The 58000-nt window shown below is 35.9% G+C and overlaps 4 protein-coding genes and 2 pseudogenes across 4 annotated transcripts; 5 read left to right on the top strand and 1 right to left on the bottom strand.

Annotated features, from left to right (window-relative positions):
* Nucleotides 1-12464: 12464 nt before the first annotated feature.
* Nucleotides 12465-15180, bottom strand: LOC128169527 (uncharacterized). Its single transcript, XM_052835654.1, has 2 exons — nt 13650-15180; nt 12465-13504 (listed from the first exon to the last, which is right to left on the bottom strand). Exons 1-2 carry the CDS (start codon nt 15178-15180, stop codon nt 12465-12467), a joined length of 2571 nt encoding a protein of 856 aa, XP_052691614.1.
* A 3483-nt stretch (nt 15181-18663) lies between these two features.
* On the top strand, nt 18664-21907 carry LOC128169528 (uncharacterized; annotated as a pseudogene).
* Nucleotides 21908-22221: 314 nt separating this feature from the next.
* Nucleotides 22222-26876, top strand: LOC128169524 (uncharacterized). Its single transcript, XM_052835651.1, has 4 exons — nt 22222-22565; nt 22901-23024; nt 24032-24165; nt 25979-26876. The coding sequence occupies exons 1-3, from the start codon at nt 22222-22224 to the stop codon at nt 24104-24106; spliced, it is 543 nt and encodes a 180-aa protein (XP_052691611.1). The 3' UTR covers nt 24107-24165; nt 25979-26876.
* Nucleotides 26877-31246: 4370 nt separating this feature from the next.
* LOC128169523 (uncharacterized) lies at nt 31247-31853 on the top strand (annotated as a pseudogene).
* Nucleotides 31854-42630: 10777 nt separating this feature from the next.
* Nucleotides 42631-44943, top strand: LOC128169526 (uncharacterized). Its single transcript, XM_052835653.1, has 2 exons — nt 42631-42846; nt 43126-44943. Exons 1-2 carry the CDS (start codon nt 42631-42633, stop codon nt 44941-44943), a joined length of 2034 nt encoding a protein of 677 aa, XP_052691613.1.
* A 152-nt stretch (nt 44944-45095) lies between these two features.
* On the top strand, nt 45096-45911 carry LOC128169525 (uncharacterized). The gene has a single exon (XM_052835652.1). The coding sequence runs from the start codon at nt 45096-45098 to the stop codon at nt 45909-45911; it is 816 nt and encodes a 271-aa protein (XP_052691612.1).
* Nucleotides 45912-58000: the final 12089 nt, after the last annotated feature.

The following is a 58000-nucleotide window of genomic DNA, read 5'->3' as shown; positions in this document are numbered from 1 at the left end:
GTGGGGTACAAAGTTTTATCTAGAAATACGTAGGAAAAATGTTTTAAAATATTCTTATCAAGAACTACAATGCTTCTCACAAATTCTTATCAAGAACTTTTTGTGAGATTACTATGCAAGCATCCTTAAATAATGTAAATTCAAAATCAATAAAGCTGTGATCACCTGACTAAAGGGCATTAACATATATCCACGATATCAACGCACTTTGGAAAAGTTGACTTGGTCCAAACATTAACGCGCTGTGAATTTTTTTCTCAAAGTGCCTGATTTCTCAAACTGCGTTGTAACAACTGTTGGTGGCCAGACATACAGACGGACTGGCGACCGTTTCACTAACGTATCATAGATCGTAAACGTGAATGTAGCGCGTGAGTGCATTTCACTAAGAGTTGCAATTTACAATGGAAGTTGCTATTAAGTCTACGAGCAGTCAGGGACACTCTTAAAACGATTTACGTGCACGTAAACAAATAAAAATGGCCGCCGTGTTTTTAATAGCAGACGACGAGCAGAGTAAACTAAGAAGAAGAGAACGGGTATTTCGAGATAGGACAAACCCCTAAGACTTTCTGAGCGACACGGAGGTGATCGCGCGGAATCGTCTACCAAGGGAATTTCTTTTCCGCTTCATAGATCTTGTCAGAGAGGACGTTGAGCCGGACACCCACAGGAGCCATGCACTGTCAGCTTGCACACAGGTGAATAAATTCACCGAAGACCAAGTCAGACTTGAACTATGTATATATATATATCTGCCGTTATATATTTCATTTAATTAAAGGTACATGTAAACACGAAGAAAAAATACAACATGCAGTCAAAGAAACGTTTTCGTTCTAACAGGTATGATACAGGGACATTACTCACCAAATATCTTTAAAGTTTTAATTTGTTCAACCCTTTTTATTTTTATATTAAACATTGATATATATAACGTAACTAAGCGTAGACCAGTACTCAGTATGCACATTATGAGAACCAGATGTGATAAAACGTACTATTTTCATTCACACCAATATTAAAATTTTAAAGTCTCAATTATAACAAGATAAATTTGTTAGTTGAACTATAGTCGAATCCACACTTACGATACATAAGCGGCTACGTGCTATGTCAAAGGTCATTCGGGAAAAGTCGCTTACGCTATTGCGGAAACATAAATTCAAGACGAAGATATTTCGAAAGAGTTCCCCGTTTTCAACCAAACCATGCACCTGTATTTATTATAATTAAACATCGTAGAAATTGTTCACATTTTATCAACCACACATCGTTCCAAAAATTATCAATATGCATTCTATAACGGTATGTCTAAATATGTTGTCCTTGATATATATATTCACCTTTGAAGTTGATTACAACTGCTTAGCAGCTGCTTATATGTTTTATACCAAAATCAGAGTTTCCGATGTTTTTTAAAATTAATTCCCAAGGTTCTTTATGATTTGAGATTCTTTTTGGCCTTACATTTACATTTTGCTTGTATAGAAAAAAAAACCAAAAACAAATTATTACAGGATAACAATTGTAAATTCCTGCTAAGTATAAAATAATATGGAAAACTGAAATATCTAAATGAATTATACGTGTATTGCTTACTGCATTAATATTTATCTTATTTTCTTATTCTTTATCAATTCATTTCAATATTATCTCTCTTGTTGACGGGTATGAGTTGACAAAGTCATTGAGTGTTTTCTGTTATTTACTTTTGTTTGCAATGAGTGCATAAAACGTTGGGCGAAGAAACAGTTCAGTCCTTTAACAATATTTTCACAGTCCTGCAAAACAAAATTAGAAATATGAAGCACTGGAAAGGGCCAAAAAGTGTGTGCAACCCCCTTAGCTATTAAAGAATTGTCAGTAAGTCTAGAAAGTTGACACTGAAGGAAGAATTTATTTTGACCATGATGAAACTAAGATTAAGTTTGCCGTTGGAGGATCTTGCAGATCGTTTTGGAATATCTTCCTCTTTAGCTTCTACAGTCAGTTCAAGCATTTCTTTTACAACATACACCACAGCATAGCATAGCATAGCATTGACATCTCATAGCATAGCATTGGAATCTCATACCATAGCATATAAGCTCATTCGTCATAGCATAGCATAGCATTCAACATGATTTCCACTCAGTTTTAAATGTTTTATTTGGAGGAATAAATGCTCACATTGAATAACTTTCGCTATATTTCATTTTACTTTCATATGGGTTGAACTCTCCAGGGTATAGAGGCGTTTTTTTTTCAAATATCATAGTATACCATACCATAGCATTAAGCCCTTTATTTCAATTTCTCATAGCATAGCATACAAATCTCATACCATAGCATTAAATTGTAAAAGATATGCATGAAATGACTGTAATATCTTCACCACCTGGGTTACAGGTATTATCAATCCTACAAAAGAGGTGGTACAGTCAAACTTACCTTCGACTTTTCATAATCCGAAATTTAATGAGGTTAGGCATATACATGTTTTCTCCTAATTTTTTCTTGAAAGGCCTTCTGATCTGCATGTGGCAGCCAAAACTTGGAGTGATTGTAAACACCACCACACAGGCAAATTCTTAGTCAGCATTAATCCATCTGGCATGAATAACTCCATTTCTAAATGCACTCTAAAAAAAGTTTTACTTAGTAATCATTTTTTACTTAAAATCATATTAATAAGTAATAAACAATTACTTAACATTTACTTACAAGTTTAAAACAATTACTGAACTTCATGTCAATTACTAAATAAAAATATTTTACTTACATTTACTTAATGTGTAGAAATGTTTTACTAAGTAATTCCTTTTTACTGATTATTGTTATGAAAAAAGGGACAATCATTTACTAAAAACAAAACATGATTTACTAAGTAATTCCTTTACTGATATTTGTTATGATAAGGAACTATCATATATACTTAACATGATTTACTGAGTTATTCCTTTACTGATATTTGTTATGATAAAGAACTATCATATACTTAAAGCAAAAGAAGACTTACTATATAAGTATATTATGAGAGAGAGAGAGAGAAAGAGAGAGAGTTTGCACACAGACAGGTTGGGCAATACAATAGATTGAAGAATTTTTTCGTATGCTGTTCAGTGTTTGTTTCTACTTTTACTTTTGTTTCAATGTTAAGCTACGCGCGCGCTGATTGGTCGATCAATAGCTAGCCGCCAATTTTCACATTCGATGCTGTCATGTTGTCTGCCATCACCGAGATGGTAAAATGAATGAAAATAAGGGAATAAGGCTGTGCACAAGGTAAAAGAATGATTGTCAATGGAGTGTTTACTTTTGGAATATCCACGGCTAAACAGAGGACGAATATAAGTGAATGAATCGAGTCTCAACACCCAAGGCCACTCCATGCACCATCTCGTGCATGATTATGAGCACGTTTTTGAAAAAGTAAGTGAAGTAATGAAAATATATTCCTTGAATGGCAGTTTAAACAGTTATTGGAATATAAAACGAAAGACTGTGATCTTTTATAATGAGTTTACACTGGCGTCGGAAGCAAATTGAAAGTTTGAAAGTGGGGGGGGGGGGGGGGGCTTGACTAATCCTCAGAAAAATTGAGGGAAAAAAACTAATTCCCAAAATCATGGAAATCGTAATCTGTGTGGGGGGGGGGGGGGGGGAGGTATACCTAAAAAATCTTACCTACCAAAAATGATTTACCCAAAGCATGAAATTCCTAATCCGTGAAGGGGGGGGGGGGGGGGGGGGGGCTAGTATGCCTATGACTCCAACTTCTCAATCTTTCAAGGTAAATTTAGGAACAATTATCATTGCTTCGAGAAAAAGGGGGGGGGGGGGGGGGGCTCAACCCTCTATGATGCTATGTCCCTAATGATTAGGTCTAACTTTGCAAAAAAAGTGGGGGGCTATGCCCCCCTTAGCTCCCCCCCCCTTCTGACGCCTATGGTTTAACAGTTTAAGGCCGTCCCTATGACAATGCCAGGTGTCGAATCAAGCAAAACGCTCATTATTGACATCGTTGTGATGCATGAACAAAATATTTAAATTCAAAATGTATTTAAACAACGCCCAATTTAAATGATAGACTAACTTGTTCTTCTTAGAAACTGCTTTAAATTTGAAAAAAAATGTGCTTATATGAAATCCATTTATCTTCCATATAGGTGTCTGCCCTGGTGACCGGGTTACACAGACCTAAAGAAAACCTTGCATGAACTACTAACTCACTGATTTTATGATCAAATGATGCAAACAAAAAAGAGTGAAGACAGAATTTGTGTAAGCATATAAACAACAGTGCTGAAGTCTGACCATTCCATTGTGGACATTATTGTGATATTCGGCTATTTTTGTGATATTGTTTATGTGTGAAATTAAATCGGAGAGCACATACAGGAGACTGTCATAAAAAAGAAATCAAGAATGCCTTAAAGATTGCCATGATTAATTGTAATATGACCAGTGACCTTGCAGGGCTAAATTGAGAACTATATGGTTTGAACTTCGCTCATTGTGAACTTTTGTCTAAGTCCATCTGTGCATGCATGTTGTGATCAAACTGCATTCAAGTTAATTGATCTGCAGCAACAAATCATCACCGATTGGTTGAGTACTATTTGTCAAATTTCATTATGGTTTGTTCATCAATTTTGTGTTTATTTTTGAAATTTATAAAATGTGCAAAATTTAAAGTTGATAATTTTAACTTGTGTCCTTTATCTCTAATTTTGCTGCAACTGTTTAAGTTTAACATCTTTGTTAATCACCAGTAGAAGTTATTTGTAAATTGATTAAAAAGTTAAGTACATGTATGAGTAACTCATTATTAAATGATTATAAGTGTTTATTAAATGCTTTTATGTTGTAATATCTTAAAGTTGCTATGTTTAATCTGTAAGCTTGCGGCAACTGTTTGTGGCAAATTTGCAGTAAACTGACGCAATTTGACGTTGCATTAAAATTTTGTACAAATTAACTTCATTTTATTAATTAATGGGCCTTATTTTCTCCTTTAAGTTGTTAAATATAAAATTATCTGGAATTAATTTAATTTCTTCTAATAGGTATATCTATTTTTTCCTTATTTTTTATTGTTTTTATATGGTTTATACTCATATTTCCGTGCATGTTTGAATAGTTTGATTGTTTACAATGTACATATAGTTGTGAGTCATTACGTATTTTGCCATGCATATCCTGCAAAATGTTTAAAAATGCAATGTTGAGGTATGTTATACAACTAATATTTTGGTTGTTGTGAAGGAAACGAGAGAATTTCCTTTCAAGTGTACCGGTATATAAAAATGTGAAATACGATTTTTCTATCCATTATTTTTTTTTCAGTAAAGCTTTAAATTGCAATTATTACCAACAGATTTTCTATATACTGTAGCTTTTTTAAAGAACTTTCTTATCTGGAAAATTAATTGCAATGCTTATGATTGCTTGAAGTAATTACTGTTTTCTCTCAATTGCACATTTGTTGTAAATCCAAGCTAGTCAAATTAGAAACCTTGTACAAATAACATTTTGTTAGCCAGTTTATTTATATGTGTTATGGTATTACAGATTTATTGATTTACACAGTTGTCTGGTGTTTTTTTTCCCCTAAAATTTTCTTAGTTCACAGTTATCAGCGAGTGCAAGGAAACATAATTTTAGACGTTCAATTTTTAAAAACAAAGCTATTTACTTAATTATAGAATATTTTATTTGATTATTTGAAATGAGAATTATATTGAGTAAATAAATAACAAGTATTTATATACATTTTAGTAATTGCAAAAAAAAAAGTAAATAGTGAGTAATCAATTTGTCTACTAAAAGTAATTAAATTACCTATAACAAACCATATTAGATAAACTAAAGAAAATAAATGAATTTGATTACTTTAAATGAGAATTATATTGAGTAAATAAAAAACATATTTATATACATTTTAGTAATTACAAAAAAGCAAATAGTCTACTACAAGTAATTAAATTACTTATAACAAAATGATTTTGATTACTTAAAATAAGTATTAAATTGAGTAAATAAATAACCAATCTGTATATACATTTAAGTAATAGCAGAAATGATGAGTAAAATAAATCATAAGTAATTGTATTAGTGGTATTTACTAATTACGATTCCAATTACTAAACAAGATTGCCTTTTACTTGCTATTCTGACTAATTGTATTACTTAATATTTATAGTTTTTCTAAATTCAATTTCTTATTTTAAAAATGAATAGTAAAACTTTTTTTAGAGTGTGTTGGGGAGGTAGAGTTAGCGACAAAGTTATTACCAATCGAATTGGCTTTTTAAATGTTGTCTTAGCAGACCGGGGTTTCCCCATCAGAGAGTAGCTTACATTTAAAAGAGCAAGGTTGGTTGCTTATTCCACCTGGTAGAAATGGTGTCAATCAAATGACCAAGTCAGATGTCATATTTACATCGAATAAGCAGGCGCATGAAATTTTTTCAGAATTCTGAAATAAGATGTCCCAATATGTTTCATGCATCATCTGGATGATCTCATAAGATCTATTGCTCGAGTTTGCAACCTTTATCCTCCTTTACTTTCCTACACAAAAAGGTGAACATTTTTAAAGTGACAACCCAATGGCAATGTTTGTTAATACTGTTCATTGTTATAACTTACAAAGAAAATTTAACATACATACAGTTTGTGGTTTCTAGTCAATACATTTCCATTTATTTCATTCACACAAGTAAACTTGTTATAGTCTGGTAACAGTCATGTCTAGACTTAAAAATATCATTTTGAACATGCTGAATAAGTGAACACCACATAGAGATATATAACATAAATACGTTAGAGAATGGAACAAAAGAATCAACATCTCACAGAAACATGTTATGATAACTGCTGCCTATAAGCAAGCAACAAGATTAATAATCAGATAATTAAGTAATAAAGTTTTACATGTGAAACACATATTTACATGTACAGGTATTGTATGAATATTTATCAGATAAACATTTAAAAAACAAATCAATACTGATTGACAAACAAGGTTAACATTTAGGACAAATCCAGTTCTGAACATTTTTAAAGTTTGCTTTTGTCATTTTCAACATGGAAAGTGGAACCATAATTTGCAGTTGTCACATTGAATACTCTGAGCTTTCTAAGAATAGATAGACAGTTTCTTGCACAACATTGTTACATATGGGACAAAAATAAACACTTTCATCAACCAAACTCTCACCACTATCAGTTTTCATTGGTTCCTCCTCTCTTTCAACACCTAAACAATATTTCACTTTTCTTTTTAAAATTTCAGGAACAATGTATCTCTTAAAAAATTTATCAAGATCAAACAACAACTCTTTGTAGTACTTCTCGTCAAACGTAATTCGCTCATAAATATTCCATTGCAAGTATACACAAAAAAGTCACACCATGGACGACCAGTAATTCCCATTTGTCCTTGTACTTGAGCAAAATATGGATGATTGTTATTCAAAGAAAGTTGACAATTTTGAAAATTCAATCATGCTGGTAAATGAAAAGTACAAAAATCTGTACAATCGATGCATTTTGATATCATGTGACACTTAAATTCTGCTTCCCCATTTCCAAAACAAGAACAAAGAAACAAACAAGTTAGGAGTAACAGCTAAATAGGGCCGTACTTGGTCAACTGCATTCTAATACAATAACTTTTCTGTGATTTTTTTTGTTCGTAAAAGAAACATATTTAGACCTAGCATCTCACGGCCATGTTTTAGAGGCTTAAAGTTAGGGTTGACAGATGTGTATCCAATTATATTACAAAGTAATGGTTTAACTACTGTTTCACTTCTATTATATTCAATTTTACACTGAACAGATTTGATGATGTGATTCTACCTTTCCTTATATTATGCCATGTACTGTTTGCATGCTGACCCATAGTACCTTTGTTAAGTGCCTCAACAGTTTCCTGCCTCAGATTGTGAGCTATACTTGGACCCTCTAGTCAATCCATGACCATTTTCTCCAGCATATACATGTACTTCTGTATGTTGACGGGCTCTTCCGTTCTGATTTTCACTTCTTTTTTTGGTATATATATACCTATATTTACATTATAGACTAAATTTTTATACATACATCAAAAGCAATTTGAATATTTCTTATGGCATCTGCTGCGTCCTTTAAAAGTCCTTGGTTGTATTATGTACTGGGTTGAACTCCTTCTTCATTGTTGATACAAGGAAATGCGTTTTGCCTGAAAGAGGAGGGAAATTAGATTGATATAATGCTTTAAAGGGGCATGGTCACGAATTTGGTCAAATTTTACTTTTCGATTTCTATTCTTTACAATGCTTTAGTACGGAATTTCTAAAAAATAAAATAAAATTTGAGAGTGATTTGACGAGTTATAAACAAGATAGAGGGCTCACAATTCTTTTTCATGTAAACAAGGCTCGTGCCCTGTTTTTGTTTACATGGGTTCAATATACCATTAAAAATCTTTTTCCAGCTTATTTGTCTATCTTTTTATTTTTTTTGGCATAGATTAACAGTTCCTAACCTTTAACATATTCGTTTTAAGTTAAAAAGTGAAATTTTTGCTTCAACGTTCAAAATGTAAACAAACGCTTTGTTTACATAGCGAAGAATTTCAAGCTCTGGAACTCGCTTATAACTCAACAAATGACACTAAATGTTCGGTTGCCTTTTAAAAATGCCTTTCTGAAGCACTGTAAATATTAAAATCGGAAAAATGATTTTTGACCAAAATTGTGACCATGCCCCTTTAAAAACCATGCAACTAAATTAAGAGTTATTGAATTCGCATGTGTTTTTTTTTATAAAGTTAACTTTTTTAGGTCACCTGAGTCACTCAGGTGACCTATTGCAGTTGGTCTTCGTCCGTCGTCGTGCGTTAACAGTTTTACATTTTTAACTTCTTGAAAACTACCAGGCCAATCGTTACCATTTTAGGTGTGAAACATCTCTATGGTTAGAAGAATCTAAATTGTAAAATACATGGCTCTACTACCGCTGGGGTGCCATGGGCGAGGCCAGATAGGCAAAAAAACCACATTTTCCAAAATCTTCTTCTCTACTCCCACGCATGTGAGGAAACATTATGATGTCATTGAAGCCCTCTACCAATATTCTGAAATGTTTGGCCCCTGGGTCAGGGGTTCTGGCTCTAGGGTGGGGCCAATATGGCCATATAGTATTAAACATTAGAAAATCTTGTTTTCTACTACCATATATATTTAAAAATTAAATGTATGATTATGATGTCCATGAAGCCCTCTGCCCAAATTGTGAAATTCATGACCACTGGGTCAGGGGTTCAGGCTCTAGGATGGGGCCAAATAGTAAAAATGTATTTAATCTGAAATCTTCTTCTCTTCTTTCAAATATATTTGTTAAAAACTAAATGCATGATAATGATGTCCATGAAGTCCTCAACCTAAGTTGTTAAATTCATGACTCCTTGGTCAGGGGTTCAGGCTGTAGGGTGGGGCCAATATGGCCATATAGTAAAAATGTATTAAGTCATTGAAAATGTTCTTCTCTACACCCATATATATTTGTCAAAAACTAAATGCATGATTATGATGTCCATGAGGCCCTATGCCTTAATTGTGAAATTCAGGACCCCTTGGTCAGGGGTTCAGGCTCTAGGGTGGGGCCAATATGGCCAAATAGTAAAAATGTATTAAATCTTAGAAAATCTTCTCTACTCCCTTAATATTTGTTAACAACTATATTGTTATGCATGGTGATGATGTCCATTAGGCCATCTTTTACGTACTCAATTGTCTTCTATTTGAAATCAAGAAGTTATTCGTCTTTGGTTTTGTCTTTAATGTGTATGTCAATAAATTAGAAACTAACATGGCGGTCTCCATTGTATTTAACATTGTGTTAGAATAAATCTACAAAATTCGCCCATCATAAGGCCATCGGAAGAAAAATACAATCTCAAAAATTGTAATCATACTGCCGCCACTTTTTGAAGACAAAAATGGAAGGAATAGCAGGAACTAACCCGACCTAGTTACACAGTGGAAGTCATTTAAACAGCATTGCCAGTTTTGGTTTGCAGGCCCCCTTATAAAAGCATCGGAAGTCCAGAAATGCAACAACGTGTTGATCTGGATAGGAGACAAAGGTAGGGACATTTACTCTACATGAGTAGACATCACAAAAAATAGCAATGTAATGAATATAAAAAGATGATTACTGATGTTCTTTCCATATCAACATTTCTTGTCAAGAAAAAAAAACATTCATAATGCTTAACATTATCAGCTCGCTATTAAAATAAGCATGGCGCATTATTAATAAATATAATTATGTACTCATATTTTATTTGATAAAACAAATTAAATTTCATTACATTGATATTTTTTGTGATGTCTACTCATGTAGAGTAAATGTCCCTACCTTTGTCTCCTATCCAGATCAACACGTTGTTGCATTTCTGGGCTTCCGATGCTTTTATAAGGGGGCCTGCAAACCAAAACTGGCAATGCTGTTTAAATGACTTCCACTGTGTAACTAGGTCGGGTTAGTTCCTGCTATTCCTTCCATTTTTGTCTTCAAAAAGTGGCGGCAGTATGATTACAATTTTTGAGATTGTATTTTTTCTTCCGATGGCCTATTATGATGGGCGAATTTTTTAGATTTATTTTAACACCATGTTAAATACAATGGAGACAGCCATGTTAGTTTTTAATTTATTGACATACACATAAAAGACAAAACCATAGACGGATATCTTCTTTGTATCAATATGTCAAGAACTTCAGACAGGAACGTGGAGATCTACTATTTATTTAGAAGCACATGGTACATCATTATAACAAAGCGCGCACAAATCTGAATCAATGTCGCTTGTGTGATATACAAAAATACATGATTTTTTGCGTGACCGCTTAGGCACATTATCAAACGTACAACTATAAATAGTTATAGTAATATTGTTACATCTCCCTTTTTTTTCATCAAACAATATGAACAAAAGGAAAAGATCTACAGCTACTTGTAAATATTGACTAGCTTGACAATATTATGCAAAAATATCTAAAACTTTACATTTGACTAGACTTTGAAAATAATGCAAAGACAACAGTTCACAACAGTCAGACATTGTACACCGCTTGCACATAGTTCTCCAAATAACGTGGTGGTTTCACAACGCGGCCATAACGAGTGGTCGGAGCGGACTCTCTGTTAGTTGTTACTTCACTGCTTGTAATTACCATTGGTTGGTCATTTGCGTTTTGTTCCAGGTCAGCAGTTTCATCTATGGCTGGTTTTCGATCGTTCTCAGGAAGATCCTCGATAGACGGTGATGTGTATTCCGGAAATACCGTAATTTCATTTCTTTCCTCACGTGTATCTTTTAGGTGAGATCGGTTTCTCCTGTACGTTCCGTCTTGAGTTTGCACGTTATACGATCTGGATCCTTCTCTTCCGATGATTGTTCCTTTCTTCCACTCTTTGTCTCGCAGTTGTGTTGGCTTCATTCGCACTGTGTCTCCTGGTTGCAATTCGCTTAGGTCTTTCGCTGTTCGGTTATAGTAGTGCGCTTGTCTGTCTATTTCCTTCCTCATGTTCTTGATGTTAGCTCGATCATCAACAGATGAGAGTAGTGATTCTTTTACAGGCATCAGCGTTTTGGTTCTACGGTTCATTAGTCGCTGACACGGACTCTCTCCAATACCCTGGGATGGTGTTTCTGAAATCCAGTACAGCAAGCCATAGGTCTTGTCCACTGTGTTTAGCTTTTCTCATCAGTTGCTTTGCTGATTTAACTGCATTTTCTGCTTTCCCATTTGATTGTGGGTAGGCTGGACTCGATGTTCTATGGTCGAATTCCCACATATGCTTAAATTTACTGAATTGTTGAGAGGAAAATTTGGGTCCATTGTCACTGATGACTTTGTCTGGAATTCCATGCCTAGCGAAATGTTGTTTTAACTTGTTGATCACTGCTGCTGATCAAGTGGTCTCCAATCTGTCTATTTCGAAGAAATTGCTGAAGTAGTCTACTGTGATGAGGTACTGGTCATTGCTGACTGGTGACTGGAAAAGGTCTACTCCTACGACAGACCACGGACGGTAGGTGTCTCATGCGAGATGAGAGTTTCTTTCTGTTGTGACGGTTCATAAGTTCTACAAGTGTCACACTTAGAGACTAGATCCTTGATTTCTGAGTTCATACCTGGCCAATACACACATTCTCTGGCTCTGCGAAGACACCCTTCTGCTCCAATGTGTGACTGGTGAAGCTTCCTCATTACTTCTGCCCGTAATCCCTTTGGTATGACACAGCGGGTTCCTCTGTATACGATACCATCTTGAACGGAAAGTTCATATCTCACATGAAAGTAAGGGTGCACTTCCATGGGTGTACTTTCCTTGGTTCTCGGCCATCCTTCAAGGATAGTTTTCTTCAGCAACTCGTGTGTTACGTCACTGGTTTGTTTAATTTTCAACATCCTTGCTTGTTAGATTGGTAGGTATTCCACCATGTTGATATCTTCAAATATCTTGAACACTTCTTCTGTACAAGCTTCTTTGGATAGTTTTTTGGGATGAGCTCTGGATAGAGCGTCTGCCACGTACATTTCCTTGCCTGGCTTGTACATGATCTCAATTTCGTACTTCTGTAGTCTCAATAACATGCGTTGAAGGCGTTTTGGAGCGGAGATCAGAGGTTTCTTGTGAATTATTTCTAAGGGTTTGTGGTCGCTTTCCACAAGTACTTTTCGTCCATATGTGTACTGGTTGAATCGTTCCATTCCAAACACCACAGCCAATAGCTCTTTTTCAATCTGTGCATACTGCTGTTCAGCTGGAGTCAAGGCTCTGCTCGCATAAGCGATAGGCTGTCCTTGCTGTAGAAGGGTTGCGCCAAGTCCAGTGCTTGATGCATCACACTGCAGCGTCGTTTCTAGTTTCGAGTCGAAGTATTTCAATACAGGTGCCTGTGATATTGCTTCTTTGATCTTGCTAAAGGCTTCTTCATGCTCATGTGTCCATCTCCAAACAACGTTCTTGTGTATGAGGGAACGAATCGGATCGCACATGACACTTAAGTTGTTCATAAACTTGGCTAGGTAGTTCACTAGTCCTAGGAATCTATGAACACCGGCTACATCCTTAGGAGTTTCAAAGTCAATGATAGCCTGTACTTTATGAGGGTCAGGCTTCAGTCCCTTGGTTGTCAGTACATGTCCAATGTAGGGCATTTCTTTTAGTCGCAACTTGAACTTGTCCTTGTTCAACTTGATTCCTTGTTCACGGCAACGATAAAGGAATCTGCTCAGCTTCTGATCATGGTCACGTATGGCTTCCTCTTCACTTTCTCCTTCTCTGTAGATGAGGATGTCATCTGCTACAGCCTTAACACCAGGTAAGTTTTGAATGGCTAGTTCCAATCGATGCTGGAATATTTCCGGTGCTGGTGAGACCCCAAATGGTCGACGACGCCAGCGATAACGTCCATATGGAGTTTCGAAGGTTGTAAGATAGCTGGACGGCTCATCTAGCTCAACGTGCCAGAACCCATTCTTCACATCACAGAGTGTGAAGATACGTGCTTTTGCTAAATCCGGTAATATATCTTCGATTATCGGAAGTGGGTAATGACTGCGCCGCAGGGCCTTGTTCAAAGCAAATACGTAACTTGCCATTGGATTTCTTGAATGCTAAGAGGCTCGAGACCCAGTCAGTTGGCTGGTTCACTGCTTCAATGACTTGTAACCCTTCCAGCCTTTTCAGCTCTTGCTGTAGTAGGGGTTTGACTGCGACTGAGACTCGTCGCAATGGAAGTTTCACTGGGGGAACCGTATTATCTACTTCCAGATGTACTTGTTCACTGAAACGTCCATTTCCAGTGAAGATGTCTCCAAACTTCTTCTCAATTTCTTCCATAGAGAGTTTCCGATCCTCAGCGGAGTCCTCTATGTTCATGATGTTATCATGCTGTACAGCAATTAATTTCATACGTTGACTTGTGCTTGAACCCAGAATGGGGTGTGACCCACTATTGACAACGACAAAGTTCTCATCATAACTTTCTCCGTTCTTTGGATTGGTCAAGGTAATTTCGCAGGCACCAATGGTCTTCATCTCTTGGCCATTGTAGACTCTCAAGGTGTGCTGTCCTCTATGAAGTCTCACATTTTTCGGGATAATGTCCTGGCTTAACACATTGCAGGTTGCACCACAGTCAATCTGAAACTTCACTAGTTTTGACTGGTCATTAATTTTCATACGAGCGAATAATTTCTTTGGATGTTCTTTTCCCGAGGTCTGTTCCACACTGAGAATTTCATCATCAGATGTAGAGTCAGAGTCGCAGTTCTCCAACAAATGTACTCTCTTCTCGGGTTGTCGGCATACGGATTTAAAGTGGTTCTTGTTGCCACAATTTGCACAGACTTTGCCGTAAGCTGGACAAGCTTCCTTCTCTCTTGGATGCTGATATCCACAAAAGCTGCACGAGGTTTTCTTTGCTTGGTGAGATTTCCCTGATGCGTGATGAGGTTTTCCTCCGGCGTGATGAGGCTTTCCTCCTTTTCTCTGTTCCTTGTGTGGAGCGTTGGCCTTGAGAGGTTTTCTAGATGACTTGTTCAGTGCATGAACTTCATATTGCAGGTTCATAGATTTAATCTGGGTTGCAGTCTTTTCAGCTGCTCGACATATGTCAAAGCACTTCTGTAATGACAAGTCAGCTTCTTGTAGTAACTTTTTTCTAACTGCATTGTCTTTTATGCCACAGACTATTCTGTCTCGTATCATCTGATCTGCTAACTGGCCAAACTCACATGTCAGTGATAGTTTCCTCAATTTTGTGACGTAAGCGTCCACAGATTCACTGGATTCCTGATGCTTGTTGTTAAAGACGTACCTTTCATATATCGTGTTTGTCTTTCCCACACAGTACTCCTCCATTAATCTTAGGATGACAGTGGGGTCATTTTTTTCATTTTCATCTCTGAACGGAAGTCCGTTATATACCTCTAATGCTTCATGTCCGATGCAGGTAATAAACGTTGCCACTTGGTACGCATTGTCTTTGTCTGCAAGTCCTGTCACTATCACGTAAGAGTTCCATATTTGTTTCCACGTTTTCCATGTTTGAGAAATGTTCCCGCCTAAATCTAGTTTCGGGGGTAACGGAATGTGACTCTGCATGGCCGCTGCCTGGTCTCCCATATTGAATAAATGTCGTAAGGATTCACTAAAGTCAATCTGATCAGTGATGCTCATCGGCTCTTACGAATAAAGTCTACTTCAAACTCCAACGCTGCGTTTCTCTGCATGCGAGGAAATTCGGTCTACAGACCATCTTCGCTAGCCAAGGGTTTTCGGTCCACTTTGCTCCCCATAAACCCTTGGCGGATTTCATTACGAAAACTCGGTGATGTGGTGGCGCTATCTAGCGAGCAACTTGAGTTGCGCCCCTTGCATATTTACATTTTAATCGAATTAAACAACGGGTTTTTTATACACTATGGCATTAATACAACTTGAAAACATGTTGACTACCGAATATCGGAACATAATTAACGATGCTATTAAATACGAATTAAGTTATAACCATGGGAAAGCACGGAATGTTTTATTCGTAGTGTTTTGTAAGGATCTGTACCGGGAGTGAAAAAGTCGCCGATTTATACGAAAGCTTTTATGCCATAAAACCCGTTATCTTTGTCGTGAATAATGCGAACCAAAAAAAAATAAAATAAAACAGAGCTCATTGAACCTTTAAAAGCAATAACCATAGGCAGGAACGAATATACTAACAGGATAGGCAACTTCTGCATTCGCCACGTTTACTTCCCATGCATTCACGCGAGCCTTGACAAGTTTGCAGAACTATGTATAATCCCAGTAAAATATATAGGTTTTTAAAGCGATCTGGTTAGACCATCGTTGGGGAGGCACTGTCCTCGAGAACTTGTGCCTCAACTTGTTAAAAGCACTGAATGTTTTACCAAAGATCACACATGTGTTTTCTTTTAAAGTTTATATTTACAAGCACTGCGATTGGATCAGCTACTCGCAGCTGCAGCCAATCATAAAACGGAGCTTGTCACCGAGTTTTCGTAATGAAATCCGCCAAGGGTTTATGGGGAGCAAAGTGGACCGAAAACCCTTGGCTAGCGAAGATGTCTACAGACGTACTTCGACGTTTTTCTCAATACACCATGTATGTTCCACAAAGCAAGTGTCTGTTACTTAAAACGTACTCACTTTTTTACTTCTGACACCATGTATCAATATGTCAAGAACTTCAGACAGGAACGTGGAGATCTACTATTTATTTAGAAGCACATGGTACATCATCATAACATAGCGCGCACAAATCGGAATCAATGTCGCTTGTGTGATATACAAAAATACATGATCTTTTGCGTGGCTGCTTAGGCACATTATCAAACGTACAACTATAAATAGTTATTGTAATATTGTTACATTCTTGATTTCAGATAGAAGACAATTGAGTACGTAAAAGATGGCCTAATGGACATCATCACCATGCATTTAGTTTTTAACAAATACATATGGTAGTAGAGAAGAATTTTTTTATTATTTAATACATTTTTACTATTTGGTCATATTGGCCCCACCCTAGAGCCTGAACCCCTGACCAAGGGGTCATGCATTTCACAATTAAGGTATAGGGCCTCATGGACATCATAATCATGCATTTAGTTTTTAACAAATATATATGGGTGTAGAGAAGAACATTTTCAATGACTTAATACATTTTTACAATATGGCCATATTGGCCCCATCCTAGAGCCGGGTGTTGCTAAAACGCGGAACGGAACGTTAAACGGAAAATATCATGTCACGTACGTGTGTATTTTTTTTTAAATCGTTCAAATGTGCTGCATGAATAGTTTGGGATCGACAGACTATAGTCCCAATTTATAATCGGAAAATCAAACCAGGCAACGTCTAGAGCTCTCTATTCGGATAATATGTATATAGCTTCAGGAATAAACAACTGCCAAGAAATGCAGACGTAAACAAAATTACATTGCTAAAATAATAGTTTCACTAAGTACCGGGTATTTTAATGTTTAATGTATTTTAAATGTCGTCAGTCGTTCGGTTTTTTTTTTTCCATTTCAATGATACTGTATCGTCGGTATGATTTAAGATCGTATGATTTAAGATCGTATAGAGCACCGAAAAATCAATATTGATGTAAGTATAAATATAAAAATACTCATTAAACTCTTTCACTAACTGCGTACGTTACGCTGATATGCCAGCAATACCATATATGAAAAATAAGTAAAAAGTTGTTGCTATTTTGCTCGTTCAATCATGTTAATGTTTCACAATTCGTATAAATTTGATTGTTTCATTTCGTACTCAATTAAAGCCAAATGAATACAATGCTATATTTGATAGACATTCATAAGAATATCAATAAGGCAGCAACATGTTGATAATCATTCATTAGATATGAATAAATGATACAAAGTAAATCGTTCTTGGCCAGTCTATACCCTTTTAAAGCGATAAACGTGATATGATATTTTCCGTTTTCCTTTCCGTTCCGTTTTCCGTTCCGCGTTTTAGCAACACCCTTATTTCTACTACCAGTATATCCACCGTAGGAAAATTTGCAATAACTTTGTCAAATGCATTGATGCCATCTAAAATTTCATTTATTTCATTTCATTTATACAGTTTAAAAGAAACATAACACTTATAATGAAAAAATACTTTAAGGCTGAGGATCGGAGAACCTTAAAATGGCCATTTAAAATTAATATAAACTGTTTATTCAGCAAGGGCAATCGAGGATGAAAGAGGGGGAAATAGAATAAGGGCGAATATTTTTCTGTTTACTGAACTATTTTAGAAAATTGTACAAAATATTTAAATAACCTTACAAATTGCTACATATTATGTATTAAATATATTACATATTTCCTAGGGAAAAAAATCATTATTTAAATGTAAAAATCTTTAAAAATATCACCAGCAAGGGTATAAAAATTACACAAGTAAGTGTCAAGTAAGGGTCTCTAGGAAGAGAAAGAAACAGAAAGGCTGCAAGGTAAATTACATTATATAAGAATTTAAGTTTATTTTAATCATTCAAAAATTGACCAAAGAAAAACAAATTCAGAACGGTCACAAGGTAAAAAAGAAAAAGAAGAACATCGGAAATGTTTCTCTAACATTTATTGTTCATACAAATTTAAAGTTGAACTGATGATTATTTAAGTATTTCAAATCTTGTTTAGGAGCAGTGCAGCAGACAGAAGAAAATTCATAAAAATTCAAGAGGTTAGAAATAAATTACCAATTTCAAGCTGCTTGGATTGATTTTAGAGTAATTTTTGGGCATTCGTAAAACATTTGTTTTACCAAATATATGTATATAAATGGATGATGTTTATTTGCATATAAATGGGCGATGTAGTAGCTATTAAGTTGAATAAAGCAAAATTACTTTGAATGAAACTGTGTGTAATTTGTATTAGCAAAACAAAAAATACTGAGAAGAAGATAGGAATATTTAAAAGAATAATGGGCAATTTTCCCCTTAGTTATATTTACTGGGCTGATATAATGCATTTATATAATAAAAAGACTTAAATTTTATATATTTTTGAAGGTTCGGGTGATGTCGACTGTCCCCATTTACAGCCCAAAGACCACAGCTGTATGTAAATCCAAGCAGGTCTGGGTGATGTAGACTATCCCCAACTCCAACCTGATGACCACAGTTGTTCAGAATGCCAAGAAGGTCTGAGTGACATCAACTATCTCCAACACCAGCCCAATGACTACAGTTGTCCGGAACTCCAAGTAGGTCCAGGTGACGTAGACTATCCCCAACTCCAACCCACTGACCATAGCTGTCTGGAACTCCAAGTAGGTCCAGATGACGTCAATTATCCCAAACTCCAGCCTACTGATCACAGATGTCAACTTCAGTCCGATAACCACAACTGTTCAGAACCAGAACTCCAAGCAGGTCCAGGTGGTGTTGACTATCCCCAACTCCGGCCCGATGACCACAGCTGTTCAGAACCAGAACTCCAAGCAGATCCGGATGAAGTAGACTTTCCCCAACTCCAGCCTGATGACTACAGCTGTCTGGAACGCGAAGCAAGTCTAGGTGACATTGACTGTCCCCAACTCCATCCTAGTGACCACAGCTATCAGGAATGCCAAGGAGGTCCAGGTGACGTCGACTATCCCAAACTCCATCCCACTGATCACAGATGCCTGGAGCTCCAAGCAGGTCCAGGTGGCATTGACTATCCCCAACTCCAGCCTGATGCCCACAGCTGTCTAGAACGCCATGCAGGTCCAGGTGACGTAGACTATTCAGAGGATTGTGAGGATCTTGATGATCGAAACTATATTGTTAAGACTGAAGATGAAGAGACTGAAGATGAAAGTGACAGTGAATCAAGCATATTGGATGATGAAAGCACCAGCAGCTTGATGTCTGAAGATGAAGAGACCGAAGATGAAAGTGACAGTGAATCAAGCATTTTGGATGATGAAGGCAGCAGGAACTTGATGAACGATATTGTAGTTGAATCATGTCCGGGTGATGTTTACTGTCTCCAACTCCAGCCCGATGACCACAGTTGTCCAGAACTTCAAGCAGATAAAGGTGATGTCGACTATCTAGGGGATTGTGAGGATCTTGATGATCCCGACTCTATTGTAGAGACTGAATATGAAAGTGACAGTGATTCGAGCATTTTGGATGATGAAAGCAGCAGCAACTTGATGACTGAAGATGATGAGACCGAAGATGAAAGTGACAGTGAATCGAGCATTTTGTATGATGAAAGCAGCAGCAACTTGATGAACGATGTTGTAGTTGAATCATGTCAGGGTGATGTTGGCTATCCCGAACACCAGCCTGATGACCACAGCTGTCCAGAACTCCAAGCAGGTCCAACTGATGTCGACTATCCCAAACTCCAACCCACTAACCATAGCTGTATGGAAATCCAAGCAGGTTTGGGTAACGTCGACTATCACCAACTCCAGCCCGATGACCACAGCTGTCTGGAAAGCCAAGCAGGTCTAGATGATGTCGACAATCCCCAACTCCAACCCACTAACCATAGCTGTCTGGAACTCCAAGTAGGTCCAGGTGACGTTGACTATCCCCAACTCCAGCCCTATGACCACAGCTATCCAGAACCAGAACTCCGAGCAGGTCCAAGTGACGTTGACAATCCCCAACTCCAGCCCGATGACCACACCTGTCTGGAAAGCCAAGCAGGTCTGGGTGATGTTGAATATCCTCAACTCCAGCCCGATGACCACAGCTGTTCGCAACGCCAAGTAGGTCCAGGTGACATCGACTATCCAGAGGATTGTGAGGATCTTGATGATCCTGACTTTATTGTAGAGACCGAAGATGAAGAGACCAAAGATGAAAGTGACAGGGAATCAAGCATTTTGGATGATAAGAGCAGCAGCAACTTAATGAACGATGTTGTCGTTGAATCATATCCGGTTGATGTTGGCTATCCCGAACTACAGCCTGTTGATCACAGTTGTACAGAACTCCAAGCAGTTCCAAGTGATGTCGACTATCCCCAACTCCAACCCGATGACCACAACAGTTCAGAACTCCAAGCAGGTCCAGGTGATGTTGACTATCCCCAACTCCAGCCTGATGACCACAGTTGTGCAGAACTCCAAGCAGGTCCAGGTGATATCGACAATCCCCAACTCCAACCCACTGACCATAGCTGTCTAAAACTCCAAGCAGGTCCAGGTGACGTTGACTATCCCCAACTCCAGCCTGATGACCACAGTTGTGCAGAACTCCAAGCAGGTCCAAGTGATATCGACAATCCCCAACTCCAACCCACTGACCATAGCTTTCTGGAACTCCAAGCAGGTCCAGTTGATGTTGACTATCCCAAACACCAGTCCAATAACCACAGCTGTTCAGAACCAGAACTCCAAGCAGGTCCAGGTGACGTTGACAATCCCCAACTCCAGCCCGAAGACCACAGCTGTCCGCAAGGCCTTGCCAGTTCAGATGACGTCGACTATCCAGAGGATTGTGAAGATCTTAATGATCCCGACTATATTGTAGAGACCGAAGATGAAAGTGACAGTGAGTCAAGCATTTTGGATGATGAAAGCAGCAGGAACTTGATGAACGATGTTGAAGTTGAATCGTGTATGGGTGATGTTGACTATCCCCAACTCAAGCCCGATGACCACAGTTGCCCGGAACTCCAAGCAGGTCCAGATGACGTCGACTCTCCCAAACCAGAGGATTGTGAGGCTCTTGATGAAAGATATTTAGATTGTGACAACCCACCGTGCAAAAGAAAACTTGATGAAAAGGACTGTTTATTTGACAAAAAGTTCCCAAATGTTTTTATTAAGGGATTGAAAAAAGACAATGCAAAATCCAAGCACAATGGGGTATATGATTAAGTTCATGCCTGTTTATACTGTCATGAATTGTTCACCAATATACAAAGTCATCTAGAACGTAGACATGTAAACCACACCAGGGTAAAGGCTATAAAAGAACTCAAAGACCAAACGATGAAAGAAACTAATCAGGAGAAAATTGATGAGTTGGAGAAAAGGCTGAATTCAGAAATGAAACTTCTTAGAAACTTGGGAGACCACCATCATACTATGAAAGTTCTCAGGCATAAAGAAGGTGAGCTTCTCGTGCCAAGAAGAAGGCTTGTTACCTTTAACTTTGAAGAGTATGGTCCATGTCCTGAATGTAAAGAGTGGATGGTACTGAATTCTTCTATCAGTAATCATCAGAAAACATGTCCAGTGAAAAGTACAGACTATCACAAAGGTTCTACAATCATACAAATTGGAATCCTTACAGGAAAAGTGAAGACAACAGGTTCTAAACGGATTGTGAAAGAAGTGTTACCTTCAATGAAAAGAGACAAATTTGCAGAAATCTGTATGAATGATCCACTCATCCTTGCATTGGGAGACGTTTGGTTCATGAAAAACATTGATAATAAAAAAAAAAGAAGAAAATACTATTCTAGTTTTCATATGAGGCTAGCAGCACGGCTTCTTTTAGCCTTTAGAAATTTGGTGAAAAGAATGGACGTTTCAATGAGTGAGATGCTAAGCCCTGAAAACTTTGATAATGTGGCAGAAGTAGCTCTTCAAATTTGCAATAGTACCGAACATGAAGAGGATGAACTCCAGCATCTTAGCACAGCAATTAAGTCTGGGTTTGACCTTATGAGGATGGCATTCTCAAAAGTAGGAATTTCTATCAAAACAAAAAACAAAGAAATGAAGAAAGAGGGAGAAGCATTTATGTATCTTATGAGTAAAGAATGGGGTTACAAAGTTAACAAAGTTGCAAGAAGTACTCCGTCAGAGCGAATGTTTAATCAGAAGAAAGAGCTCCCTTACCCCGAAGACATCATGAAGTTATCATCTTATTTAGTGGAAAACTTGGAATCTGTAGATCTATCTTACACTGCTGTTAGTGGTATGATGTTCAGATGCATTGTGATGCTAGTGGAAGCACGCCTCCTTTTGTACAACCGCAAGAGACCTGGAGAATTAGAAGCTCTGAGGTAAGACAAGTTTTGAACTCCCATTTTTAACCAAAAAAATGAGGTTTTTAAAACCATGATGTCAAATCTTAAAAGTGGTTGTTCATGCGTGGGGGAAATTTACAAAAGTTGCACGATTATGTTAAATCCGCGTAAAATATCCCTGCGCGTGTGATAAAAAATTCAAACCCTTGAGTAATGAATCGCTAATTCGCGTAATAAACACACACATGTACTCAACCACAAATGTAAATAACCAATTTAACAGTATTTAAGGCTTCTTTTCATAGAGCATTGTATATGTTACTGTATAGAAAAGGTTAAGACTAAATGCAGGTATTTGCTTTTCTTTTTAGCTTGCAGTGTTACAGAAATCGATCAAAGGAAGTCAGTGCAACCGATCTCTCTCTTAGAGAACAACTTAGCAAGTTTGAGAAGGAAATGCTTGACAATCAGGAATTGGTGGAGATATTGGGAAAGGTGAGCTTTATCCTGGAGACAATATGTTAAATATTTGTTCAGATACAATAGTATTTATATATTTTAAGCCTGTCAGGCTACATAAAATTAGTATGTAGATTCATCCTGATTTGCAAAAATATAGGGCAGGTGGATGGATTTTATTTTCTATTTTTTGAAAATATCTATTCACATTCTTGAAATAACAATTTATCTATTTTGTTTAATTGTTATTGCTGATATAAGTACTTTAACCAATGATAATCTTTTGATTCCATTTTATTCCACCTTAACTGTTAATATGGTTAATTTCTCGAATGGCTACTTGCCAAAACACACATCTAATTATTTTGGGCAATAAAGGGGTCCTCTTAAGGTAAAATTTACCTGTGTTCACCTGGATTTCTATAATCGGTGAAAACATTATATGAATTCATTAGAAAAAAATGCATTTCGAGCTCTATAAATTTAGTTTTAAGCTTTTTTTGAAAGAAGCACTATGATAATGCAGTTGTAAATAATTTTTTATTCAATTTAAAAATTTTCTTAAAAACATGTATAAATAGTGCCATTAAGTAACTTAAACATATAACCCTTTAGATTTGAAAGGCTTTTGTCCAATTTATGGCTTATAATGTATATTGTATAATTTGTTTCTTTGATTGACATACATGTATCCAAACCACTGTCCTTAATCAACATCACCACCCCACCCAAAACCCATCAACAAAAAAAAATTTGAAATTAACGTCATTGAGCATGTGAAGTACATGGAAATTTTTGAAATATGTTTAATACTATATGATGAGTTGCATTAAGTTAAATTATCTGCTCTTTGTCAAGAAGTACTCCACTCCGTTGAACCTTTTTTGTTTTGTCCTATAACAGTTCAGGCTGTGAAGACTAATTGAATAGTGCCATGCATTAGCATTTTGTTTTGCATTCACATTAATTTTTTAATGAGCAGTTTTAGCAGTCATTTTTCAATGATTTGGAAAAAAAATTAATTGGTTGCCTCTTCTTGCCAGAATGGGACCAGAGTACAATGTACCGGTTATTTGTCCGAAGGAGGTTATCCCTGCAATGAATTATCTTGCCAGTAAAGAAATTAGAAAAAAGGCAGGAATAAGAGACGGAAACCCTTTTCTGTTCGCAAATACTGGTAAGATGTCATAAAACATGTATGAATGAAATTCCAATTGAAAAAAGAAATTAAAAAACTAATTCTTGAAAGAATTGAAATCAATTTCAGAGTTCTTGAAATCTTTTTTCCACTGTCAGTCATTTGGACTGACAACCATCAGAAGTTTGTCAGTCCAGACTGATTTCTATCAGTCCAAACATTTTCAATAGAAAGATGAAAAACTACAAGTATATTTGCCTTATAGTTTCTCTCATTTTTACCTTAATTGATCTGATTTCTCCTAACTTTCACATTCTGGCTCCTGATAACATTCTTATTTATCACTTCATTCATTATTTCTATTTCCTTCCCTCTCTCATTATCAACTTTCTTCTTGTTCTCTTTTCGTTCTCTTTCTGCACATCTCATATGTAACTAGGGCTCGGTTGTCAGATAGCGGAGTTCTTATTTCCCGAAAATTTTTATAAATGATTACATTGGGATTTTTGTGTGTATTTCTGTGTATTGCAATAAAAACATTCACTGAAAACCCTGTTTCTGTGTATGCAATGTACATTGAAAAAACGTAACGAGACAACACTCGCCATCTTGGATTTATAGGGGGCCCTCAGTTCACGCTATGTTTAAAACAAGTTCTCCAATTTCTCCCATAATTTCTGACGACATCTAGGTTGGAAAATGATTGAAAGACTTATTCCTATTGTCTGACTACATCTGTTAGCTGGATTATAAACACACCGTATCAATATGTACGAAATACTCGCCAAACGTATCGAAAGCAACGGAAGTAATAATTACTGAGGTGTTCCGAAAATGTATAATAAGTCTAGAGAGAGCGAAAAAAACCGCGAAAAACTCCTCTAGATTTATCGTATGCGTTCGGATCTCCTCAGTGAGTATGAAAATTAGTTATATTTTCGCAAGTTACTCTGTCCATATCTACCGGTCATTTGGACTGACAGGCAACCTCAAGTAATCGGTCCTTGGTTATTTTTATCGGTCTTGCCGACAGGACCGAAAGATTTCAAGAACTCTGCAATTTGTCAAAAGGAAATTAATTTATTTGCTTGTAAATATCACTGTGACAATTTTGGTAAGCAATGAAGTCCAAAGTTTGATCCGTTATCTTATAAAATCAAATAAATGAAATATTTTGAAAAGCGATATGTCTCCATTTTCAGGCTGTATTTCATTGTCAAATATTAAGTCAAGGTCTTGGCTCCTTTCTAAAATTGGACGGAAAATATGCTTGTTGTTTGCAATGAGATCGTCCCTAGTTAAGGAGGTTATGCCCCCGGACCCCCCTAGCAGGCTCGCGCCTTTGGCGCTCACCTATGGTGCCTCCTACTTCACTCTAATTCCCCTGCTACTTGTGATATTAAGGAGAACCCTGATATCAATTGAGGCTACCATTACTGCACCAGTCACGTTTAAAGTATGGCATCTGATTTTTAAATAGGTTGGGAGATCATGTGACCAAAACATCCCAACTTTTGATAGCACGATATGCCAAGGGTTTGTGAGGAGTGGTGCAGATTAGAAACCCTTGGCTAGCAAAGATGCCGAATATAATACAGAATTTGTTTTTCTAGAAAAAGCTTTTGTTCGACTTCAGAAAAAAGGGCTGACCCTTAAATTGGGGATGAAGAGGGCTTTCTTTTATCCATAACACTTAACTGAGAGATATTTTGTAATTTGTTTTAGAAGCAACAATGTTCATCTCACAGTTATATACCCATACATATTTAAAAAAAATTCTCATGTGTTATTTAATTATGGGTATTTGGTTTTTAAATGTTTCACACCAGTTTATTTCATCGTCATATTTCAGCTGAAGATGTTGTTAGGGCTGGTCTGGGTCTGGAGGAAATACGAACAGAGTGCCGTTCTTTGAAATTTCCTGATAGAATATACGCTACAAACCTTAGGAAATATTGTGCCACTATTGCCCAAGTAAGTATTTGGACTTTCTACTTAGTGGCCCATTGTAATTTGTTTTGGGATGTTACTGTCTCCAAGAGCAAATGATTGTTTAATCTTCTGTAAATTAATTAAATGAAAAATGAAGTAAGGCCTTATAAAACTTAAATAAGTTCTCAAGCCAGTGTGCATCAGTTTGAAGTAATGCATTGCAATTTTGTTCAATTTTCTTTTGTTAAAAGTAAGTAAAATGATAGCCCAATCGAGAAAAAAATATCAGTTTTATTTTTGCATTGCTAGGAACTCTTCAAGTTTAACTGTTACTATTGCAGATGCTAATTGGTTTCACTTTTGGTTGGGAATTTTGACATTTCTAAATTCTAGAAGACCATGAAGATTTGTTAGTTTCTTTTAGTCTGGGCAGTGACACTATATATGAAAGGAAAAGTCGGGGTTGAGTGAAACTTGAATCATACTTACTCCTCAATTTTTTGGTCCCATTCTTTGTTAGATATTTTTCTTTCTATCTCTTTTCTAGTTTTTCAAGTTACATACATTAACTCCTAATTTTACAATTTGACAGTAGGACATGTTTAACTATCTATTCTTCCATATTGATAGTTACTTTAAGGATGACATTTACTCAGAATGAAAAAAAATTCCACTGATGATAATGAAACCCCATCTATTGTATGTTATAGATCTTTGATTGTAGTGTTATTTTTCACTTTCAAAAAAGTAGGTCAATGACCTACTTTTTGAGTAAATGGCCATTGAATATTTTTTGAAAAATCAAGAAAAATCCCATAAAATTTTACACTAAAATTGAAATTTTCTTAATTGTAATTATATTTCAAATAATAAAACACTTTAAAAAATATAATACATTTTATGAATGGCAGTTGCACTAAATAGGTATAAAACATTAAGATTTCAGCTACAATTTGAAAAAATATTTCAGTCCGAATTTCCTCTATCAGTTTTCAAATTCCTACCCATTTTTGATCTAAGTTTACAAAAAATTGAATGATGATAATACAAAAACATTAATAGCATTGAACTACTTATATTGACCTTATTCTGTTTGCATAAAATCTATATGAGGTCGATGATCAAAATTTTTAGATATGGTGTCTTTTATCGTGTTTAAGCATTTTTTAATATTTTTGCAATTCGTGCCATGCAATTATTTTAATGAATAAGTGAGGTAAAACCAGCAGAAAATATGAAAAATTATATAGACTAAAATATAAAATCTTAACTTTCAATATTAGAGTACTGCCAAAAATGTTTTAACGGAAAACAAAATCTGAAAAATTTAGACCGAATTTCCTCTGTTTGGCTAAAAAGTCTACTTTTGTTGGAGCCTAATTCCGTAATAAAGTAAAAATATCAATGTTTTGTCAATAATAATTCATTTTATTAATACTTTTTTTGTTTTGAACAAATTTTACTCATTACATTGAACTTTATAACAATCCGAATTTGAGAACTCAAACCCTGAGTAAACAACACCCTTAAGTTTCCATTCTTGCTTTATACTAGGTGTAATGTACTTTGTCTTTATTAGGTTATTGGGCTCAAGGATCATGAACTTAAATACTTGAGTAGACATATTGGGCACACCATGGAAGTTCACGAGTTCATGAGTTGCACTATCGCAGCACATCAGGACTAATAGAACGACTTGAAATTGCCAAACTTATGGTCATGCAAGAATGCAATGTCGTTGGAAAGTTCCATGGAAAAAGTTTGAAAGATATTACTTTCGAAGGTAAGTAATTGCAAACTTATCTAGAATTTGCTTTGCTGATCACATTTTGTCCTGTAAACTTTTCACATTTTCAACTTTGCAAGAACCACTGGGCCAATTTCAACCAAACTTAATGCCATAAATCATTCTGGGATAAAGGGATTCAAGTTTGTTCAAATAAAGGACCATGCCCTCTTGCAAGGGTTGATAATTAAGAATTGGTGAACAATTGGTGTCATCTTTCAAAAATCTTTTAGAGAAGAACCATTGGGCCAGAAAGAAACTTTTGTGAAACCTGTCATTACATAGTGTAGATTCAAGTATGTTCAATTCATTACCCTCGGCTAATGCAGCATTTCACAACTGTCAATTTTGTGGAGCCAACAATTACCTGTGGAGCCAACAATTACCTGGGGCAGCTATTGTATTATCTGGTCTACATGAGCTCTGTGTGCACTGATGCAAAGTGAAATTTCATTTGCATTTGTGTGACTGAAAAAACTAATAAAGGGGACAAAGAAAACTCAATATGTGTACAGCTTTTTAACTTCTTTTCACCTCTTCAGGTACAAAAAAAATGGTGAAAATGTTTGTAGTTCCAGAATTTGGTGATAGTCAATTCAGTTTAAAATAGTCGCCAATTTGGCGACTTCTAGAGAAATTGAAGCCACCAATCAAAAATTTGAGGTGTTATGGCAACTTAATATGCCCTGCATTCAATGCGATAGGCCTATCAGGCCTTTGAATTTAGATTAACTAGAGACTTAAAAAATCAAGACATAAAAGTATGAAGATAGTTTCATTAATTTATCTTTCTTTACTTTGATGTCATGCTGGTTCTATCATTGTAGTTGAAAGACATGTATGGACAGCCGAGGAGAAGAGGGCGTTAGAGAAGCAGTTCAGTTCGTTCATTAGAAGAAACAAAACTCCAGGTCAAATAGATTGTTTGAATGCTCAACAAAAAGAGCCATCTTTGAAAAAATTTCACTAGAGTAAAATGAAATTTGCTGTGAAAAATATGATTTCTTCTAAGAAGAGAAAACAGGTATCATAGGGGGAAGTAAAAAATATTGACTGTACAGATATATACCTGAAACACACACACACCCTCTAATTGATTAATCTATTTGGTAAAAATGTTCTTTGTGTCTTTATTTTCTAAAATAAAAAAATCAAGTTTTTTACACTTCAAAAATTCTTTTTTGATTTGAATGTCTTTCAGATTTTTAAAATTGATGTTTTTTTGGCCACACTACATGATTTACTAACCTGAGCTGAAAGCTCTAGTGAGCTTTTCTGATCACATTTTGTCCAGTGTCTGTCTGTTTAAACTTTTCACATTTTCAACTTCTTCTTTAGAACCATTGGGCCAATTTCAACCAAACTTGCCACAAAGCATCCTTTGTAAAGGGGATTCAATTTTGTTCAAGTGAAGGGCCACACCCTCTTTCAAGAGGAGATACTTAAGAAATAGTAAAAATTTGGCATCATGTTTTAAAAATCTTCTCAAGAACCACTTCTTAGTAAGTGTAGATTCAAGTTAATTCAAATCATAACACCCCCAACCCCCCTTGAGCGATGTGGCCCATGGGACTCTTGTTTCTGTTGAACTCCTGATAAGGTATAACCACAGCTTGGTCAAAAAAAGTTCCTACAGTCTACATTTAAAGCATAATACTTTGAATATCATCTTGGAAGTCTTTATTTTCAACATAAACTATTATTATTTATTCACAGATCTTTAAAAAAAATGTTCAATTTTCAAAATGTCACAATAAGGTATTGCACTTCTGACATTTTAGCATCATTTTTAGACATATTTGTTTTGTAAATTCAGATATCAGTGAGATATTAGACACTATTTAAGACATATGCTGAGACATAGACATTTATTCTAATTGCTTGTATTTTTTGTGCAGGTTGATAAATTGATCAGCACTTTCAATGTGAAAATTTGTCATTGGGGAATTAACAGAAATGTTTTTTCCCTTTCCGGGGAAAATACATGTTTGTATAGAAGCGTGGTTCGAACCCACGACCTTTATATTTCACAGCCAATGCACAACCGAATACGCCATTGAGACTGTATCTCTAATTGATTGTTGTGACATATTTATTCATGAAGGAATTTATTTTTAACCTTGTTTAAAATTTGGTCATTGTGTTTTGATTTTTAATATATTACAGTGCACATGCAATATATCTTAATGAAATGTAAGCATGTCATTGTTACATGCATATAAATATGTTTCTTGTATTCACTACTTGCATTATTATAGAACTTAGTGGAAATAAAGAGCACACTATAGCGGTCACTTATTGGAAATCAGGTGACTTTCCTGCCAATTCATTCATCGCGTTTACTCAAGCAAGCAAACAAAGAGTTCAAGATATAGAACAGCAGACTCAGGACTTTTCCACGTAAGCACGCATCGCCTGAGGGTCATTTACATGAACCCATTCGAACACACCAATCTAAAATTTGGAAATCTCCTGACTTTTTGCGTGATTGGTAACTGCCAACCAGAAACTACAGTTTTTACAAGATAGCCAATAAAATTCAATCCTTTTACAGTTAAAGGTTAAGAATTGCATAGTCAGCACTTTTTTCAAAGCATATATATATAGCGAGAAAAACCAGCTAAAATCATTTCGGCCCCTGAAGTAGAATTATGGCGGAACTTGCGACCTAAAAAGTAAGAGTTGTTAATACTTGTTGAAACCTTTTTTATACTGATGTTTTTATTTGACATTGTCGAAATTATATGTTTTGTTAATTTACAAACGCGTGAGTGTGCAAACGAATGCATGATATTAAGATTGCAGATTTATTTAATTAAGTATTCCCTGCTTTTCTCTCTCATTCTATAATATATGTATCATCAGTATTTTACTACATCGTGTTTGTTGTTGCATGTTGTTGTTGTGCTTTCTTTTCTTTTTTTGCTTCAGGACGTACAATTTACATTTAAATTGTGTCAATAGATGCATATATTCATTCGTTTCTCTAGTTATTTATTCATATTATTTTTCTTTAATTTCAGAATCTCAGAGTGTACATGTTACATCAATTTACGATGAGAACAATTAAGAGCCGTTTCGACTCATCTGGCCGGAGCATCAAGTATTATATGGCAGCGACTGTTCAGGGGGAGGGGGCTGTGCGAAATGTTTCCAGCTTCAAAAAATCTACCATTGAAAGTTTAATTCCTGGAAATAAATACAAACTTCTGAATGCCACTAGCCACCCCACATTTGGCATTGAGCTCAAAGCGGACTCGGTCGTAAGTATTTTTATTTTACGGAGTTGCATCCCTTTTTGTTCAAAAATACTTTAACAGTTATAATACAACAACAAAATAATGGCAAACACACACAAACGCTCAAATACACACACATACACACACATACGACGAGAGGACGTATATCAATGAAAATAATACGAATATTGAATAGTGATCTAAATATATTTTATAGATAATGGACACCTCATTCGAACTGACCGAGGAGGAAAAAAAATCAGAAATGATTTTTTTAATCCTACAACCTACAACATGGCTGACGCATCGTCATTGGCTAACAGCACACGACTGTCGCTTGGCCCGGTCCAAGTAAAAAGCGTAAGGGAAAATATCATGTGCGTCGATTTCTGTTTGAGTATGTACAAGTGAGTACTATTCTAATAATTGATTTTAAATTTAGATTGGTGAGACGGGAGTGGTGTCCACCGGTTCGCAAAGAAGGGAGGTGCAGCTGTCCATGGACGGTCGGTCTGCTCTCCTTACCCTCTGGGGTAAGGAGACAGACCTGGAAGTCGTTGCTGGGGACATGTATATTGTCCGAAATATAGTCCCCAGTAACGACTTCAATAAGCAGAGGTGCTACACTTCCACCCCTCTGACAAAGTTCGAGGTAAAATGCATACACTGTCTCGTCACAATAGTTTTTTGCTATCAAAAAAGTCATTGTAATATCTATACATAGAGACAAAAGTATTGCTTCAAAATTAAATGAATTCTATTTAGTTTAAGTAAAATATTGAAATATTGTAAACGAATTTCTTCATATTAAGATGCTATTTTGATGCCTCATCAGACTCAAATATTGATTGATATTGATTAACAATTGCAGCCATATGAATGCACAGAACTCCAGGAAACGTTTGAGGGGGTGGTCGAGTCTGTGTCCTTTGCCAGGTACTACTTCTTTTTCTCTTAGAAAGGTTTTGCCTTTCGTTTTATTTATTTTTTTAAATGCATCTTCCCTTCTAAAACTATTGCTGATGTTTATTACATTGATTATGTTTATTGTTTTAATTTCTTTCTAACATAATTTTCCTTGCCATGCCACCTTTTTACGTTTGTCAAAGTAAGGTATTAAAATGATTTTAAAAGAGAGCTTTTAAAAATATCACATTTAAATGATTTAATTTCATTTAACAAGGCAAAAAACCCCCAATAAACATAAACCAATTGTCTACATCCATGTTCTTTCAAACTGATATATATGAATTTATCATTGCAGCAATCTCATTGAGATTAACGATATGATGCTGACAATATCGAAGGACAACCTTGCTAAGATTTTTTCAGGCAGACAATTCAGTGCGGTACAGGTTACCGGACTGAAAAGAAATGGAGAAATTTGTGAAATGTAAGTCAAATTTATTATCTTTAATCATTTTATAAAGCTATGTGATATTTCGCCTGCTTTATCAATTTGTAAATGAATTTCTACTAATCTTATTTTTTCTTTTCAGAGATGTGAAGAAGGCCAAGATGTGAGAAACTGTGAGAGTCATTAAAGTACCTTGATCCAAAGGAGTGGGGTGGGGTGGGGTGGGGGGGGGGGGTGGGGGGGGGGGGTTCGGCACTTTAAGTTCAGTTACTTTAAAAACAAAACATGCAAAATCTTATTGGACAATATTTTTTATTCAGATATTTGGTGTTTTTTCATACTGTTTCCCCTATTTCGTTAATGTTTATCCTTGCATTTTACGTTTCAGTTAAATAAGTTCATAACAAATTTGCATACTAGGATCAGGGTACTTTAAAATGTATGTATGAAATGAATGAGTGAGAAGAGACTATTTATGTATTTCAAAATTAAAAAAATGAAAGAACCTGAATTATATTTTATTTTGATGATTTGAGAATGCATCGTTTTCGCCATGAAACATTTTCATTGTTTTGCAAGAATGAAGGAATTATTTGTACACTATTCGGGGAAAACTTGCTTACAATTGGCGTTTAATATTTGTTAAACCAACATGGTAACATAATACCTTTTTTACGATCATGGATATAGTGAAGGTTGATTTTTTTTGGAAAGTCTACAGTTCCAATTTAAATTGTTGCATGACTTTTACAAAGATATATGTACTGTTCAACCAAACATCTGAATTCTCAACTTGTCAAGTTGCAAAGATATGAAACTATACATTCTGTTAGACTGGTCAATAAAAGGTGCGCCATTAGCTGCCGATCTGTAGCTCTTCGGTAAAATCCGCGTTGACATGCCTTGTGGCTATAATTCCTCCTACGCTAAGCGCTTGCAATTTATGGCACATAAAAACTGAGATAGTTCTGGCTCAAAACTATTGCATTTGTGTATGCCGTAAATTGCAAACGACAAAATACATAGCAAAATGTACGTAACTGCGCTCGTGTAGTTTAAAGAAAAAAAAATATTTCATTCTGGATAAAAAAGTGAATATTAGGAAGAAATGTATATATCAAAAGTTATGGTGGTCGACTTAAATTGCGGATGTTTTTAGACATTTTTATGAAACTAGATGATATCCCGCGCAAGTGCGGGAATTAACACGTTACACATAAATATGATACAATGCTTATAATGATGAACCTTGGGGGTGTTTTTTTTGTTCATTTTTGTAGATGCTTTGTCCGAAATTTTTCTGAATTGCTTTCTAAGCCTATTCTTTTAAATTGAAATAAAAACAAAACTGCATGGCTGAATATTAAGACAAGTCTTGCAGCTAACTGGAAACAAAAAATAACAAACATTTTTATTTTATTTCAAACACGTAAGTGGGTATTTAGTGAGTCGTATCTCTTAATTTTGTTCTTTAAGTCAAATTTTACTATTGTTTTTACCATTCTCCCAAAACAGAATTTCAGTAAAAAATAAACCTGTTGTGAATAAAAAAAAACTGAGGAGGAGGTCACCCCCTCCCCCAATTCAACTTCCCCGTTTTAATGCATACATCATTCATACTGCAGAATAGACTGTTCATGATTTACAAATTAATGTATAATGTTTACTACTCTACCAACCTGTCGTGCTGTAAAATATATGAAATTAAAAAATCGCTAGCGTACGCATCTTTATTACGTTATTTTAAACCAAAGTTGTCATATCAAAAGAATCTGTCCGATGGCTAACTCGCCCTACACCTTCCACCTTGACGTTAATAAGTCTATCCGCGTTCCAAGGCACCCCGTTCTTGAAAGTTCTTTCCATCAAAATTAAAATCGCATCAAACTGTTCCACTTTGTATAGTAACTTTTTTGTATTAACCAAAGATGTCCTATCTAAGGTATCTGCCGTTAATGCTTGATGAATTGTTTATACTGAGTATTTGCCATGACGTTCGTTAGTCAAACCGCGTTCTTGGTTACTCCGTTCTGGAAAGTTCTATTCCATTCTCTCGCCAGAGGTCGTGCTTCGCAAGCGTTCTATCCATCAAAACTAAAATCGCGCATTCAAGAAAAGAATTGCCTTGTTTTATTTATCCAACATTTGTCGAATCTTAACTTCTATGTATACTGCAAGTAAGTTCCCAGTAAAGATATTCACTCTTTGCGTAATCATACAATATCATTTAATTGTAAGCATGTATTTCAATTCAGATTTCCACTGACTTGGATCCACCAAAGCGAGTCCATAACCTAATTCTCATTTTTGCTATGTAGGTTTTTAATTAAGTTTGCAATAACTACTTATCAGGTAAACTTCAATTATAGCTTACGGACATCATATTTCTTGTGTTGAAATACCAAATGTGTGAGCAGTTACTCTGGTACAGGCATGCTTTAGCTTATTGGCAAAATGTCTTAATTTATAAGTATAGAAGATACTTCGTGTTTTCACCCTATTAAACACAATAAACAACATGCAGATTTCATTTCATTTTTTACCTAATATTAATTCATTTTGAGCAACATGTAAAACAAAAAATTCATTCAATTGCTTGAAACACATTTAAGTTAATTAAAATATCAAACTTTGATTTAGGCACGTGGAAAGACCTCTAATTGTTCGAGAACAATTAGTCTACTAGTTCTATTTTTTTTTTATTTTCATTTTCCTATCATAAGCTATTTGTTTTGTTTATGTTTTTGCACTGTACCTCCTTCCAATGCGATTTATAATATTAATCTATTATACAAAATCCCATTGCAGTATATATGTATAAATATCTTATATAAAATTATATAATTACTCATATTATACCTTGACTACAGGAGAGAACATAAATAGGCATTGTGCCTGCTGTTCAATCCATTTCAATGTATTTATATACTTGAATAAAATACTTATTAAATTAAAGCAAAAAAAAACTTACTATATAAGTATATTATGAGAGAGAAAGAGAGAGAGTTTGCACACAGACAGGTTGGGCAATACAATAAGAAATTTGAAAGTAACTAGCTTTTCAGAAATGGCATATATCTCCTTTGCTTTCAAAAAGGTATAATTGTCCTTATATATCAGAATTATATACTTGTCCATGCAAGGTTGTTTTATTGTCTCCACCTTTAAGAATCTTGATTCGCCATTACCAGCAGAGTCATGATCGAGAAGAACTAGATAAATATTGCATTACACGGTGCAATATGTGTACATATCTACCATGTACATATTTGTTCAAAAATTGCCAAATTAGAATATTGGATTTTTTTTTCTCCAATTTTAATTACATTGCATAAGAATATAATGTCTTTAGCTATAAACATACTTTCATTGAAATCCATTTTTTAAGGAGATCAATGCAGTCTATACATTGCAATATTGATCAATGAGTCAAATCTCAAAACCATTCAGTAACCAATAAAGTGCTTTTATTAATTCAAAGTCATTTTGTACATGATCACATCTACAAAATCAAATGGTATAGGAATGTAACATTTTTGCTGCTGCCCCCTATAAACATGCAAAGGACAATGGATCAACATATTATCAATGTGTATGAGCTCATGTCCTTGGGGCATACTCGGGTAAGCTACATGGTATGAAAGAATTTCTTCATTAAAACTTGAAGTTTCAAACATTTGTAAGTTAAAGTAAATACGTTGAATTTCCGAATCATCAAACCATTCTTCTGTGATCGAAATGGATTTCAAAGTCCCAAATTCAGGCATACTGTTTGCAACACCAAATGCAATCTCACATTGGTTACAGACAAACTTTTGACCTTTGTACAAATTCCATCCTACCTCATGAACAGACTTAACTTGATATGCATCAATACCAAAAAAACTTGATAATTTCTCTCTCGAGTTTTCAATTTGCAAAACAGGTTTTGTTTTCCCAAACATGCAATCATTGTTAAACAATGGATGTTTGTCACATAAATTTAAAGTACACTCATACATTGCACAACGTTCAGCAATAGATTTTTCAATATTCTTTAAATTGTGACATCCAATCATCCCTTCTTTGATGAAATTATGTTGATTCAAATCTCATTGACCAAACATTACAAAGAGCTCCAAATTTTTCTATGGTTGATGGAAGATGTATTAATGCTATTTTGGAATAACGTTTTTTTCACGAAACAATTCTTTAAATTGTTTTAGATGACTTGAAATCATTACCTTCAACATTTGCACTGATTCATAAGATATCAAGGGAGATAATAGTATCAATGTAAGTTCACACAACTCTATCAAGAAATGAATTTATGGATTATTGAAAGCACAGTTTAGTTTATCGATGAGAAAAAAAGGAAGCAACCGCATAAGTACTATCATACTTGAAGCAGACTGCTTGAGAGTTGTATCATGTCCATTGATGACTTTGGCTGGAATAGGAGTTGGTTGACTACTTCTATTTGCATAACCATAAGAAAAATTGTCTATTAAATTATTAAGCTCTGTAACAGAGAAAAGCCTATCATCTAACAAAACTTTTAAAACCAATTTGATCTCATACACTGCAACTCCCTCAAAAATAACATGCATGATGTCATGTGGAATTTGCTGAGTTAAGTCAAAATTTGGGAAAACACGGGCTACACTCCTGCCATTAATTCCATAGGCACGAGATATGGCATCTCTGACTGACTGAGTTTGTGCCACTGAAAGTTCATAGCACTGTTCATCATAACGATCTAAGTTTCTCTCAATGAAAAGATGCTCTTCAAAATTTGCCTGCATGTCATCAAATGTACATTCACAAGTTCTGCATTTTTGATATGCAAAACCAACACCTATTTTGTACCCCCCAAATTCATTAGCAGCCAAAGTATCTCCAACAAAATAATGACACCATCCAGCTATATTGTATTCGCAACTGTTGATGGTCAAAGTTATTCCCCTAGAAAGAGTTTCTAAATCTGTTTTTATTCTTTCTAATACAACATTAAGATTATGCTTATTCATTATACTCCTTTTTATAACTGCCAACAAACGAATTGCTGGTAATCGTGATCGATATAAAACTGGTAGGTTTGCAAGACTGTAATAAAATAAACCGATTTTGTGAGTTCCTGCACGCTTGTTTAGGGGATTGCAAATTTCAACATCATCAAAATACAACACAATTGGCAAAGCTATTTGGTTTTGTTGAAAATTTTGACGATAGACAGAACCAGTTTGAATATCAGAATAAAACCCATCCATTCTTTCTGCAGGTTGGTTAATTACAAGTTCAAGTATATCTTGGTTTTGCAGCAGTTGTTCAATGCTTTCAATAAGTGGAATATACATAAAAGTGTCTCTAACAACATCTAAATTAGCTTGTCCTCTCTGTCGAACCACTTGAAGCCTTTGGCCAACATGTACTGTCTGTGGCTCCTGCAAGAAGTTGGTTTAAAATAAGTAAGTAAGTAATTGTTTATTATAGCGACATTATGCAAGACATTTCTATTATATAAAGCATATGTCAAATATTCGTAATTTGCACCTGGCCCCCTATAAGTCACTTTATACAATTTGAACTTTATACATGCATAATTTCAGATTTATATTATATTTACCTATGAACATTGATAAATTACATTTCTGATGTACAAAATTTTAACACATTTACTTTTGAATATTATTTTTCCTGAGCTGGTATGCAGAGTTTATAAATGTAGCAGTTTTTAATGGGTAATTATTGATCAATGAAACAAATAAATATTGACTATTATCAAATTCTTCAAAATTCACCGGCCATATAGAAATCTTTGAATTTCTGTTGTAGATTTTTATACAAAGTGCAGTATAAAAGAAAGTGTTTTTCATCTTCAATACATTGTTCTGAACATAATTATAATTTTAATTATTCCTCACAAACAGATGGACAATGATATTCCTATAGAACTCATGCATTTTCATGTGGGGCCCTAATTATAAACAAATGTACCTATAGAGTTTGAAACAAAAATTTTATTTTGATGTCAAAATAAACAAGTTTTTTAAAATATAAATGCATACTTACAATGTATAGAAAGTTTTCTTTTATAAACTTCTTTCTTTCATGTGCTGTGACCACTCCATGAAAAGGTAGTTCAATATCAAATAATTCACCAAATGTGCGCTCAGATATTTCAGTGTCTAAGTCCTGCATAAAATGATGTAATCTGGTCCTCAGTGTGTGGATATAACTGTCTACAATGTTATTGACCCCACTGGCAACATCTTCGGCAGCTGTCTGCAAAAAATTAAAAAGAATACAGAATCATTATTTGAGGTTTATTTGTTTTTTCTTTATAAAAATGCAGTCTTGTGAAAAAAATCCCAATAAGACCAAAGGGCTTTGTGAGAGATTTTATTACCTGATATCATAAACAAATTATTAATTTTTGATGGCTTTATTCAAATGCAAGAGTAACCATCATGTGTAGTGTTTTCATGGACAAAACCATAGAAAATGTGTATATTTTTGTTAACATAGACATATAGAGGTCTTAATACATATGTGTATAATCGTGAGAAGCACATCTCACTGATTTAAAAATCTTGCTTTTGATATAAACTAAATGAAAAAATAATAAAATTTCAGCACTCGTAATTTTATATTCCCGTGATTAGATGCAAAACAGTTGAATAGTGGAATTAGTACTTGCATAAAAAAGGAATCTACAGTATAAATTATCTTATCTTTTATCTTCACTAAAACGTAATAATATTACTATCCCCTTTTCACTCTGTTGAAATTTTACTTTACTCACTTCTCTTTATCTTTTAACAAGCAGTGCACCCTACTCAGAGTACTCAGCATTGAGGGCGAGTAGTATCGAGAGATAGATAGATAGATAAACATGAATGTATAATACATGCACTGTGAATAAATAATATGAATGAACGACAATATATAACATTACGAATATCAACATATATACCTCACGTATCCTGTACATTTTTTTTAGATTCATGATGAACGACACAGCTTTGCGTTTGTCAAAATAATCATCTGTGTAATTGTTCTGCATATTATCCTCTTCATCATTTTCATGATCATTATAACCATCCATGTCCATGGGAACATCCATAGCCTACAATACCATAACTTGTTTATTAAACAAAGGTTGTTTTTTTTAATATTTGAGAATTTAGTGCAAAAGAAGGAGAACATCTACTGACCCACTGTACATGTAATATCTACAAATTTAAAGAAAAAAAAACAGCTGAATAGTCTTACCATTTCGAGATCGTTCGTTTCATGAACCGAAACATTATTATGAACACGAGCTGTCTGTGCATCATTCGTTTCTTGAACTGGTGTATTGTTTACAACAAACTCTGCCTGTGTATCCAACATATCCATGTGGTAATCATTGTGTGACGATAATACGAATTGATATACTTGTTTGCATCCAGAGACACTGCATTCTACCCGGAAATCTGGTTTATAGCGAGCGCAGCGAGGCGGCGCGAAGCGCCGCTCGCGTAGCGAGCTCCATAGACAACGTGTACGAACGGAGGAAATTCGAGTTGAAATCTGCACATTGTTCAAAGAAAATTTTATGAGGCCACGTGAAAACGTTCTACTATCCCAGTGATCCTTTGCGGTGCATAGCAACATGGTGGAACAGGAAGCGTTTCTGGGGAAAATTCTTACCTGTAAATCGCATACATCATTTGCATTTAACAATAAATAATCCTTTTAAAAACATTAAAGTAAACAAAACATATGCTTACGTAAAAACTGTACCTATGACGTCATTTCCTTCCCCGAATTTGTCCGACAATTTACGAAAACTGTCGAGCGCAAAAAGTTAAGTATGACGTCACAGTGATCTCGCGTTTTATATTCCCGCGATACATTTAGAGGTGGATCAAGCATCTGTACTGAATGTAACGTGTAGGAAGTACTCAGTAGGGAGTCACCAATACTGATACTTCGCTCGCTATTAACAGTCACTCTTTGGCTGATTAGTTTTGTTTTGATGATTTTGTTTTTGCTCAGTAAATACACATGCAAGTTCCATGCTAAATTTATTGTCATATTGATCCAATCATTGTATACGTTAGGTAGGTGACAAAAAATTATTAAAAAAGAAAAGTCTAATCGTTATTAGATCTACGTGTAGCTACGTCATTTTGAAATGAATAGATAAAAGAAAAAAATTAAACTGTTAAAATATCTACATGTATTTGTTATAGTTGCATATGTGCATGGTCAATGCAAACCTTTCAATAATATTGGATATCACACACTAAAAAGAGGGGGAGGGCACATATGTCTACAACGCTTATATAGCGTACAGAAATTAAAAAGATTAAAAACAAAATTGATGTCACAGAGGAAAATAATTAAAACACTGGTAACAACAAGGAACAAAATGAGAAATAACACAGACACACAATTTATTGATTTTAATGATCATTATTAAAAGGTAAAGAAAAGATAAAAAAAAATTAAAAAACCGGCTTTGTGTTTATCAAAATATTTTAATAAGTCTGTTTAACATTTTATTAATGCTCAGTGGTAGTTTTTTGTTTAAGTGTATAAGCCTAGGAAGGGACCATTGGAATAAAAGTTTGATATCTCCCGGTTCCTTGCGGTGGTAAAAGTTTTCGACACAAAGCCAAAGTTTGTTGGTTTAGTTAAGTCCACGGGTTACATTTAACAATGATGACAAATGTATGGCTCCTTCTGCGCTCGCCCCAACGGTCACACCGTAAAACATATTATGAATGTTCTGAGAATATATGCCTCATTAAAATTCGCAAAGTTACTGCGATAAAAATAACACAGATAGAACATTTCCAAGCCATCGTATAGGAAGATGTTGTAGACAAAAAATCCATTAAGTTGTACCAGAGACATAAATGTAGTTGTGCATTCTTCAGATTGTAAAAAGAGAAAAATAGGATTAAATTCTACGAATGAAGATATATTGTCTTATATTTTCGAATTTCTGAGATGGTTAGAAACTTTTTTTTACGTTCGTGTTAACTGCGCGACTAATCTAAATACGAATTACTTTGGCTTTTCTCCTCCGCAACACACTTCCGTTTCGCGCCAAATCCGATTTGCGCCGGGTTATCAAAATGGCTGAGACTTGTGAGAGGATGAGAAGTTTCGAAGACTTGGGCGCTGATGGTGTTTATTAGTGGCTTAAAGAAAGGAATGTGTTAGAAGACGTTCAAGATTTGATAGCAGGTATATCATTCCCATGGAAACATCAAATTTAATACTTTGTATAGATTATAAATGTATTATGCAACCAAAGTAGATATAATTAGGCTTTCATATATATATATATATATATATATATATATATATATATATATATATATATATATATATACACTAATATGAATGGGACATAGTACAATATGTAGTTGTTCTACTAGTGATTGACGATTTCTATTGAGTCGGAGGACTCAACTGGATTCATTCACTGGCACAGCACAGCCAGGATAGTGTTACCACAAGGGGCCTGGTTGCTGGATAGTGAAGTTCCTAATTAATTGTTTCTGATGAAAACATTGATTAAATTGGTAATTAAAGGTGTATTTCAGTGTTTTGCAATAAATAAATTCACCGAAAACCCCAATTTCAATCAAGTTGATTGTGGTTTAAAAAGTGTTTTCAATGTACATTTAAAAAAACTTAAGTAAAATCAAGATCCATATTTCAGGTGCAGCTTGCTAAGAAAAAGTAGACTAATTAATAAAACCTCTGGTCATATACACTCCAGGGCTAGACAAATAGCATTGCCCGACGCCCGGTGCGAGTATTTTGATTGGTCAGACAACTAATTTGTTAAGTAATAGTAGTCCTCGGACAAGTACTTATTTCTAGCTATTAAAATATTTGTATTTCCAATTCGATTAAAAAGTGACAAGAGTTTTCAGTATATCGTGAAACGAAAGTAAACTCTCAAATGTTACTCATAAAAAAAAGAGGTCCCGATAATGTAGTCAATTATTTATACCCCCTCTAGGGTCGTAATGAGAGTTGCTTTTGTCGTTTAAACGCTTTAATGGGATGTTTATCAAAGTAGCGATGCAAGCTTTAAATTAACATGGAGCGATAGACAAATTGAGAAATTCGTCACTGTTATCGGTAGGTCAACTTTAAATACGTCCATAGTAGAATCCATAGTATAAAATGGATCAAGGACAATGAGAGTAAACGCACTGCTGGATGATGCCAGTACACGGACCTACATTAATGCAGATGTTGCAGCAGAATTGGGTTTACATGGCAAACTACAGAGAATTACCGTAGGAGTTCTTAATGACAAAACTGAGTCATTTGAAACTATGCTAGTAGAATTCCAAATAGAGAGTGTTGATGGGAGGACAAAGACTAAAGTGGAAGCCCTAACAGCTGACAAGGTTACTGGTGATATGTGTGTAATCAACTGGAGAAAATATCAACACAAATGGGACCATTTGAAAGGATTTGAATTCCAAGGAGTGGGTTAACATTCTATGGTCGATATTCTGATTGGAATGGACCACAGTGAACTTCATTATGCTTATCAAGAGATCAGAGGTTGACCAGATGAACCAGTGGCTAGACTTACTCCATTAGGATGGACTTGTGTTGAAAAAATTCCTGGTTGCAATGAGATATGTGTTCAAACTCATTTCAACAGAACTTACTTTTTCCAGAATCAGAAAAGTGATAATGAATCGGACAAGATTTTGTGTAAATTCTGGGAGATGGAAAATTTCAGTGAGCCACAGAAGAAACAGTCATTTGGTCCAGAGGAGAGAAGTGCGTATGAAAAAGTGAAAGATTCATTGAAGTTTGTTGATGATCATTATGAAGTAGCTATTCCTTGGAAGGAAGAAAAGCCTGATTTACCATGTAATTACGACATGGCACTACAACGTTTAGAGAACACTGAAAAGCAATTGATGAAGAACCCGGAAGTGACAGATTCTTACTCAAAGACTATTGAACAGTATCTGGAAAAAGGATACATACACAAGATTAACCAGGATGAGGAAAAGTCCGGAAAATGGTTTCTTCCACAATTTCCTGTCATCCGGCCAGATAAGAGCACAACAAAGACACGTATTGTGTTCGACGCATCAGCAAAGCATTGTGGTGTCTCATTAAATGACATGATTCACTACGCACCAAAACTTCAAAATGAACTCTTTGATGTGTTACTAAGATTTAGAAGAAACAGTGTGGCAATAGTATGTGACATTGCAGAAATGTACTTAAGGATGAAGGTTCCACAGGAAGATAGACCTTATCAACAATTTCTCTGGCGTGACGTTAATACGGAAGAGAAACCAGATGTGTACGAATTAAGCAGTGTTGTGTTTGGAATAAATTCGTCGCCATTTCAAGCACAGTTTGTAGCACAGACCCATGCTGAGACAAACAGAGAAACTTACCCTATGGAAGCAGAGACTGTTTTGAAATCCACCTACATGGACGATAGTATGGATTCAGTATCTACCGAGGAAGATGGAGTCAAACTCTACAGGCAGCTATCAGCATTGTGGGAAAAGGCCGGCATGTATGCCAGTAAGTGGCTATCAAACTCAGTGGGTGTACTGCAGCATATCCCACCAGAAGATGTTGTTCCCGAAGTTGACCTGTATGACAACAGCTTGCCATCCGTAAAAACCCTTGGTGTGCTATGGAAGGCCAAAGATGACATCTTCACATTCAAAGCAAGTCTACAAGAGGATGATTTTACTTACACAAAGCGGAACTTTCTACGGAAAATCGCAATGCTGTTTGACCCTTTGGGATTCCTAGGACCGTACACAATAAGAGCTAAAGTTCTTTTGCAAGAAATGTGGACTGCAGGTCTTGACTGGGATGATGTGTTGAGTGAAGACCTCATATTGAAAGCTGAGAAGTGGTTTAGAGAATTGACTGAGCTATCGCTTATTGAAGTACCGAGATGTCTGCGTCTATCTAATGGTGGGATTATATCGACTTACCTTCATACCTTTGTTGATGCTTCCCAGGACGCGTATGGAGCTGTAGTTTACCAGAGGTGTATCTATGACGATGGAAGTGTATCAGTCAGATTCGTGACAGCAAAATCCAAAGTAGCACCACTTACCGCAGTCAGCATACCTAGACTGGAATTGGTGGGTGCAGTATTGGGATTAAGGCTAACGCTTTCAGTGACAAGTGCTCTGGAGATGGATAGTGACCAGTGCACGTTTTGGACGGACAGCATGAATGTGCTGTGCTGGATCAAGGCACAGAGTAGAAGTTTTAAGCCCTTTGTAGCAAATCGTATTGGGGATATACAGTCGGCCTCGAATCCAAAGCAGTGGCACCATGTGCCTACAGAAATCAACCCTGCTGATATGATATCCAGAGGAGTGATGGTTTCACAGTTACAGAAAGACAGTGTCTGGTGGAGTGGGCCGCACTTTCTTACATTGGATGATTCACAGTGGCCGAATCAGAAAGTTGAAAAACAGGACTCTGACAAGGAAAGAAGTTAAGCAGAGAAGTTGTCAATGATTCATATTCATTCTTAGCAAGATCAGTGGGCTTTAGAGACGTAGAGTGTTGCTTGAACCCAGAATCCTATTCCAGCTGGATACGACTTGTAAGAATTCAAGCTTGGATAAATTGTTTTGTAAATAACTGCAGAATGAGCATCAAGGACAGATTTAAAGGTGAATTGAATGCTGAAGAAGTTGAAGAGGCGGAAATTCAAATCATTAGAACAGCCCAAAAATGTGAGTTTCATTGTGAATACAGATTGTTGAAACAGAACAAACCTCTTCACCAGAGCAGCAAGTTATTGAGTCTAAACCCTGGAACTGATGAAGACGGACTCCTGCGGTGTGATGGACGTTTGAAATATGCAGAATATTTACCATATGATGTTCGATACCCTGTCATTCTCCCTAGAAACAATCGTGTCACTACACTTATTATCAAGTATCACCACGAAAAAGGAAAACATGTGACAGGAACAAATCACACACTTTCTATGATCTCATCACGGTTTTGGATAATATCCGCACGAGAAGAAATACGGAAGTGGGAACGACAATGCAATAAATGTTGCCGCAACAAAGCCAGACCAGCAGAACAACTGATGGGTCCCCTTCCATCAATTCGTACAAAGCAACCATTACACGCATTTTCCCGAACAGCGGTTGATTATGGAGGACCTTTCACTACGAAGCAGGGACGCGGAAAACGGCGAGATAAGAGATATCTATGTCTCTTCACGTGCGTGATGTCAAGAGCAGTGCATCTAGAAGTTGCCTTCGGACTTGATACAGATTCGTTCCTCAACGCATTTTACCGGATAGTTAGCCGAAGAGGTCTACCTACAGAAGTTATATCGAACAATGGAACAAATTTTGTTGGTGGCAACAACGAGCTTACGGAACTAGTTGGATCACACAAAGATTCAACAATCTACAGCAAATCTAGGAGTCAAGTGGCATTTTAATCCGCCTCTTGCGCCTCATTTTGGAGGTGTCCATGAAATCATGATCAAAGCAGCGAAGAGAGCTATCTATCCAGTGATCGGGTCAGCAGATGTTACAGATGAAGAGCTGATGACAGCATTTGCAGGAGCAGAAGCTTTGATGAACTCGAGACCCTTGACTTACCAATCGGCAAACCCTAACGATGATGTTCCGTTGACTCCTAACCACTTCCTGCACGGGCAGGTTCGGGGATTATTCGCACCGGAAACTGTGGACACAACTGAATTCAACCCACGGAAACGTTGGAGAAGAATCCAGGAGCTTGTGAGACACTTCTGGCATCGATGGATGCGCGAATGGTTGCCAGGACTGAATCTGTGCAAGAAGTTGAATCGAACTCGCAAAGACATTATTGAAGGTGACATTGTTCTCGTTATTGAACCTAATTTACCTAGAGGACATTGGCAGCTAGGTCGCATTCTAGAAATTTATACAGGCAAAGATGGACATGTGCGCGTTGCCAGAGTGAAAGTCGGCCAGAAATCGATGACCCGCCCAATGACTAAGCTGTGTCAATTGGAGTTCAGTGACTAAACTAAATTGTTTCAAACATTGCTGTCAAAAATGACTTTCAAATATATGCATCACTTTTTAATGTTTAAAATGAAAAAGTCTTAATATTTTGTATTTTAATTACAAAATCAGGTAATTTTGTTGATGTGCAAGCAATCAAGGAGGGGAGAATGTTCCGAAGATAAATACATCGGGTTCGGGATGTCATTTATGTTTAGTTAAAAAACGTTGTGTATTCGTTTGACACATGTTTTGATTAAAAGTAAAAACTGAGTTAAAGTTTATTGTTCATATCCAGAACAAGACATATATCCCACTACAAAGCTAGGACCAAAAGAAAAACTACTGTTTGTTTGGAACCTGTCTCAATGAAATACCCCTGGTGATAAAATTCCAAATAAAGCAAAAAGTAGAGAACTTTTTTAATATGATTATTATATGGTAATTATGATTCTCAGGCTTTTTTTCTAAAAAAAAAAACACCTAAAATAAACAAGAGGCCCATGGGCCACATCGCTCACCTGAAGAACAATAGGTATGATAATATCAGCTTAATTGAGTCGTTTTACAAACCATCTGGACAATGTACACTAATACATTTTGATACTGTACAAATAAAATCCATTTTCCCCCTGAATATTCTTATGTTTATAATCATTAGTCCCTTTTCTAACACGATGAATTTATAGTCATATCACAAGTTGATTATTGCAGTTCTCAAAAAGATTCCTTAAAAATAAATATAAACCTACACCAAACTCTAAACCTGTTAGTCCAAATAATTGTCCTGAGACCAGAGTCCTAACAATTATAAAGAATTATTTGGCTGATTAGTTTCTGAGAAAGATTTTAAAAGATTTTAAAAGATTTACTCTACATATTCCTATCTAAAACTTTGACCCCCCTATTGTGGGCCAACCTTACCACTGGGGATCATTACTTTCACAACTTTGTATCTACATTACCTGAGAATGCTTTCACAGAAGTTTCAGCTTTCCTGGCCGATAAGTGTATGAGAAGAAGATTTTTAAAGATTTAATCTATATCATCCCATGTAAAATTTCGACCCCCTATTGTGGCCCTTACCTACCCTCGGGGTCATGATTTTCACAACTTTGAATTTACACTACCTGAGCATGCTTCAACACTAGTTTCAGCTTCCCTTGCCTTACGGTTCTTAAAAAAAGATTTTTGAACATTTCTCAAAAAATTTCAGTAATTTCTAATAATCTCCCCTTGAACAATGGCGTGGCCCTTAATTTTCACAACTTTGAATCCCCTTTGCCTAAGAATGCTTTGTGCCAAATTTGGTTGAAATTGGCCAAGTGGTTCTGGAGATGTTCAAAATGTAAAAAGTTTATGGATATACAGACAGACAGACGGACACACATTTAGGCATACATTGGGTACTTTGTGTCCAAAACATTATTGGGTATCATTATTGGGTACATGACATCGTTTCACACGAGAATACATTGATTGGGTAAGCTTTGCAGATTACATGTATTGGGTATTTACCAATGTCCATCGTCCTCTTGGGTACAAAATTATGAATATTACTATGCATATCTGAAAGAAAATTATTAAAATAATTATATTTTTTTGAACCATATTGAATAACAGAGCATTAAATGGTAAATATTTTAAATATTTTATTACAGAACCCCTTTGAAAATCTTAACATGATCAACAATTTCAATATATTTATAACAATACATATGCATGCTGTTCTTTTCTATGAGCACACTCAGGTATTACTAACAATATCAACAAAATGTAAATTAAGACATACATGAAACTCTATCAAAAGTTCAAATCTTTATTACTTCAGTCTTTTGAGGTCATTCCAATTTTTTTTTAATGGTCTCCCATTTTCTTTTCCATAATACTCCTCCGGCCTTTTTGTTTCTTTCAATAAGACGTAGGCACATTTTCATACCAGGAAGTGTTTTGGATTTGTAACAGTCAGAAAAATATTCCTTGACTTCTTTTTCTTCCTGTTTGGACCATTTTACTGTTGCTGCTATATAAAATATATACAGGTAATATAAACACATGTATACATTGGCATTAACGCAAAGTCCTAGTAAATGGCTATGGAGTATCATTTTTGTGCTAGTGCCAATACTTGTAATGTCATAAGTAATTTGATAACATCTTTTTCCTGTACTAAACGGATTAAACAGGTTGGGAACAGTTACCTTATAGCGAGACAGTCTCGTTATTGTGCGAATTTTTTTTACAGTAATAGAAAAAAATCCCATAAATAAGGGGTTTTAACATGATTTTTTTAATACAATGTGTCTGTAAAACTCTGCCCTATTGTAAACTTCGTGGAAAAATATGCTTCTTTCAACTGACCTTCCTGACAAGAAATATCACTCCTTGTGAGAACAAAATGATTTCTAACTCACGGAATTCAGGGACTCAACTGCATTGAACAATTTTTCAATATAAAACATTGTTTCAAAATATAGTTTGCTATATTTGTAAATTTGTAATATCCACATTCATTATAACCACCACATTTGTAAGAAATTTTACCAAGGAATCAACATAAAATAAACTAAATACCACCGCTATACCTGGGATATTTCTATATCCATATCCTCACTATACAAGTTTTATTATTATACTCCAATGTTAGACACTGAAATCTGATTGGTTTAGACGGAGTTGACATTCAGTTCTCTTACCTTCGGCGTAAGCAACACGCTTGGCAACGGACCGACAGTAAGAATTGTTACATGCGCGTACGGTTCGCCGTTATAATCACGTCATTTCTATATAAAAGCAGTAAAAAAAATCTAAATTTAAGACAGTCAGTACAATAAAATAAATAGAGCCTGTTGGGGAGGGTACCAGTTGAAATTGACATCCCGATAAAAAAATTGTCAACCGACGCGAAGCGGAGGTTGACAATGATTTTCTCGGGGTGTCAATTTCAACTGTTACCCTCCCAAACAGGCACTATTTATATACTGTACAACTATTATTTTAAAGACAACATTTATTCAAACAAGAGTGAAAAGGAATACTGCGCAAACTTTTAAGAGAAAAGCGTACGTATTAAACGAATTATTTAATGTGTGTCTTAAAAAGTGTTCAAAATGTATTTACTTTTTGGCATATGGGGCTCAAATAAAAGGAATCAGCTAAAACGCTATTTTTTTTTATCACCAAATAGCAAATATTTACATCTACCGAGTATAATTCCCTCTATTTCTTAAGGAAACTTTAGTTAATTCATAGGTCTATAGAGATATCAACACACCACATTTATCGATTGGTCGAAATCTACAGCGACTGAAATTGACAGGGCTGAAATTGACACGCCCTGTTTATCGATTGGCCAAAACCTACAGCGACCTGAAATACATCACGGAGAGCACAAAATAATCATGAAGATATTAGACTCAAATTCACATAAGAGGCGATTAGGCCGTTTCTTTCATCTAATGTAGTGATGTACGTTAACAGAAATTTAGTTAGTTTAACTTACTTTTTACTACATGTATTAATTTGTTATAAGAAAGATGTAAATATAAACATTAAAATGCATCCTTTGATGATTCATGCGGATTATGAAGATAACAATCATGGCAGAAAAAAGTATTGTTTCTGCAATGTCGCCATCTTCATATCCCGCATGAATCACCAAAGAAAGCATTTTACTGTTTAAATAAATGCAGCTATAAGTATCTAAAGTTGTGAATCTACCTAAAGTAAGTGGACCCTTCTTAATAAAAAAATATATAATATATTTGCTTAGAGAAAACTAGATATCATTTGAAAAAAAAATTGGGATGTTTTTTTATTACCGTAAAGAGAGATGTTTGAGCTTTAGCAAGGCTGTCTCAGTATCAGGGAATTGTTCCTAACATGTCTAATGGAAATGTGTAGAAGATGAAACTATTTCTTGACTTCTTTTTTCAAAATTGCATGAAAATAATCTCTCATTTTCATAAATCTGTAGGAATCTTTCATTTACTTGAACTTAAAGAGAAAGTCAATACATACAAACATAAACATTGAATTGAAAAAATATCTAAGGAATAAGGAATCATTGTTTTAGAATTATGAGGTGATAATTTCGGTCGGGGCGTGGTCAAATCCAATAAAGCTCGTTTGGCCATGCTCCCACCGAAATTATCACTTCATTATAATATTCAAAAAATGATTTCTTATTACTTATATTTACATTCTTTTCAATTTGCACACATTATTTAAAACCACTATTTTTTGTGTAGCAGATGCTATGCATTACTGCACGGCGCAGCCAATACCGTCTCTTGGTTATGCTATATGACATGCCCATTTTGTGTCACTCATGTTTTATGAAGTTATTGGGTTTTAGGGTTCAAAATTGATTCAGCGGTCGTCGCTTTTTCAAGCGTTTTTTAAGGCATGTTTTTACCGAAATATCTTTTAAAAATGCTCTGCTAGTTTAAAAAAAAGGTTTAAATGAGCCATGAAAATGCCGTTCACTTAACCGAATAACGTAATAGAATATTATGAAGTTTCGCGTTTCTTGATTTTTTTTTCAATTCTACTTTGGACAGAAAATTTGTCTTAATTCTCTCATTATCGTGTTTTTGGAAGGAACTTCCAGACGACAGAAAATGTCTTAGATCATTCTCTTGAATCGAAGAAAGGAGTTTTGTGTTTGCTTCTCTTGTTGCATTTATTCTAGCTTTCTTTTCGTCTGATGGAGATGGCTTGTCAATAAGACTGATTTTTTTTTTGACAATCTTGTTTTTACTATGGGATCTAATGTCTGAACTATTTAGCAGCTGCCTTTTGTTCTGATTGACTAAATGATAAAGCTTGTTTTGACAATACATGTGCTGATTTTTGTAGATCCTGATCAGATTGTGAAGCTGTAAAGACATGGAGAGATGAGAGATAACGGAAGTAAGTGTTGGGAGGTTGTACAGTTTAACAGTCTGTGAGTATATTTTATTTATTGTGGAAGGTAATACCATGTCATAAGATTATTTCATATATTTTCTTTTTTTGCCGTCTCTGTTTAAATGAAAGATATATGTTTGTTTAAAAGTATATCAATTCATGAACATGCATACCCAGCATTTTCTCTCTCTCTCTCTATGACTCTCACTCTCTCTCTGTTTAACCCACCACCCTTTTTCTCTGAGGATAATAGGATACAGGAAGAAGGGTTGTGCATGACCCAGTATATTTTCTTGATATGGGTTTATCATGCAATGTGAAATCAGATTATTTCATCAATCTGTCCTGTCTTTCTTCTCTTTCTTTCTTTCTTTCTCTCTCTCCCTCGTTATTTCAGGTCTTAACTGGTGCTTTTAAATAGACAATCTAAAATTTCCAGGGACAAATGACATCTAGTGTTCTTCACGTCAACCTCATACACATGTTTTGAAAAACCTCAAGTTGCTTTGAGTGGTTTTAAAACAATGTAATGGCTATTTCATATAATTTCTATGTTAGGCCATATTAATGCTTCAAAGTGACAAAGGTAATTATGGTAGTGAGCTTCAAGGTGTACATAATCATGATGTGAGGGAGATTATTATATATTGTATGCATAAACACTATATGACTATTTTGGGCTCACCTTAAAGCCTCCCAGCCCCTTTTGACATGAAATTTATAATTCTGGTAGACTGGGATTCTTCATCTACATAATCTTTCTTACAAATGTGTGGGAGTAGAGAAGATTTTATATTGATTTCAAATATAATATACATTTTTTACACTATTTGACGAGTTAAGCCTTATTTGCCCTAAAGTCTAAAACCATACCTCCGGGGACATGGAATTTACAATTTTGGTAATTCATGGTGTACTTAGTTATAATTTGGGCTTTTTTGGTAAGAATTGTGGTAGTCAAGAAGATTTTAAAAAATGGTTAAGTTTTTTAGATACAACCAGGTTTTTTTTTCAATCAGGCAACACACTGGATTATAGTAATAGTCATTGAAATAGCAATTAGTATTGATTTATAATCAATATGACTAACTTTCCTCAATATTCCCTTCACGGAGATCATACATGTAGTAAGTATGTGTCCTGTACCATGTGCACCGGAGGATTCAATATGGAATCTACTTTTTCTTTGTCTACCAGGAACTTTGCACACTGGAACACCTTTTACTATATGATGCTTGTAGTGTTTGTTGTTTACATTACGTATTCTAAGAGAGATAACTCTATGCTATCCCCTACTGTGTTATGTTGGGTTATTGCCCCTTATTATGTGTGACGTTGTTTCCGGTTTGAATAAAGGTCTTCAATGACGAACCTGTTTTATTCATGATCTAAATCTGGTTAAATCCGTGTGTGTAGCATACAAGGACGCTACATAAAATTGGCGACGAGGATAATTAACGCTTAAGGATCACGATGGCAGGTGTTTTGATGCATGATTTGCATGGACTTCCACATTTTGATGTTTCTGATGTAACTGGCATCGCATCCAAATGGCAAAGATGGCGTCGGGCATTTGAATTATATGCAACAGGGAAAGGGATAGAGGGTGCAGCTCAGGCAAAGGCTTTGCTTCTACATACAGCAGGTATGGACGTGCAAGACATTTTCTTTACGTTACCGGAAGGTACGGGTGATAACGTTTACGCAAAAGCGCTGAACGCTTTGGACAAATATTTTAAGCCCCAAGCAAATGTTCCCTATGAGAGATCTGTTTTTCGAAGCATGGCACAGTCCACACAGGAGACTATTGAACAGTATATAACTCGATTACGTCAGCGTGCAGAAACGTGTGAATTCGGGAACCGTGACGCAATAGACGAGAGGATACGTGACCAGATTATCGACAAGTGCGTACGTCATAACTTGCGCCGTAAACTACTTGAGAAAGGTAGAGAACTTACTCTCGACCAAGTCCGTGAAATCGCCAGAGCTATGGAAGACTCTGAGAGACAAGCCATATCAATTGAAAATCAGCCCCAAGGAGTCAGTAGCAATGTTGTCAACAAGGTTAGTGTTCAGAATAAGAGACGTTTTGTGAAAAAGACTAACAGTAAATGTTACAGTTGCGGTTATGAAGGGCACTTACGGAATGATCCTAGATGTCCTGCTAAGGGGAAAAAGTGTCGTAAGTGTAATGAAGTTGGACATTTTGAACGACAGTGTAAAACCAAAAACTGGAGTGCTAAGGGGAAACACGGGAGAGTTCATAACATCACAGAGCAGCCAGATCAAGGCGATGAGGACAAAGCTTACGCATTTAGTGTCCGTAATTCTGTGTTAGATGATGGCCTCGTTGTGAATGTTGGGGGTGTTGACCTCAGTATGATTATCGACTCAGGAGCAAGTTGTAACATTATGGGGATGCCCTTATGGAACAGTCTGAAGGACAAGCGCATCGAATGTGTTTCATCCAAAGCTGACAAGCAACTCTTCGCTTATGGAAGTCAAGAGCCCCTAAAGGTAGCTGGCATATTTACAGCAACCGTGAAATACAACCAAACCGTTATACCGGATGTGGAATTCGTGGTCATCGACGGGAAGGGACAGGCCCTACTTGGTCGTGATACAGCTCTACAGTTGGGTGTTCTACAGATCGTGCGCAGCGTTAGTAATGCCGTCAACGCAGATAACCGTTCAGTGTTTGATAAGTACCCTCAGTGCTTCAAGGGGGTAGGGAAGCTGAAATCGTTTCAACTAGAAATTCCGATTGATCCAGATGTTGAGCCAGTGATTCAACCAATGAGGCGGATACCGTATAGTTTGCGTGACAAACTCGCCAACAAGCTAGATGAACTGCTCGACCTGGACATCATTGAACGCGTTGAAGAGCCGTGTTCGTGGGTGTCGCCCGTTGTGTGCGTTCCAAAACGTTCAGGTGATGACATCAGATTGTGCGTAGACATGCGCCAGGCCAATACCGCCGTCAAGAGAGTTCGTCATCCTATTCCAACTATTGATGAACTTTTGCATGAAATGAACTCTAGTACTATTTTCAGCAAACTTGATGTTACTTGGGCATATCACCAAATTGAATTGAAACCTGAATCACGAGAAATTACAACTTTTGTAACACACAAGGGTTTATTTAGATACAAACGTCTTATGTTTGGTATTAGTTGTGCCCCTGAAATGTATCAGAAGGTGATGCAACAAGTGTTGCAAGGTTGTGAGGGTGTACACAATATTATGGATGATATCATTGTACATGCAAGTAGTCAGGTAGAACATGATAGATGTCTTGAAAATGTTGTCAAAGTGTTGTATGAGAAAGGTTTTACCCTTAATAGGGACAAATGTCAATTGAACATGTCACAGGTTGTTTTTATGGGTCATGTGCTGTCTGGTCGTGGCATAGGTCCGGCGGATGTTAAAGTCAAAGCTGTCGTCGACGCGCGCGAACCGAAAACTTCAGCAGAAGTTCGTAGCTTTCTGGGACTCGTGAATTACAGTTCTAGATTTATTCTGGATCTAGCAACAGTTGCTGCCCCATTACGCGAATTGACGCGAAAAAATGCAATTTTTAGATGGGGAAAATCGGAACAAGAAGCATTTGATGAACTGAAGCGTCGTCTTGCGGATGCCGAAACGTTAGGCTACTATGACAAATCTGCGCCGACTAAGGTCATAGCTGATGCTAGTCCCGTTGGACTAGGGGCGGTACTTGTTCAAGAGCAAAATGGTGAATTTCGTGTTATTTCATATGCGAGCCGTAGTTTGAGCGATACGGAACGTCGTTACTCTCAGACGGAGAAAGAGGCGTTGGCTCTAGTGTGGGCATGTGAAAGATTTCATGTTTATCTGTACGGCATAGAATTTGAGCTCCTCACTGATCACAAGCCGCTTGAGTGTATTTATTCTCCAAAGTCAAAGGTTTGCGCTAGAATAGAGCGTTGGGTGTTGCGCATGCAACCGTACAATTTTAAAGTTCGGTACATTCCGGGTCCGAAGAACATAGCAGACACGCTTTCACGTCTTGTCAAAAATGACATTCCGCAGAAGTCGCACGATATTGTAGACGACTACGTTAGGTTTGTAGCTGTAGAAGCAACACCGATTGCTATGACAACTCGCGATATTGAGAGAGCGTCAGAGGATGACCCAGAACTTTGTTCGGTTAGACAATGTCTTGTAAATCAGCAGTGGCATCGCATCGAGTTCAAGCAATATTTGCCAATACGGAGCGAATTGTGTTCGATTGGAAAATTAGTATTACGAGGTACGCGAATCGTAATTCCAGCACAATTGCGCGATCAGGTTCTTCAAATTGCGCATGAAGGACACCCCGGCATAGTTGCAATGAAATCGCGATTAAGAAGTAAAGTTTGGTGGCCAGGGATTGACAAATGTGTTGAAACATTTTGTAGAAGTTGTTACGGGTGTCAGTTAGTAAGTCAACCTAGTAAACCCGAACCGATGAAGCGCACCGAGTTGCCTTCTGCGCCTTGGCAACATCTCGCCGCAGATCTCTTAGGTCCATTACCGAGTAAGGAGTACATATTAGTACTAGTTGATTACTATAGTAGGTATTTTGAAGTCGCAATCACGAAAAATATTTCTTCTGAGAATATTACAGCATTGATTTCAAAGTTCTTTCTAACTCATGGGTTGCCGTTATCAATCCATACAGATAATGGTCCTCAGTTTGTGAGTCAGCATTTTAAAGATTTCATGTTGGACAACGGTATTGTCCACCACAGAACGACTCCTCTATGGCCGCAGGCGAATGGTGAAGTTGAGCGCCAAAATAGATCAATACTGAAACGTGTTAGAATTGCTCACGCTGAAGGTCGAGATTGGAAAGCGGAACTTGATAAATTTCTTGTAATGTATCGTAATACGCCGCACACGACGACTGGTGTTAGTCCATCTCAGTTATTGTTTGGTCGCAAGCTTCGCACAAAGTTACCTGAACTTTTTGACTACAATGTTGATGATCTTGAAGTACGCGATCGCGATGCGGAACAGAAGGAAAAGGGCAAAATGTATTCCGATAAACGTCGAAGAGCGGTTGAATCCGATATTCATACGGGTGCTAAAGTTCTTGTTAAACAAGATCGCGAACACAAATTATCCACACCATTTAACGCATCACCGTTGAAAGTTGTTGAGATGAAAGGCAATAGTGTAGTTATTGAATCAGATGAAGGTGTACAGTACAAACGAAATGTTACACATTTAAAGAAATTCAATGAGAGAGAGCGTAATTGTTTGTCAAATGAACCAAAATTGATTGAACATGATGAGAGAGTTGATGATAACTGTGAGACATATCCAAGTACCAATGTAAGTTGTAACTCAGAAAGTCAGTGTAGTACTGAGTCTGTCAGTATGTCCAATGATACAAGTAGTGAAACTGTTGGTGTTCAAAGTAGACCTGTAAGAAATAAGAAACTGCCATCCAGATTTGAGGGATTTTCTATGTATTAATAACTTCCTGGGAAATAACTGAATTGGCATTCTGGTATTGGTAAAATGTAATAGGAAATCTTCATGTTAAATTTGGAATTTTTTTATTATGTCTTTGTCAACACAAGTTAATGATATGTGCCAATGTACAAATTAGTATGGCACTGCATATGTGTTTAATTGATTATTTTTTTTAGAAGTTATTTCATTTGGTACATAGTTGTATTGCAAGAAAGGAAGGGATGTAGTGTTTGTTGTTTACATTACGTATTCTAAGAGAGATAACTCTATGCTATCCCCTACTGTGTTATGTTGGGTTATTGCCCCTTATTATGTGTGACGTTGTTTCCGGTTTGAATAAAGGTCTTCAATGACGAACCTGTTTTATTCATGATCTAAATCTGGTTAAATCCGTGTGTGTAGCATACAAGGACGCTACAATGCTCATCAATTTAGATTACATGCCAATGAATGTATTGAAATTATTGACCTGAGAAACAAGAGATCTATTATTCATGGCCTTCGTTAGTAATTTTACTGAAAATTTTACTGAAAATTCATCAACGTCGAAAGTAAAGTTTCCAAATTCAACATCTTTTTCGTCCAATTCATCAAAGTTTTCAAAAGATTCAAGCGCTTGGCTTAAAATCAAGTCATCGGAGTCGCCGAGTACGTCCATCTTCCTCCACCGAATTTCTGAAACTGCGCATTTAATTTGTACCAGAGAGCGGGAAAAAGTGAAAATATCACCGGATGGCGGGAAAATGTGCCAAAACCATTGGACAAATCAGTTACATGATTGACAGCTCGAGCATGTACGGAATATATCGCCTCACCTTTTGACACTCGGGGGCTCCGCCCCCTCGTGCCAAAAAGTGAGGCGATATATTCCGTACATGCTCTCGTGTCATCATGTAACTATAACTTATATAGTAGTACATCAAAATCTTCATTGACAACAGTTGACGGGTCAAATTACCTTTACAGAGATCCATGTAGTTCTATTAACTGCTTCTATGTATCACAACAGCCAATTCAGTTCCATTCTGTTTATTAATCGAAATGTAGACAAAGATTTCACTACAATAAAATATAAAAAAAAACTAACTTACTATGATGGAGATGTTTAAATATGACAGAAAATTTAGCCATGATAATG

This window comes from Crassostrea angulata, unplaced genomic scaffold (assembly GCF_025612915.1).
Source record: "Crassostrea angulata isolate pt1a10 unplaced genomic scaffold, ASM2561291v2 HiC_scaffold_146, whole genome shotgun sequence".
Taxonomy (NCBI): domain Eukaryota; kingdom Metazoa; phylum Mollusca; class Bivalvia; order Ostreida; family Ostreidae; genus Magallana; species Magallana angulata.
The sequence above is the reverse complement of the archived record's forward strand: the minus strand, read 5'-3'. Positions and strand labels throughout refer to the sequence as shown.

What these genes read in the sequence shown, in the direction of transcription:
- LOC128169525 (XM_052835652.1), top strand. Translation starts at nt 45,096, where the DNA reads ATGAGCATCAAGGACAGATTTAAAGGTGAATTGAATGCTGAAGAAGTT.
- LOC128169524 (XM_052835651.1), top strand. Translation starts at nt 22,222, where the DNA reads ATGAGGATGGCATTCTCAAAAGTAGGAATTTCTATCAAAACAAAAAAC. An exon ending in GGAGAATTAGAAGCTCTGAG is followed by an intron (nt 22,566 to 22,900) that starts GTAAGACAAGTT and finishes TTTTCTTTTTAG; the next exon opens with CTTGCAGTGTTACAGAAATC. An exon ending in TGGTGGAGATATTGGGAAAG is followed by an intron (nt 23,025 to 24,031) that starts GTGAGCTTTATC and finishes TCTTCTTGCCAG; the next exon opens with AATGGGACCAGAGTACAATG.
- LOC128169526 (XM_052835653.1), top strand. Translation starts at nt 42,631, where the DNA reads ATGAGAGTAAACGCACTGCTGGATGATGCCAGTACACGGACCTACATT. An exon ending in AAGCCCTAACAGCTGACAAG is followed by an intron (nt 42,847 to 43,125) that starts GTTACTGGTGAT and finishes TACTTTTTCCAG; the next exon opens with AATCAGAAAAGTGATAATGA.
- LOC128169527 (XM_052835654.1), bottom strand. Translation starts at nt 15,180, where the DNA reads ATGGGAGACCAGGCAGCGGCCATGCAGAGTCACATTCCGTTACCCCCG. An exon ending in AGCATTCAAGAAATCCAATG is followed by an intron (nt 13,505 to 13,649) that starts GCAAGTTACGTA and finishes ACGTTGAGCTAG; the next exon opens with ATGAGCCGTCCAGCTATCTT.